Genomic DNA, 72,089 nt, shown 5'->3' with positions numbered 1-72,089 from the left:
CCCCAGCCATGATGTTCTTTAACCGAAGGTTAAGATCTCGCCTGGATTTGCTCAGACCAAACGTACGAAGAGATGTTGAGAGTAAGCAATTCCAGCACATCCATGAGAAGCCAACAAGGAGCTTCAATGTAGGGCAACCAGTCTTGGCCCGCGACTACCGAACAGAAAAATGACAGCCAGGAATGATATGCACACGGCAGGGCCCACTAATGTACACAGTGGACGTTGGGGAGAGCATCGTGAGACGCCATGCTGACCAGATCCTAGAGTCACAGGAACAAGTCAACCCCATGCCTCGCCCATGTGTACCTGGTGATGAACCCGACGTACAGGTCGCATCTACCCCAGAAACAGTAGCATCGGAAGCTGATGAACCAACCGACGACAGGGGGCCAGAATCGCCTCCGCACCAAGAGCAAGACACTCGGGAAAGGCGCTATCCAGAAAGGATCAGGAAGCCTCCCCAAAGACTGAATATATAAATAGACTATTTTCAGCTAATGTTGCATGTTAAAAGTGTTAATTGTAATTAGTTTGATATTTAATTGTTAAATGAGTGTTATGGTACTGTTAATCTAAAAGGGGAGGAATTGTAATGTATATACCTTTAAGTGGGGAACTATCTTTTACAACTCATGTATACTGCAGTACCGGCAGTGACCACACCTGTATATAACACTGAGTAGTAATCTGTACAGATCAGTTGCAGTGTGAGCCACGTTGAGTAAACACCTATTGTACCGTTCTCCACAGTCTGTGTCTTCTTATACACGGACGCAACACACAGTCTTCAACTTTTCCACTGAAAAGAAGCCGACCACTTTCTCAAATCCGGTAAAAGAAGAAAACGACTACTCAAATTTCCTTCTTCTTGCTGTTTTCAATCACAGGACCCAGCCATCAAGACATTCATTATTCCTTGCCGATATTACTATGTTTTGCCTTTTATCTTCCTTTTATTTTCCTTCTTTCCTCTTTCACTTTTATTCCGTTCTCTTTTCCCATCTTATGGCCGCTCAAGTGCCATACTATAGATGGAAACAGTCTGTCTTTCCTCCACCAAAATGGCAGCGCACAAACCGTCACCCGTCACCGAGAAAAAGCCTCACAGCTGCCACCAAACGGCGCACAGACGGGGCCGCTGGAACTCATTCGGGCCGGAGACCGTTCTTCAACTTTAGAAACCATACAGCATGCTCACCCACAGCATCTCCCGACTCCGCTTCTGTCGACCAACCGCTTCCCCCTAGGTCCCCCGCCTGGGGCCCTCCGTGCTGGGCCTCCCGCCTAGGACACTCACCTCTGGGTCTTCCACCCTATGCACTGGGCCCTCCGCACTGGCATTCCCCGCGAGCAGCCGGGGTGTGGAGCAGCCCGTTCACACATCGAGCAGAGCTGAGCTGCTGAGAATCTCGCAGCCTGTGTGCCTCTCTCCACATTTACTGTGACTGTCTACTGTTTAAAATCTAAATTTCCCCAGCTTTTTTTTTTGAGTCAAACATATTTATTTAAATAATGGTAGTACTTGTTACAACTCATCAATTACATAATAAATCCATTACATTCATTAGCCGCAATAAAACAAAGCCTTAAAAACAGCTTTAGGATTAACAGTACAAATGCAGTGGTAAATTTTACAGACAAATCAACAATATTAACAGTACAGGTACCCATAGTGAAAAACAATTTTACACCAGTCCTATTGGCAATCTAGTGACTCTTCGTTTTTACCTGTTGTCTTTTTTTTTTATTTTAACATTCAAGTACAACAGTACTTATACAACTCATCAATTACATAGTAAATCCATTACATTAATTGACCACAAAAAAAGCCTCAAAAACAGCTTCATGGTCAACAATATAAATAATACATTTTTACAGGTAAATCAATAATGTTTACAGTACAAACTGCCATGATTTAATAAACCAAGAAAAGAAAGAACCCGTATACGCCAGTCCTACTGGCATCGCTCAATCATTCATTCCTCCGTTCGTTCGTTCGCTCAAGCGTAACTTCCATTGTGCATGTCTGCATGCGTGTGTGTCATTTGTCTACCTGCGTGCATTCGTTCATCTGTCCTGGCAGGCCTCACGCTCACCCAATAGGATGCCGGCCTTCATCCTGGGGAGCGAGAGCCCTTCATTCGGTCGAACATAAGTTCCATTGTGTATGCGTGTGTGCGTGCTTATTATTTGTGTCCGCATGCGTGCGTTCACTTGAGCATTCGTTCGTCCGTACATTGAGGAAGGCTTTAACACTAAATAACACCACAATATACAAAGTCCCCCCGTATACGCCAGTCCTACTGGCATTGCTCAATCATTCAGTCATTCATTCCTCCGTTCATTCGTTCGTTCGCTCAAGCGTAAATTCCATTGTGCATGTCTGCGTGCATGCGTGTCATTTGTCTATCTGCGTGCATGCATGCGTTCGTTCATCCGTCCTGGCAGGCCTCACGCTCACCCAATAGGATGCCAGCTTTCATCCTGGGGAGCGAGGGCCCTTCATTCGGTCGAACGTAAGTTCCATTGTGTATGCATGTGTGCGTGCATATTATTTGTGTCCGCATGCGTGCATTCACTTGAGCATTCGTTCGTTCGTCCGTACATTGAGGAAGGCTTTAACACTAAATAACACCACAATATACAAAGTCCCATAACCATATCAGAAATCAATTGAAACTTCAAATAAATTACTTTTAACCAGAAACCTGAAAATTCTTCAACAAAACAAGTAAATACCAGTTCTACGCCAGTCCTATTGGCACTCTAATAACTCCTCATTTTCACTTGATGTTATCTAACCATATAATGTCATGATCCTTGTCCACAGTCTTCAACTTTTCCACTGAAAAGAAGCCGACCACTTTCTCAAATCCGGTAAAAGAAGAAAACGACTACTCAAATTTCCTTCTTCTTGCTGTTATCACTCACAGGACCCAGCCATCAAGACATTCATTATTCCTTGCTGATATTACTATGTTTTGCCTTTTATCTTCCTTTTATTTTCCTTCTTTCCTCTTTCACTTTTATTCCGTTCTCTTTTCCCATCTTATGGCCGCTCAAGTGCCATACTATAGATGGAAACAGTCTGTCTTTCCTCCACCAAAATGGCAGCGCACAAACCGTCACCCGTCACCGAGAAAAAGCCTCACAGCTGCCACCAAACGGCGCACAGACGGGGCCGCTGGAACTCATTCGGGCCGGAGACCGTTCTTCAACTTTAGAAACCGTACAGCATGTTCACCCACAGCATCTCCCGACTCCGCTTCTGTCGACCAGCCGCTCCGCCCTAGGCCCCCCGCCTGGGGTCCTCCGTGCTGGGCCTCCCGCCTAGGACACTCTCCTCTGGGTCTTGCACCCTAGACCTTCTGTACTGGGCCCTCCGCACTGGGCCCTCCGCACTGGCATTCCCCGTGAGCAGCCGGGGTGTGGAGCAGCCCGTTCACACATCGAGCAGAGCTGAGCTGCTGAGAATCTTGCAGCCTGTGTGCCTCTCTCCACATTTACTGTGACTGTCTACTGTTTAAAATCTAAATTTCCCAGCTTTAAGCAGGGTTATAAAGGGATATACAAGGCCTACAATTCAGAGCAGCTGAAGGCAGTTAATTAGAGAAACTAGACTAAACTGGTTCTTCTGTAGCAGAACCCAGCAAGCTCCTTTGTTTCAGGGCCTATAAAAACAGACTTTGCAGTACGATTTTGCACTGGAGTGCGGTTTAAACAGAGTGCTGCCAGTTGGGTGAGGAGTGGAAGGAGGAGTTCCCTTGCTTCGCCTTTGTTTTTCTTAACTTTTCACCTTGTACGAATTAATTCTTACTTTGCACCAAAGAAAGAGTCCGAGAGTGGGAGCAGTCATATAACAACAACTGCGAAACCACTAAAGTGACATCACAACCAGGGAAGGAGCTGATTGGTAAGTAGGACATGGTGAGTATTTCTACACTCTAGTCGTTAAAGTGAAAGTAAGGTCCCTAGTTTAGAGTAAGTAGTGTTTAAAGGGAAGTAAGGTCCCTAGTGTATTTAATATTCTTTAATTTAAAGAAAGTAAAGGGAGTAAATTTAAGGGTAGGACATGGCAGGGCAGCTTGGCACCGTGCAATGCTCCTCCTGTGGTATGTGGGAAGTCAGGGACACTTTCGGTGTCCAGGGCGAACACATGTGCAGGAAGTGTCTCCAGCTGCAGCTACTCGAAATCAGTGTTTCAGAGTTGGAGCTGCAGCTGGAGTCACTGTGGAGCTTCCGCGAAGCTGAGATCTTCGTGGATAGCATGTTTAACGAGGTGGTCACACCGCAGGTAAAGAGTGCACAGGCAGACAGGAAATGAGTGACCGCCAGACAGAGCAAAAGAACTAGAAAGGTAGTGCAGGAGTTCCCTGGGTCCATCTCCCTCTCCGACAGATTTTCCGTTTTTGGATACTGATGGGGGGAGATGGTTTCTCAGGGAATGCAGCAAGAGCCAAGTCCGTGGCACTACAAGTGGCTCAGCTGCACAGGAGGGGAGGAAACAGAGTGGGAGAGCAATAGTGATAGGGGATTCTATTGTAAGGGGAACAGATAGAGGTTTCTGTGGCTGCAGACGTGACTCCAGGATGGTTTGTTGCCTCCCTGGTGCCAGGGTCAAGGATGTCACTGAACGGCTGCATGGCATTCTGAAGGGGGAGGGCAAACAGTAAGAGGTCATGGTTCACATTGGTACCGACGACATGGGTAAAAAGAGGGATGAGATCCTGCAACAAGAATTTAGGGAGCTAGGTAGCAGATTAAAAAGCAGGACCTCAAAAGTTGTAATCTCTGGATTACTCCTGGTGCCACGTGCTAGTGAGTATAGGAATAGTAGGGTAGAGCAGATGAATGCGTGGCTAAAGAGTTGGTGCAGGTGGGAGGGCTTTATTTTCCTGGATCACTAGGTCTGCTTCTGGGGAAGGTGGGACCTATACAAGTCGGACGGGTTGCACCTGAACCGGAATGGGATCAACATCCTTGCGGGGAGGTTTGCTAGTACTGTTGGGGTGGGTTTAAACTAACTTGGCAGGGGGATGGGATACGGAGTGGAGCTATAGTAGGGGGGCAATGCACAGCCAAATATAGAGGAAAAAACAAGTCAGCCTGGAAGGCAGAGCAAATGTGCAATGGCACAAGGGTGTATGGCAAGGCTGGATGGCATTTATTTTAATGCAAGGAGTCTTGCGAGTAAGGCAGATGAATTGAAGGTGTTGATGAACACATGGGAGTATGATATTGTTGCTATCACAGAGCCATGGTTGAGGGAGGGGCAGGACTGGCAGCTCAATATTCCAAGGTATAGAATCTTCAGGCGAGACAGAGGGGGTTGTAAAAGAGGAGGGGGTGTTGCAATATTAATAAAGAAGTCAATTACTGCTGTAAGGAGGGATGATATCTTAGCAGGTTCCTCTAATGAGGCCATATGGGTAGAGCTTAAAAACAAAAAGGGGGCAAGCACTTTGCTGGAAGTGTGCTATAGGCCCCCAAACAGTCAGGGGGAGATAGAAGAACAGATATGTAGGCAAATCTCAGAAGTGTAGAAATAATAGGGTAATAATAGTAGGGGATTTCAACTTCCCCAATATTAACTGGGATAGTCAGAGTGAAAGGCTTAGAGGGTGCGGAATTCTTAAAGTGCATCCAGGAGAGTTTTTTGAGCCAGCATGTAGAATGTCCTACAAGAGAGTGGGCAGTACTGGACCTAATTCTAGGGAATGTAGCCGGGCAAGTGGTAGAAGTGTCAGTAGGAGAGCATTTTGGTGACAGTGACCATAATTTGGTGAGATTCAAGGTATCTGAGAAAAGGACAAAGATGGAACGGAAATAAAGGTTCTAAATTGGGGGAAGGCCAATTTTAATATGATAAGGCGGGACCTGGCCAAAGTGGATTGGGATCAGCTACTTGTAGGAAAATCCACATCAGAGCAGTGGGAGCCTTTCAGAAAGGAAATAGAGAGAATACAATGGCAACATGTTCCCGTAAAGGTCAAGGGTGGGACCAACAAGCCCAGGGAACCCTGGATGTCAAGGGATATACAAAAATGGATTAGGAAAAAAAGGGAGGCTTTTGGCAGATACAAAGGACTAAAAACAGTGGAAGCCCTAGCGGAGTATAAAAAGTGCAGGGGGGTACTTAAAAAAGAAATTAGGAGAGCGAAGATGAGGCATGAAAAAACACTGGTGGGCAAAATAAAGGAAAATCCCAAGGTGTTTTATAAGTATATTAAGGGCAAGAGGATAACCAGGAAAACAGTAGGGCCCATTAGGGACCAAAGTGGCAATCTGTGTGTAGAGCCGGAAGATGTAGGTGAGGTTTTAAATGAATATTTTGCATCTGTGTTCACGATGGAGAAGGATAGTGTAGACATAGAGATCAGGCAGAGGGATTGTGATATACTTGAACAAATTAGTATTGAGAGGGAGGAGGTACTAGCGATTTTAGCGGGCTTAAAAGTGGATAAATCCCCAGGCCCAGATGAGATGTATCCCAGGCTGCAGTGTGAGGCAAGGGAGGAGATTGCAGGGGCTCTGACACAAATTTTCAGAACCTCTCTGGCCACAGGGGAGGTGCCAGAGGGCTGGAGGACAGCTAACATAGTACCATTTTTCAAGAAGGGTAGTAGGGATAAACCAGGGAATTACAGGCCTGTGAGCCTAACATCAGTGGTAGGGAAATTATTGGAAAAAATTATGAGGGACAGAATTAGTCTCCACTTGGAGAGGCAAGGATTAATTAAGGATAGTCAGCATGGCCTTGTCAGGGAGAGATCATGTCTAACCAATTTGATTGAATTTTTCGAGGGGGTGAATAGGTGTGTGGATGAGGGTAGTGCAGTTGATGTAGTCTACATGGACTTCAGTAAGGCTTTTAACAAAGTCCCACATGGGAGACTGGTCAAGAAGGTAAGAACCCATGGGATCCAGGGCAATTTGGCACATTGGGTCCAAAATTGGCTTAGTGGCAGGAGGCAGAGGGTGATGGTCAAAGGTTGTTTATGTGACTGGAAGCCTGTGTCCAGTGGTGTACTGGATCCTTTTCAGTTTGTAGTGTACATTAATGATTTAGATATGAATGTAGGAGGTATGATCAGTAAGTTCGCAGATGACACAAAAATTGGTGGAGTGCTAAATAGTAAGGAGGGAAGCCTCATGCTACAGGACGATATAGCTGGGTTGGTTAGATGGGCAGAACAGTGGCAAATGGAGGTGATGCATTTTGGGAGGACTAACAAGGCAAGGGAATACACAATGAATGGTAGGACCCTAGGAAGGACAGAGGATCAGAGGGACCTTGGTGTGCATGTACATAGATTCTTGAAGGCAGCAGGACAGGTAGATAAGGTGGTTAAAAAGGCATATGGAGTACTTGCCTTCATTAACCGAGGCATAGAATATAAGAGCAGGGAGGTTATGATGGAGCTGTACAAAACGCCAGTTAGGCCACAGCTGGAATACTGTGTGCAGTTCTGGTCGCCACACTATAGGAAGGATGTGATTGCATTGGAGAGGGTGCAGAGGAGATTCACCAGGATGTTACCTGGGCTGGAGTGCTTCAGCTATGAAGAGAGACTGGACAGGCTGGGGTTGTCTTCCTTAGAGAAGAGAAGGCTGAGGGGGGACCTGATTGAGGTGTACAAAATTGAGGGGCATAGATAGGGTAGATAGAGAGGAACTTTTCCCCTTAGTAGAGGGGTCAATAACCAGGGGGCATAGTTTCAAGATAAGGGGCAGGAGGTTTAGAGGGGATTTGAGGAAAAACTTTTTCACCCAGAGGGTGGTTGGAATCTGGAACTCACTGCCTGAAAGGGTGGTAGAGGCAGGAACCCTCACAACATTCAAGAAGCATTTAGATGAGCACTTGAAACGCCATAGCATACAAGGCTACGGACCAAGTGCTGGAAAATGGGATTAGAATAGGCAGGGCTTGATGGCCGGCGTGGACACGATGGGCCGAAGGGCCTCTTTCTGTGCTGTATAACTCTATGGGGGAAAAATTGGGTGAGTAGCGCCACCTGTTAGCGCCTAAAGAGGCAGTCAGTGGCTGTAGCGCCACTGGCTGCGCCGCCCGCGATATTCAGCAGGGGCGCTAATGGTGGCGTTAGCCTTTTGCGCTGCGCCGCCACCGATGACTTCATCGGTGTGCGCAGTGCCCCATTCGCGCCCCGATCGCGATATTTGGTAGTGAACGCCGCTGTAGCGCCGTTCGCTACCCGCGCCCGGTTCACGGGGCCTTGCTGCGCCGGCAGAGGCGCAAGTTAAGGTGGAGGTGCGGGGCGGCTGCTTTTTCGGCTGCCGCCTGCCAGCACCTCCATCCCCGGCCTCCTGATCACCCCCCCGCGGCATTGCCGGCTGTTTCTCGAGAGCCCGGCACTTCTCCTTGGTGCCGGGCTCTTTTGCCGGCACTCGCGATCGGGGCTCGCGCTGTTGCAGGCCCCTCCCCCTTAACAGTGGGAGGAAGGCCTGCAGTACCGCAGCGTGCCGTGCCGCAGCGTGTGGCGCTGCGGCACGTAGCGCTGTGAAATTCACTTTCAACGCCTCGAGCTTTGCCCCGTCTCCCTCTAGGGGCACTTCAACTGAATTTGCGGTGATCGCTAATGCGGCGATCGCGGCGCTAAATCCAGCGTCCAGGTGAACTTTGCGCCGCTTGGGCGCCTCAGGCCAATTTCTAGGCCTTTGACTCTATGCTCTTTCCCCATAGCCCTGCAAATTTTTCCTTTTCAAGTATATATCCAATTCTCTTTTGAAAGTTACTATTAAATCTACTCCAACCATCTTTTCTGCCAGTGTTTTCCAGATTAGAACATCTCGCTGCATAGAAAAAATTCTCCTAATCTCCCCTCTGGTTCTTTTGGCAATTATCTTAAATCTTTGGTTACCGACCATCTTGCCTTTGGAATCAGTTTCTCCCTATTTTCAAAGTGTGTCATAATTTTGAACACCGCTATAAAATCTCCCCATAATCTCTCTGCTGAGGAAAAGGGTGATTATGTCACTGCTTCCATTCCAGTTGATTATTTCTCAACAGTTCTTGTGGCCTCGTCAGTTGTGCAAGGACTGAAACAATTATGTAATTCTTTTGAAACATAAATACTGAGAAAGATTTGCGGAAATAAATCACTCGAAAATGGTTTCTCCCTTCTGCTCCCAAAACTAAAGTGAAAATATAATTACTATTTATTTACTAACATACAAAAAGATGGGCAGGAAAAGAGCTGGTTTGTCAAGCCGGTCCCACATTTATGATGGCCGGAGCGTCACGGCTAGATACTTCCTAACCCCTCCACAGCCATGTAGTCTCCTGGGAGAGGCAAGAAAAAACAGAGAAAAACCTAGGGCCGATAAGGGAAAATAATACTCTGGAAAATTCTTCTCTGACCTACATCAGGCGATCGAAACCAGTCCAGGAAATCACATGGGCCACCCCCCCCACACTCTTTTTTGAATAGTCCCACGTGATCTTTTGTGGCCTCCTGAGGGAGATCAGAAAACCACACTATACCTAGAACTAAATTCTACTCACGGCTGTACACTGGGTGAAAAAAGAGCGGAAAATTGGTGATCAACCATCGCGTCCGATCTGCTTTGACCTGGGTTTTCCAATGGACAGGTGTGAATGGCACAGGAAGCCTGAGCTGCTCCAAAGGTACTGGAGAAGGCCATTCAGCTTCTCGAGCCGGTTACATCATTTAATTATGGATTATCTCTCTGCTGAGGTGTGATAAATGGCAGTTGGCAAGATTACCTGTAAACATCTGACATGATTCTTTGACTATATAAGCTGTGTCTTTATGCATTTCTCCACTTCACCTGAAGAAGGAGCAGTGCTCCGAAAGCTTGTGATTTCAAATAAAGCTGTTGGACTATAACCTGGTGTTGTGTGACTTCTTACATCATTTAATTAGATCATGGCTGATCTGTATCTTAACTCCATTTTTCCGCCTTGGCTCTGTAATCCTTAATACCCTTGCCTAACAAAAATCTATCTATCTCAGTTTTGAATTTTTCAATTGGCTGGGCCTCAACAGCTTTTTGGGGGAGAGAGTTCCAGATTTCCACTACCCTTTGTGTGAAGAAGTGCTTTCTGACATCGCTCCTGAATGGTCTAGCTCTAATTTTAAGGTTATGCCCCCTTGTTCTGGACCCCCACCAGAGGAAATAGTCTCTCCCTATCCACCCTCTCAATTCCTTTAATAATTATATCATAGAATGATACATCAGTGAAGAAAGCCATTTGGCCCATCCTGTCTGTGCCAGCTCTTTGAAAGAGCTCTTCAATTAGTCCCACTCCCCTGCTCTTTCCCCGTAGCCCTGCAAATTTTTCCTTTTCAAATATTTATCCAATTTCCTTTTGAAAGTTACCATTGAACCATCATCCACTACCCTTTCAGGCTGACATTAGAGTGCTGTACTGAAGGAATGCTGCACTGTCAGCGGTGCTGTCTTTCAGATGAGACATTAAACCGAGGCCCCGTCTGCCCTCTCAGGTGGACATAAAAGATCCCACGACATGATTTCAAAGAAGAGCAGGGGAGTTCTCCCTGGTATCCTGGCCAATATTTATCCCTCCGATAACATCAGTAAAACAGATTATCTGGCCATTTTCACATTGTTGTATGTGGGACCTTGCTGTGCACAAATTGACTGCCTTGTTTCCTACATTATAACAGTGACTACACTTCAAAAGTACTTCATTAGTTTTGGAACGTCCTGAGGGCATGTAAGGCACTACATAAATGCAAGTTTTTCTATCTTTTGAATTGGATCTTTTTTTGTACCCTTTATGGTAGCCCTCACCTTTCAATCCACTTTGCTAGCATTGCCTCTTCTCCCTGTCCCCTGGACATGAGCAGTCAGCTACCTCGCGAAGCAGCAGGAAGTGCACAATTTTCCTCCAACAGAAAGTGCAGGTGCCCACTCTAAGAAGCTGTACCAGTAAATTTCTGCTCTTGCCCAGGACATCCACAACTTTAAGAATCCCTGCGCTCCCGGGTCCGCACACCCGCTGGTGACTGAACGCCTCCCCCCCCCCCCCCTCACCCACCCTGTGCGAGGCAATTATTTAAATTATGCAAATTACCTGACCCCCCCGCATAGAATCGAGAGATCTCAGGTGGACATGAGTGCTGGGAGTGCAGGCCATTTTTTGGCCCAACTTCTCCATGATGTCACCCGATGGGAGTCCAAAACTACAGGCCATAAATATGAGACAGTCACCAACAAATCCAATAGGGAATTCAGGAGAAACTTCCTTACCCAAATAGTGGTTAGAATGTGGAACCTGCTACCACAGGGAGAGGTTGAGGTGAATAGTAAAGAAGCATTTAAAGGTAAGCTAGATAAGTACATGAGGGAGAAAGGAATAGAAGGATATACTGATAGGGAGAGATGAATTAAGGTGGGAGGAGGCTCGTGTGGATCATTAACACCGGCATAGACTTGTTGGGCCAAATAGCCTGTTTTTGTGCTGTAAATTCTAGGTCATTCTATATAATGTACAGTAATGTCATGGCTACAATGCAAACTATAAGTGGCAAAGAGACTGGAAGGATAGTGAGAGCCTTCTTGGAGATAAATACCTCAACCTCTGAGACAACAACTTGCATTTATATAGAACCTCTAACATAGTGAAATGTCCCAAGGGACTTTCCAGGAGTGTAATCAAACAAAAATTGACAGCGAGCCAAAGAATGAGACATTAGAACAGGTAACGGTAACAGAGGTGGGTTTTAAGCAGAGTCTTAGAGGAGGAGAGGTGGTGAGGTTTGGGGAGGGAATTTGAGGGTTTAAGGCCTTGGTGCCTGAAGGCACGACCACCAATTTTGGGGTGAAGGAATTGAGGGATGCACAAGAGGCCAGAGTTGGAGGTACGCAGAGTTCTCGAAGGCTTGTAGGACTGGAGATGATTACAGAGATAGGGAGAGTGAGGCCGTGGAGTCAAAAATATCCAACAACAACAACCGTATAGCGCCTTTAACTTAGTAAAATGTCCCAAGGTGCTTCACAGAAGCGTTATCAAACAAAATTTGACACCGAGCCACATAAGGAGATATTAAGGCAGATTAGGTAGGTTTTAAGGAGTGTCTAAAAGGATGAAAGAGAGGTATAAGAGGCAGAGAGGTTTAGAGTGGGAATTCCAGTGCTTCAGGCCTAGGCAGCTGAAGGCACAGCCGCTTCTGGTGCAGCGATTAAAATCAGGGATGCTCAAGAGGCCAGATATCTCGGAGAGTTGTAAAGTTGGGGGAGATTACAGAGATAGGGAGGGGTGAGGCCATGGAGGGATTAGAAAACAAGTGTGAGAATTTTTAAATTGAGGCGTTGCTTAACCGGGACCCAGTGTTGGTCAGTGAGCACAGGGGTGATGGGTGAATGGAACTTAGTGCGAGTTAGGACACGGGCAGCATAATAAAAGTTGGCCGCACAGAATTGCATGCAACTTGATGGCCAGGGAATAAATAGAGTTATAGAACAGGAGTTTAAAAAGATGGTTAAAAATAAAGTGAGAGGAACTGTATTAAAAATGAGTTAATCTGTCTGTACAGCAATGCACACAGTGTCCGTAATCAAACAGGGGAGCTGGAGGCAAGCATGTGTTGCCAGGAACCAGACATAGTAGGGATTACTGGGACATGGCTACAGAAAAATCAGGACTGGGAATTAAACGTTGCAGGGTGTATCATATTTAGAAAAAAGAGAGGGGGGAAGGGGAGGTGGAGTCGCTGTACTTATAAGGGCTAATATAATGGCAGTAGAAAAAAGTGACGCAGCTATCAGCAAGACAGAAATAGAATCCATGTGGATAGAGATAAAAAATAATAAAGGAATAATCACACTAATAGAGGTAGTCTACAGACCACCTAATAGTGGAAGGGAGGTGGAGGAAGAAATATGCAAACAAATTAGGAAATGAGTAAAAAACATAGAATAATAATCATGGGGGATTTCAACTACTCCAATATTAATTGGACAGAAGAGGTAGGTAAAGGGAATAAGGGAATGGATTTCCTACAATGTGTACAGGACTCCTTTCTAACCCAGTATCTAAAAAGCCCAAGGGAGGATTTGCTATTGGATCTAGTAATGGGGAATGAACCAGAGCAGATAAGAGAAGTAAAAGTAGGGGAACATCTAGGCAATAGTGACCATAATATAATACGCTTTAAGGTAATAATTGAGAAGGACATAGTTATGACAAAGACCAGGGTAATAGATTGGAGAAAAGCTGATTTTGAGGGGCTGAGAATAGAACTTGAGATAATATAATGGACAATTATATTGGCAAACAATGATGTAGAACAGCAATGGGAAACATTTAAAACGGTGTTCAATAGAATCTAGAAAAAATATATCTGCTAATAAACAAGAACAAACTAAATGCTAATGAGACACCGTAAGGGGAAAATTGAGGGTAAGGAAAGAGGCATACATTAAGTACATGGACAGCAGGGGAGAGCACGATAAGAGAGAATGTGAAGGGATTAGGAGAGAAGTCAAAAAACAATTAAGAAGGCAAAGAGGAACTATGAAATTAAATTATCAAGGAACATACAACAAAATAGTAAAATATTTTACAGGCACATCAATAAAAAAAGAAAGGTCAGGATGGGAATAGGGTCACTAAGGGATGGATAGGATAATGCCACACAGCAATAGAGAGATGGCAGAGATATTACATAATTACTTTGCTTCAGTGTTTAACAGAGAGGTAGAACAGGTGGAGATGACATTGGATGATGATACTAGTAATGAGTTAACTGCATTTAAAATAAAACGAGGAGATATATTAAATAAACTAATGAAACTCAAAGTGGATAAAACCCCTGGTCCGGATGGATTACATCTGCACATTTTAAAAGAATCTAGGGAAGAAATAGTAGAGGCATTACTACACATATTTAATAATTCGTTAGAAAAAGGTGTAGTGCCAGAGGACTGGTGGATAGCTAACGTGATACGTATATTTAAGAAGGGGGATAGAACATGTCCAGGGAACTATAGACGAGTCAGTTTAACATCCATGGTAGGAAAAATAATGGAATCCCTACTAAAGGAGAAAATAGAAGAACATCTAGAAATGAAAAATATAATAATAAATAGTGAGCATGGATTTTAAAAGGGAAAGTCTGGTTTGACCAACCTAATTGAATTTTTTGATGAGATAACAGAGAGAGTAGACAAGGGTAATGCAGTAGATGTAATTTATCTAGATTTTCAAAAGGTCTTCGATAAGGTACCACATAATAAACTAATGAATAAGGTCAGGGGACAAGTAGCCAAATGGATAGCTAGCTGGCTTCAAGGCAGAAAGAGTAGGGATAAAGGGTAGCTAATCAGAGTGGCAGAAGGTGGGAAGTGGTGTTCCACAAGGATCAGTGCTGGGTCCACTGTTGTTCACAATTTATATTAACAACTTAGACTTTGGAATAAAAAACACAATTTCTAAATTTGTGGATGACACCAAATTGGGGAGCATAGTCAATACTGAGGAGGACGGCAACAAATTGCAGGAAGACATTAATAAACTTGCAGAATGGGCATATAATTGGCAAATGACATTCAACACAGATAAAGATGAGGTATTACATTTTAGTAAGAAAAATAGGGAGGTCACATATTACTTGGAAAATAAGAATCTAAATGGGGTAGAGGAGCAAAGGGATCTGGGAGTACAAGAACACAAATCACTAAAAGTATCGACACAGGTTAGCAAGGCCATAAAAAAGCAAACCAAACACTAGGGTTTATTTCTAGAGAGATAGAATTGAAAAGTAGTGAAGTTATGCTAAACTTGTATCTATCCTTGATTAGATCACACTTGGAGTACTGTGTGCAATTCTGGTCACCATATTATAAAAAGGATATAGAGGCACTGGAGAGGGTGCAGAGAAGATTTACAAGGATGATACCAGAAATGCGAGGGTACAACAACCAGGAAAGGATGAACAGGCTGGGTCTCTTTTCTCTTGAAAAGAGAAGGCAGAGGGGTAACCTAATACAGGTCTTTAAAATTATGAAAGGTTTTGATAGAGTAGATCCAAAGAGAGTGTTTCCACTTGTGGGGAAGAGCAAAACTAGAGGTGATCAATATTGACAAGATAGTCACCAAGAAATCCAATAGGGAATTCAGAAGAAACTTCTTTACCCAGAGAATGGTGAGAATGTGGAACTCGCTACCACAGAGAGTGGTTGAAGCAAATAGTATAGATGCATTTAAGGGGCGGTTAGATAAGCATATGAGGGAGAAGGGAATAAAGGGTTATGCTGCTAGGGTTAGATGAGGAAAGACGGGAGGAGGCTCGAGTGGAGCATAAACACCGGCACAGACTGGTTGGGCCGAATGGTCTGTTTCTGTGCTGTATATCCTATGTAATCCAATGTATTGTCAGTTGCAAATATTCCACAGACAGAGGTTGCTGTGAGTTGTATTTTTAAGTTCTTTATAGTTCCTGTGTGGTTAAGCCTGCCTTACAAAGCAAGGAGTTATTTCCCTCCACACAGAGGACAGTGACCATGAGAAACCACTGAAGAACATGCTACATCCGCTCTGTTTTCTCTTCTGATGTGCCAGCTTCAGCTTTCTAGCACATGCCTCCTGTTTTGTGTGCTCTTTTGAAGCTGTTGGGCCCCAACGTCTTCAGGTTGCCACCCCGGCATTACCACTGCACTCATATTTCACGGTGTATTTCTCTTGAGTCTTCTTGATGTGGACCAGTCCATCACTGGTGTTGATACTAACAAGAACTTTGTGGTGTTGTTGAAAACTTTTGCCCATAGACCAGTTGCTGCACTTCAATAGTAATCCATTGTGCAAAATACTTTGATTCATTTTAATGTCATCAGGCGCTAGTAGTCATATTATTGCAAAACTCTCAAACCACCTTGTCCAATTCCCTTGAATGCAAGACAAATTGTTTGTATATAAGCCTTGTTTTTGTGCTCCAGGCAAGTCCTGTGCAAGGCGAAGCTAGCCTGCAGCATACTTTGCTAACTGCGTGCAATTCTGTAGGGTTAGGACTTTTGAATAATCAGTAGAAGGTCCCAGCAAAGCCTTTGGCCTTGCAAGGCTACCCTAATGGAAGGTGCAAAATCAAGCTAGCAGCTCAAATTTAAAGGGATGTGTCCACTTAAAGGGAAGTGGCTGACCGAGGGTTGCGGGAGGGGGGTATCAAATATTGTTTTAACCTTTTAAAAGAAAAGGTTCCAAATAGTTTTCAAATATTTGTTAGTCTTTGCCAAAATCAATGGTGAGAAGCAGAGGCGGCTCTTCAGGTGAGGCTGCCTCACCTAGTATTATGCATGCAGGCAAGCAGGGAGTCAATGGCACTGTCAGCACAAGGGTGCTAACAGCCAGCAGGCAGAAGAGACTTTCATCCCATGAGTCTGGGCTGGGTTTAAACCCAGGTGCCGGAGGTAAGAGGACAGTACCTAACGCAACTGTGCCAACTACTGTTATGTATTATGTGTTCTATTGTGTGTTCTCCTCCCACTTGTGGTGGCGCTGTCACAGGAGATAAATGGTTGGGTGTTCTCTGTTAAGTTTAGCTCTCTTTGTTTGGAACTTTCCAGAACTTCCTTTCCTTCCAATAAAGCACTTCATGTTTGAATCTCTGAGTTCTGAGTCCTAAATTGTGTCTAGGTAGAAAGGTGCCGACATCACAACAAGTGGCAACGAGGAGCGGATGAATCTGCGTACGTTACGGGTGCAGTGAGTAAACAGAAAATTTAATTTGAAACGTGAGATGACTACTATATTAGGAAACATCGGTGATTTTGATGAAAATGTGGAGCAATGGAGCGCTTATACAGAACGTTTTGACTATTTTGTATTGGCGAATGCGGTGGCAAATGAAAAGGTCGTGCCTACCTTTTTGAGTGTAATCGGGCCGAAGACATTCAATTTACTTCGCAGCCTCGTGCAACCAGATAAGCCAGGAACTAAAACATATAAGCAACTAGTGGAAATTCTTGGAGCACATTTTTCACCAAAACCTCTGGTTATTGCTGAGAGATTTAGATTTCATAAACGGAATCAAGAGGAGGGGGAATCAGTGACGATGTTTATTGCTGCTTTAAAAAGGTTATCGGAACACTGCCAGTTCAAGGAGGTGCTAAATGACACCATTAGAGACAGACTTGTGTGTGGTCTCCAAAATGCAGCCACACAGAAGCGCCTTCTTACTAAGGACAACCTTACTCTTGAAAAGGCCATTGAAGTTAGTGTCTCCATGGAGATGGCGGAAAAGGAGGCTCACCAGTTGAGTTCAACAGGGAGAGTTCACAAGGTGTCATCTGAGCCTAAAGGTGCGCGGAACGGCACATGTTACCGTTGTGGGAAAACGGGCCATCACGCTAATGACTGCTGGTGTACGGAGCTGGAATGCCGAAATTGTGGCAAAAAGGGTCACATTGAACATGCCTGTAGAGGTAAAAAAAAAACAGACAGAGCTGGGAAGCATGGAAGCAAAATGTCTGTATTTGGACAAGAGAGGAAAAAGAGTGTTCATTCAGTGCAGTATGGTGGAACAAGCAAAACAGAGGGGAGCGACACCTCTGAGGAGGAAGAGGTGCACATACTGACGGTTGCAGGTGATTTAAATGGCTACTGGGTGTCACCACTGGTGGAGGGACAATCAGTGCGATGGAGGTGGACACAGGCGAGGCTGTGTCCCTTGTTTCAGACACTGTCTACAACAAAATGCTAAAGCATCTTACCCTTCAGCCAACAAACATTGTGCTAAAGACGTATACCGGCGAACCTGTGGCCATGAGAGGCGTCATTGAGGTGACAGTTAAATTGAACGGACAGACTGCAAAACTGCCACTATATGTGGTAAAGGGAAATTACCCATCGCTACTGGGACGTGCGTGGCTAGAGAAAATCACGCTGGACTGGCCTGCAGTCCGCATGATGTCAAAAGGGGAGTCAGGTCTGACTGCAGTGTTAAACAAACATGCAGAACTCTTCAATGGGGAACTTGGGAGCATGAAAAAGATCAGCGTGAGACTGGACATTAAACCTGACAGCAAGCCGAAGTTTCACAAAGCCCGACCTGTACCCTATGCAATTAGGCCAAAAGTTGAGGCTAACTTGGAGGCCTTAGTCGAGAATGGAGTCCTGGAGCCTGTGAGCGTGAGCAAATGGGCCACACCCATTGTTCCTGTCCTGAAAAAGGATGGATCTGTTCGAATCTGCGGGGATTTTAAAGTGACTATTAACCCGGTGCTGTCTGTGGAACAGTACCCTCTTCCCCTCATTGATGATCTTTTTACGGGCCTGGCCGGAGGGCAAAAGTTCAGCAAAATAGACTTATGCCAGGCTTATCTACAAATGCATGTCAATGACAAATCAAAGGAGCTGCTGACAATTGTGACACACAAGGGGCTATACAGGTACTGCCACCTTCAGTTTGGAATTACGTCGGCCCCTGCTCTATTCCAAAGGGAAATGGATCAGATTTTGAGTGGACTGCCATGAGTCCAGTGCTACCTGGACGACATCCTTGTCACTGGGACAAATGAGGATGATCATCTTCGGAACTTGGATGCGACACTACAACGACTGAAAGAGTACGGACTCAGAGTTCATAAAGACAAATGTGAATTCTCTCAGTCTTCAGTTGAGTACCTGGGGCATGTGATTGACGCTACTGGCCTGCATAAGGCGCCGTCAAAGGTCAAGACGATCGTGGAGGCCCCAGCACCCCAGAATGTGAGCCAGTTACATTCATTTCTGGGGCTACTTAACTACTATGGGAAGTTTATTCCAGACTTAGCAACATTGCTGAAGCCGTTACATCAGTTGTTATGTCAAGGCAAAACATGGAAATGGACTGAACTGTGCAACGAAGCTTTCGCCCAAGCAAAGAAAGCATTGCTGAAATCGGAGGTCCTGACACACTTCGACCCAAAGCTACCCATGCAGATAGCATGTGATGCATCACCATATGGTGTGGGAGCAGTCATATCCCACATCATGCCTTCGGGTGAAGAGAAACCTATCGCCTTCGCATCACGCACCTTGAACAAGGCCGAGAGTAACTATGCGCAGATCGAGCGCGAGGCCTTGGGAATCATTTTTGGAATTCGAAAATTTCATCAGTACCTGTTTGGGAGAAGGTTCACACTCCTGACGGATCACCGTCCATTGACTTCAATCTTCAGACCCCACACCGGAATTCCGTCTCTCGCTGCAAGCAGGATGCAAAGGTGGGCTTTATACTATTGTCAGGACACACATACGACATCAAATATCGCAAATCAGACGCACGGCAATGCAGACGGTCTCTCGAGGCTACCCTTGCCTGTTACTCCCCCAGAGCCTCGTCAGATAGACACCTTCTACTTTAGACAAGTGGAGGGAGCACCTGTCACTGCAGTTCAGGTGCGAAGGTACACCCGCAACGATCCAGTCCTGTCTGAGGTAATGGACGATGTCATTCGAGGGAGAGCTATAGGAGATTCTCCTAGTTTGAAACCTTACGTTTCAAAAAGAAATGAGCTCTCCGTCCAGGCAGGTTGTCTTCTTTGGGGACGCCGTGTCATCATTCCGCCACCTCTGAGGGAACCTATACTGCAACAACTTCATACAGGCCACAGTGGGATGGTTCGGATGGAGGAAATGGCAAGAAGCTACTTCTGGTGGCCAGGTCTCGATGGGCATATTGAGGAGAAAGCCAAAACATGTTCCCCATGTCAAAGGGTCCGGAATGTTCCACAGCTGGCAACCCTACACCCCTGGGATTGGCCTGCAGAAGTGTGGCAGCGAGTACATGTGGACTTCGCCGGTCCTTTCGAAGAGAAGATGTTTATGGTGGTTGTGGACGCTCGTAGCAAGTGGCCGGAGGTCGCTGTGATTAGGTCTACCACGGCAGAGAAAAGAATTGAGAAACTTGTTCAGCCATTATGGCTCACCGGAACAACTCATAAGTGACAACGGTCCACAATTTGTATCACAGGAGTTTGCAACCTTCCTGCATGTGAATGGTGTCCAACACATCAGGTCTGCGCCCTATCATCCCTCTACTAATGGCCAGGCAGAAAGGTTTGTGCAAACTTTGAAGCACGCCTTGAAGGCATCGCAAGGTCAGGGCTCAATCCACCAACGTCTGAACAGCTTCCTGTTGTCCTACAGGGACGAGCCGCATGCCACAACCAAAACTTCCCCCGCTTCGCTCATGATGAAGAGGCAGTTGCGGACAAGTTTTGACTTACTCAAACCTCCAAGGGCAGAGCAGGTTGTCCATTGTCAACAACAAGCTCAAGTTGAAAAGAGAGAGAAAAGAGCCAAGGAGAGACGGTTTCACCCTGGATAGCACGTCCTAGTTCGAAACTACAACACTGGACCGAAATGGGTTCCTGCTACGGTGATCGCTGTGTCTTACATGGTTGAGACTGCTGAGGACGTCGTCTGGAGAAGACACACAGATCAACTGTTGCTAGGAGCAGAGACAGCCACAGAGGCTCCAACGGCTGGTTGGCCTGAACTGTTTCCGAATGATACCGCAAACCAGCATCCTTTGCCACAGTGCTCTTCTCCAACACAGGAAGTCAAAGAGACTGTTCCACCTGTGCAAACTCCTGACTTTCGACTGACACAGGCACCTTCTCCATCCAGGCTTGTGTCAATGCCTACTGCTGTGGAAGCCAGCGATGACCGCCGGTATCCTGTCAGAGAGCGGCGGCCTCCAAGACGCTTGGATCTGTAGGCTTAGTGACTTGCCCACAAGACTGGGGCAGAATAAACCCCAGGGTAAAGTCAGGGTTTGAGGCAGTCTACCTCTACCCTAGGTTCGTTGAGTGCATTGAAAGTAACTTACCTGTTGAGGAATAATGTGGACCTTCCATTTAAGAGGGGAGGAAATGTTATGTATTGTGTGTTCTATTGTGTGTTCTCCTCCCACCTGTGGTGACGCTGTCACAGGAGATAAATGGTTGGGTGTTCTCTGTTAAGTTTAGCTCTCTTTGTTCGGAACTTTCCAGAACTTCCTTTCCTTCCAATAAAGCACTTCATGTTTGAATCTCTGAGTTCTGAGTCCTAAATTGTGTCTCGGTAGAAAGTTACCGACACTACAACAACTACCTCCCCTTGAGGCAAAACAAATGGGCACTGTGCCTACAAACACACAACGTGATAATAGCTCACATTGAAATAGAAATACACGGAAGTTACACACGCAAGCAGACTGTAGTGTATGTACCTTTAAGAGCCCCTGTGTACTGTAATACCGGTAGTGACCACTCGGGTATATAAGCCTGTATAGCGTCTTGTATCTTTTAGTTCACCTCCAGACTTTGTTCAGTAAACACCTGTTAAACCAACTCCTGCATTCCGTGTCTCCATTAACACACGGATAAAACAGTGGCGACGAATTGGAAACGGACTTACCTGCAATTCGGCAGCACCTCAAGGAGATCGATTCCTCAGACGAAGGTCGAAGGTCGAAGAAAAAAACTGTGGTTTTCACCAGCTAGCCAGGCTGGTGGCAGGTACTGCACTAATGCTTCCTGGGTGGCGGGCTGGGGCTCGATCGGGTGGCTCTGCAGCGGGGCCGAGCAGCAAGGCGGAGGCAAACAGAGATGGAGGGTGGAGCACTCGGGAGACGGCCGGCGCTGCAAAGCAGGTCGGCGTTCAGACCAAGCAGAGGGAGGGAAAAGTCCCAGAGAGTCCGGCGGGAACGAGTCTCCAACTATTAAAAATATCTGTGTAAATAAAAACCGTGGAGAACAGCGTTGTCAGCAGCGGCAGCAGCGGGAAAGCACGGGAGACGCCATTTTTTCTCGGCAGGGAAGAAAGGAAAGCGCGGGAGGCGCCATTTTTGATTTTCAGGATGCCTAAGACTGGCAATATTACTGCTTTCGATAGTGATACAGAGGATTGGACCACATATGTGGAAAGAGTGGAGGTATATTGCACAGCGAATGAAGTAGAGGATGATAAAAAGGCATTGGTACTTCTAAATCTGATGGGCACAAGGACATACGGGCTGTTACGAAACTTAATCACTCCAGCCAAACCGATGGGCAAGAATTTTAAGGAGATTGTTGATACCCTACAGGAGGACTTAAACCCAACACCGCTGCTGATAGCGGAACGATTCAAATTCTTCAGGAGGAATCAGCACAAGAATGAAAGTAACGCTGATTACCTCACCGAATTAAGAAAGCTGTCAAAGCACTGCCAATTCGGGGCAGGACTGGCAGATTCTCTACGAGACAAATTCGTCTGCGGTCTCCTAAGTGAAGGAACACAGAAAAGGCTACTTTCTGAGAAAGATTTGACACTGGACAAGGCTTTCAGTGTGGCTGTATCATACGAGGCAGCAGCAAGAGGAGCTGCAGAGATACAACAAAAGCCACAGGACTTCGGCACCCATGATATGACATGGGGTTTCGAGAGATGTTATCGCTGCGGCAGATCCACCCATGACCAGAGGGACTGCTGGTTCAAGGCCAAAGCATGCAGGCAATGCAGAAAGATGGGACACATTGCACGTGTATGTCGATCTGGAAACAAAAAATCCACTGACAGAAAAAAAATCAATAAGGAAAAGTACAGAAAGGTACAAATGATGACGGACAGTAGCTCCGAAGACCAGAAGAGCGATAGCGACTCCGGAAACAAGAGACTGAGCTGACTCAAATTACATAATGTAATTGCCAAAGAAGATTACCAGACCATTTGGGTTACCCTCACGATAGCGGGGTCCCCAGTTAAAATGGAGCTAGATACAGGATCAGTTCTGACCGTCATAAGTCGATGGGATTACGAGCGGCTATTTCCGCATATACCTTTGAAAGACACATCCATTATCTTGAAGACATATACGGGGCAGAAAGTATACCCCAGAGGGAAAATAAGGGTGCCTGTTGTATACAACGGCAAGGAAATACAGAAGTTGTATTTATACGTTCTGCAAGATGGTGGTCCACCGTTGTTGGGACGTGAATGGATCAGGAAGATACATTTAGATTGGCACTCCATTCAGGCACTGACGGTGACCAGTAAGAAAAAAAATGATGATGACGTCATACCTGAACGATTAAAAGACATCTTGGCCAACGCCAAAGAAATGTTTCAACAGGAACTAGGAACCTTGAAAGGCGTCACCGCCTCAATAAAAGTGGAAGGTGCGGCAATTCCCAAGTTTTTTAAAGCAAGGCCGGTGCCATACGCAATTCGTCCAGCCGTCGAGGCAGAGCTGGAGAATTTGGAAAAAGCAGGCGTGTTATCCAAGGTAGATTGGAGCGAGTGGGCAACACCCATCGTCCCGGTCATGAAGAAAACGTTGAATAATGATAAATCTGAAGAACAGAGAAAAATTCGCATCTGTGGGGACTTCAAGGTGACTGTAAACCCAGTCCTTCACACGATACAGTATCCTCATCCAAGGACAGAAGATATTTTCGCCTCACTATCCGGAGGGAAACGTTTCACCAAAATTGACTTGGCACAGGCATATCTACAGATGGAGGTTGAGGAGGCCTCTAAAAAGTATCTCACGATAAACACACACAAAAGCCTGTACCAGTACAATCGACTGGTTTTCGGAGTAGCATCAGCTCCAGCTATCTGGCAAAAAGCTATGGAGCAAGTCCTCCAAGGGATTCCGGGGACTCAATGCTACCTAGACGACATCCTTGTAACAGGAGAAAACGACAACGAGCACCTTCCCAATTTGGAGCAGGTGCTCACTAGGCTGAGACAACGGGGCCTACGAGCAAATCGCCCCAAGTGCGAATTTTTCCAGAAACAAATATCATATTGTGGCCACATAATTAACGAGGAAGGGTTGCATAAGTCACCTGAAAAAATTGAAGCGGTCATAAAAGCCCCAGCACCTGAAAATGTCTCACAATTAAGGTCGTTCCTGGGATTGATAAATTACTATCATAAATTTTTACCGAACTTGTCAACTCTTCTGCACCCTCTTAACGAACTGCTACAAACGGGAGTAATTTGGAAATGGAGCGAAGACTGTAAACGTGCCTTCCATAAATGCAAAGGCTTGATCACGTCCAAGGAAGTTTTGGCTCATTACAACCCATCACTGCCAATCAGACTGGCGTGCGATGCATCCCCTTACGGCGTAGGAGCGATATTATCGCATAGATTCCCTGATGGCTCGGAGCGGCCGATAGCTTTTGCGTCACGCTCATTGAACTCAGCTGAGTGTAACTATGCCCAGATCGACAGGGAAGCACTCAGCCTGGTGTGGGGAGTGAAGAAATTCAACCATTACCTACACGGACAAAAATTTACCTTGTTGACTGACCATCAACCCCTCGTCTCCATATTCAACCCTAAAAAGGGCGTTCCCATTATGACAGCGCAAAGGCTACAGAGGTGGTTCTTTTTCCTAGGGGCACACCAATATGACATAGAATACAAAGGATCAAAACAGCATGGGAATGCTGACGGTTTATCGCGCCTACCGTTGCCAACGGTAGAAGAGGCACCTACAGTGGACCCAGTGGAGATGTTCCACTCAACCATAGTGGAATGTCTACCAGTAACAAATTCTACCATTGAAAAGGAAACGAGAAATGACCCGACTCTCTCACGAGTCTACGATTTAACGGTGAAGGGATGGCCAGCACATGGCGAACCACTGTTGCCAGCATTCTCGCAAAGAAGAGAACAGCTGTCAGTGTGCCGAGGAACCTTGATGTGTGGATCCAGAGTGGTGATTCCACCCAAACTCCAGGATAAAGTGCTAAAGGAGCTTCACGAGGGGCATCTGGGTGGAGTGAAAATGAAGAACCTAGCCAGAGCGTTTGTGTGGTGGCCAGGTATCGATGGAGACATCGAAGAAATGACCAAGAGCTGTCTAGGATGCCAGAAGGTCCAAAACGCCCCACCACAAGCCCCTCTACATCCATGGGAGTGGCCCTCATCTCCATGGCAAAGGGTACATATCGACTTTGCTGGTCCATTTATGGACTCAATGTTCTTAATCGCGGTGGATGCACACTCCAAGTGGCCGGAGGTAATAAAGATGTCCTCCACCACCACGGAAAAAACCATCACAGTATTAAGGACCATATTTGCCAGAAATGGGCTGCCTGAACAGATCTGTTCTGATAATGGACCGCAATTTGTGTCCGAAGAATTCAGGAAGTTCTTAAAAAACAATGGGGTTAAGCACTACACGTCCGCCCCATACCATCCCGCCACAAATGGATTAGCTGAAAGGTTTGTCCAGACCTTCAAGAAGGCCATAAAGGCCATGGGTAATGAAGACATAAATCTACAACATAAGGTAGATAACTTCTTGTTTGCGTACAGGAATGCAACACATGTGGTTACAAACCAAAGTCCCGCCATGATGTTTTTCAATAGAAGACTAAGATGCCGGCTGGATTTGATCAAGCCAAACATCAGAAGGGACGTAGAGAACCGACAATTTCAAGGCATGAATGAAAGGCGAACTAGAACCTTCCAGATAGGTCAACAAGTTTTGGCCCGGGACTACCGTACCGAGAAATGGCAGCCTAGAACTATTTGCACATGACTAGGACCGCTGATGTATACCGTGGACATTGGTGAAAGCATAATAAGGCGCCATGCTGACCAGATCATAGAGTCATCCGAAAAGGGACAACCTACACCACAACTCTATACGCCTAATGATGAAGCAGAGATACCCATAGTGCCTACCTCCGATCCAGTGATACTGGAACCAGGTGAACCCGACACTGGCATTCAAGCCGAATTGACCTTGCCAAAAGAACCTACTACACCACCGAAAACTACTACACCACCGAGGCATTATCCGGACCGAGTCAGGAAGCCTCCAGAGAGACTGACTTATAATTGATTAACTGCAGCAAATGTGTAGATTATTGTTCTTGTAAACATGTTAATTAATGATTACTTAAAATGTTATGTACTAATTATCTAAAAGGGGAGGAATTGTAGTGTATGTACCTTTAAGAGCCCCTGTGTACTGAAATACCGGTAGTGACCACTCGGGTATATAAGCCTGTGTAGCGTCTTGTATCTTTTAGTTCACCTCCAGACTTTGTTCAGTAAACACCTGTTAAACCAACTCCTGCATTCCGTGTCTCCATTAACACACGGATACAACACAGACCATTAGTTCCAACCAGTCCGTGTCGCTGAAATGATTTTATTAAGTCAACCACATTACAATTACGGACCATCAAAGAATAGGCAGTTTCTCAGCAAACTAAAAAGTCAAATATTAAATAATCTGCCTTATAATTCCTTTCATGCTTCTTGCATGTATAGTGGTGCAAAATAATTGGCCAGAAGTTACGGTGGTTTCCACAGCGTACGCACACCACCTTCTGAAAGGCCCTGCAAATTCTGGGTTTCCGCATGCGCTAAAAACCCGGAACTTGCGATCTGTCAAGTTTCGCATTGACAGATTGTTCACATCCGCTGCAAAGACACTTTCGCTGGCGCAGAGTTGGGGCTATTTGCCCAACTACAGCCCAACAAATGCGCACGAGGCCCCTACGCCTGGTAAAAGCAGATGTAAGGTCTTCTTTTACCCATGTAAGTGTTAAAATAAATGTTAAACTAAAATTGTAAAAGTGATCAAAACATATGTTTATGGTAAACTTTGGCCCATTTTAAAATGTTAACATTTATTTTTCAAAAAATTACATTTTTATTTGAAATGCTTAATTAAAGGGTCTTTTAATTAATGTTGAACATGGGAACATGTATTTTTATTTAAGTGGTGTGAATTATTTATTTGAGGATTTCTAATATGCTTATGGGGATTCCGTATGTTATGATGCCTTTCAGAAACAGAACCAGCTAAATAGGCCTTATGTATAATTTTTAAATAAGCAGTTTGTTCCATCAGGCTAAAAGGTGGATATTTACAGTGAGAATTAAAACACTAAAATTTAAGAATATATTAAACTACAAGACATATTTTTATTAGAGCTCCTGCTTACATCTGTTTCAAGGATCGGGTATATGCTGAGCATGAGAGCAGAAGCATGTTTGTTGTTTTAACATTTTGACAACAGTAAAGTGCGTAGCTACTGTAATTACCCTGTTTGTACTGAGTACTGTTATCTTTTTAATGCTAAGTAAATTTATTTGCTCGTTTATCGCCTGAGCTTCGCTGTTATCGAGACCATATTAATCTGTCTTCCAAAGCCAAGGCAATCACGTGGCAATATGTTATGTATTCCACTAGGATTCTTGATTTGATCACTGGGTCTTGTCACATTTACCTACTTACTGGGCTGGGAAAGACACACTCTGGCCTTGCCCCCTCACTATCTCTGTAACCTCCTCCAGCCCTACAACCCTCTGAGAACACTGTGTTCCTCCATTTCTGGCCTCTTGCACAACTTTGATATTCACCGCCCCACCATCGGCGGCCCTAAGCTCTAAAATTCCCTTCCTAAACCTCTGTCTCTCTATCTCTCCTCCTTTAAGATGCTCCTTTAAACCTACCTCTTTGACCAAGCCTTGTCCTAATATCTCTTTATGTGGCTCGTGTCAAATGTTTGTTTGATAACGCTCCTGTGAAGCACCTCGGGGTGTTTTACGAAGTTAAAGGTGCTATGTAAATGCAATTTGTTGTTGTTGTTGTATGGGGGGGGGAGACAAGGTCGCTTATGAAAGTGGTCAGTGATGCTGAACCCCAGGAGAATATTTAGCGTAAAAACCCAAAAGAATATTATGCATTATTCCCTTGAGGAATTTGACTTTGCTTTCGCACCTCTGTTGATATCTGACTTTACATTATAGGTACTGAGGTTCCTGTTATGATGACAGCTGTCTGCAGTCTCCATTATTTAACTAAGTAACGTCTTCTGCGACTGTTTCACGAGCTTATGGTCAAAAGCAATTGATTTAAATTCTGCACAAATTACTTCTAGCCTGTTGCATTCTACTGTTAGAGCGAGTATTGAAAGCATGGACCTATCATCAATTAAGTTATCAATAATGCCACTCTTCCACCAACCACGTTTGTAATGGAACCCACCAATCTGGTTCAAATGAATCGCAATGACTAGTTCAGATCTCCATTCTACCCCTGTAAGTTTCTTCCATCTCAAAAAGCTGGCTAGTGCCTACAAATGTTTAAGGAAATTTCTTTTTTTTTGGCGCCTGTCGTACTCCTTTTAAGAACATAAGAATTAGGAGCAGGAGTAGGCCATACGGCCCCTCGAGCCTGCTCCGCCATTCAATAAGCTCATGGCTGATCTTTGACCTCAACTCCACTTTCCTGTCCGATTCCCATATCCCTTGATTCCCCTAGAGTCCAAAAAGCTATCGATCTCAGCCTTGAATATACTCAATGACTCAGCATCTACAGCCCTTTGGGGTAGAGAATTCTAAAGATTCACAGCCCTCTGAGTGAAGAAATTCCTCCTCATCTCAGGCTCAAGCCACCTAAAAGAATGCATCACCAAGGCAACAACTACTGCACAGTTACTATTGCACTCCTCTTGAGGACTGAACATAACCAGATAACTGGAGTAACCAGATTCCTCGTGTAGATCAAAATCTGAGCTGTTCGAAAGGTTCATTAAGTTTTATAGCAAAACAACTTTGTTCCCATTCCCATTTATTTACTAAGCTGCGTGTAAAAGTTGCTACTTGTCTGCTTTTGGAATGGACAACACTATTTCTAAACTAGAAATACTGGACATGGGAACATAGGAAGGAACATAGGAACAGGAGCCATTCAGGCCCTCGAGCCTGTTCCGTATTTCAATGAGACCATGGCTGATCTGTATTGTAACTCCATCTAACTGCCTTGGTTCCGTAACCATTAATAGACTTGCCTAACAAAAATATATCAATCTCAGTTTTGAAATTTGCAGTTGACCTAGCCTCAACAACTTTTTGGGGGAGAAAGTTCCAGATCAAAAAAGCGGAGGATTGTGTTGTGTATGTACCTTTAAGGGAATAACTGGTCTTAGACTGCAGTACTGGCAGTGACCACCCCTGTATAAAAGGCCCTAGCAGGCTTCTGTAGTTTCAGTTTCAAGCTGCCTCTTGTTCAGTAAAGTACCTGTTCTCCCGAAGTCCGTGTATTATTGAGGCGCGGACTTTACAGATTGGATGCTTAATATTCCTGGGTACAAAGTATTCAGGAAAGATAGGGAAGGAAAATATTACAGTACTAGAAAGGGAACATGTCCTTGAGGGGTCAAAGACAGAATCTATTTGCTTGAAGTTAAGAAATAATAGGAGCTATTACGCTACTTGGTGTATTTTATAAGCCACCAAATAGTGAGAAGCAGATATAGGAGCAGATTTGCAGGGATATTACTGAGAGGTGCAAGAACTATAGAGTAGTGATAATGGCACTTTAACAACCTCAATATTGAATGGGCCAGTGATTGTGGTAGAGGCAGAGGGGGAGGAATTTCTGAAGTGTGTTCAGGAGAACTTTCTTCATCAGTATGTTTCCTACCCAGTAAGGAAGGAGGCATTGCTGGATCTATCCCTGGGGAATGAAGTAGGTCAAGTGGAGAATGTCACAGTGGGGGAGCATCTCGGAATAGTGATCATAGTATCATAAGGTTTAGATTAGTCATGGAGAAGGACAAGGATAAAAAATATTTACCTGGAGGAGGGTTAATATCAGCAAATTGAGTAGGGATCTAATCCGGGTAAATTGGAGTGAAAGACTGGCAGGCAGAAATATAATGGCGTAATGGGCGGCCTTTAAAGAGGAGATGGTTTGGGTACAGTCTAGGTACATCCCCACAAGAGGGAAAAGAGGGCAACCAAAGCCAGAGCTCCCTGGATGCCGAAGGAGTTAAAGAGTAGGATGAAGCAGAAGAAGTATGACAGATGTCAGCTTGATAATACAAGACAGAATCAGGCTGAATGTAAAAAGTACAGAGGAGAAGCGAAAAAGGAAATAAGAGGGACAAAGAGACAGTACGAGAATAGATTGGTAGCTAACATAAAAGGGAATCCAAAAGGTCTTTTATAGGCATATTAACAGTGAAACGGTTGTCAGAGGAGCGGTGGGGGTGATTCGGGACCAAAATGGAGAACTGTTGGTAGAGGCAGAAGGTATGGCTGAGGTACTAAATGAGTACTTTGCATTGGTGTTTGACAAAGCTACAGTAAATGACGAGATTGTCGGGATATTGGATAGATAAAAAATAGATAAAGAGGAAGTAATAAAAAGGATGGCAGTACTTAAAGTGGATAAGTTACCCAGTTCAGATGGAATACATCCTAGGTTGCTGAGTGAAGCAAGAGTAGAAATTGTGGAGGTGCTGGTCACAATCTTCCAATTCTCCTTAGAGACAGGGGTGGTGCTAAACGATTGGAGGATTGCAATTACACCCTTGTTCAATAAAGGGGAGAAGGAGAAACCTGGACAATTACAGGCCAGTCAGTTTAATGTTGGTCCTCTTTTTTTGAACCCATAAATTTAGACAAATAAAAACTGTAAATAAACTATAAAACTGTAAATAAACCAATAAAACTCCAAATAAACCTTAATAATCAAATTAAAATTTGGTTCTCCAGCCCAATTATGCACTCCAGTCCCCGCGGCGCCCACCGGTCACGAAAGTGATCGAGCGTGCCGGCGGACACCGCGTGCTCCAGCTCCAGGGCCACCCGGGCGCGAACATGGCCACGGAAGAGAGGGAGGCAATCCGGCCGGACGACCCCCTAGTTTAATGTTGGTCCTCTTTTTTTTGAACCCATAAATTTAGACAATAAAAACTGTAAATAAACTATAAAACTGTAAATAAACCAATAAAACTCCAAATAAACCTTAATAATCAAATTAAAATTTGGTTCTCCAGCCCAATTATGCACTCCAGTCCCCGCGGCGCCCACCGGTCACGAAAGTGATCGAGCGTGCCGGCGGACACCGCGTGCTCCAGCTCCAGGGCCACCCGGGCGCGAACATGGCCACGGAAGAGAGGGAGGCAATCCGGCCGGACGACCCCCTAGTTTAATGTTGGTGGTGGGGAAGCTTTTAGAAACAATAATCCAGGAGAAAATTAACAGCCACTTGGACAAGTATATGGACAATAAAGGAGAGCCAGCACAGATTGGTCAGGACAAATTGTGTTTGACTAACTTGATTGAGTTTTTTGATGAGGTGGATGAGGCAGTGCAGTTGATGTTGTATATATGGACTTTCAAAAAGTGCTTGATAAAGTACCACATAATGGGCTTGTTAGCAAAATTGAAGCCCATGGGATAAACAGGCAGCAGCAGCAATACAAAATTGGTTAAGGGATAGAAAACAGAGTTGTGGTGAATGGCTGTTTTTTGGACTGGAGTGAGGAATACAGTGATGCTCCCAAGGGTTCAGTACTAGGACCACTGCTGTTTTTGATATACATTAATGATAGTGAGGAAGCTAGTGATAGACTTCAAGAGGACAGACAGGCTGGTGGAATGGGTGGACAAATGGCAGATGAAATTTAGTGCAGAAAAGTATGATGTGATACATTTTGGGAGGAAGAATGAGGAGAGACGATACAAGCTGAATGGTACAATTTTAAATCGGGTGTGAGGACAGAATGACCTGGGGTGTTTGTGCACAAATCGTTGGAGGTGGCACAGGAGGTTAACAAAGCAGTTAATAAACCATATGGGATTGTGGACTTTATAAATTGAGGCATAGAGTACAAAGGTCAGGAAGTTATGCTAAACCTATATAAAACACTAGTTCAGCCCCAGCTGAAATATTATGTCCAATTCTGGTCACCACACTAGGAAGGATGTGAAGGCTTTGGAGAGGGTACAGAAGAGATTTACTAGAATGGTTCCAGGGATGAGGGATTAAAGATACGTGGATAGACTAGAGAAGCTGAGGTTGTTCTCCTTTAGAGTAGAGATGGCTAAGAGGAGATTTAATAGGTGTTCAAAATCCTGAAGGGTTTAGATAGAGTAAATGAAGAGAAACAGTTTCCAATGGCTGAAGTATTGAGAATGAGAGGGCACAGATTTAAGGTGAGTGACAAAAGAACCAGAGACAACAGGAGGGGAACTTTTTTTATGCAACTAGTGGTTAGGATTTGGAATGCACGGCCTGGTGGTGGATACAGATTCAATAGTAGCCTTTAAAAGGGAATTGTATAAATAGTCATACTTGAAGGAGAAAAAGAATTGCAGGGGTATATGGAAAGAGCAGTGGAGTGGGACTAACTGGAATGCTCTTTCAAAGAGCTGGCGCAGACTCAATGGGCCGAATGGCCTCCTTCTGTGCTGTATTATTCTATAAGGAGTGCAGCATAGATTCACCAGAATGTTAACAGGGCTCAAGGGTTAAATTGATATTACAACAACTTTTAGTTATATAGCACATTTTTTTTAATGTAATAAAACATCCCAAGGTGCTTTGCAGGAGTATTAAGACAAAAAATTTGACACCAAGCCACAGGAGGAGAAATTAGGGCAGGTGACCAAAAGCTAGTTTTAAGGAGTGTCTTAAAGGAGGAAAGAGGTTTAGGCAGGGAATTCCAGAGCTTGGGGCCTAGGCAACAGAAAGCATGGTGTAAGATTTGGATCACAGGTCACACACAGAGTACCCAAAGGATCTTGGGAGTTGTAAGGCTTTTTATTAGAGCTACAGTTTATGCATAACTCAGATACTGCTACATGCGATTGAAATAGATACAGTAGACCTACAACCTGTGACAGATGAGGGCGATCTACGACCCTGGAATGGAATGAAACAACTGGACAGACAGTGAGGCAGTACGGTGGTCTTGTATTGGGTGGATTCCTGCAGTCTGTAGCAGTGGTCACTTCTGTTGGGTCATCCCTCGAGCTGTTGGCAGTGTTAGGCCGTCAGCCAGCATTGATCCACCTCAGGCTAAACTTGACCAAGGTGTTTAGCCATGGCCACCTTGGGGAAGCCTTCGCCCCCTAACTGCCTGTTTTTGTCTCTCGGTCGTCTGTTTTTATACCTTATTTTGAAGGGCTGGTGGATACCTGGTGTCAATCATTTTTACCCATCCCATTGTCCAATTACAAGAGAGAGGCTACCTATGACAGCCCCTGGGCGCCGCGGGGTCTGGAGTGCGTACTCGATTTAAGGGGCCAAATTTTAATTTGATTTATCGGGTTTATTTAAAGGGTTTATTTGTTTAAGGGTTCTTTTGGGTTTAAAAAAAAGAGGACCAATGACAGCCCCCTCCCAGCCTCATGAGGTCATTTTTCTCCTTATCTCTGTTCTAAAGGTCTTGTTGCCCCCTCATAGCTAGCTTGTTTATCCTACAGCCCCTTGCTGCATTGCTTATCAGGCCTAGTTATGCCCACTCAAAGGCCTGTTTTTTGTGTTCTGACCTCGTAATTCAGCTCTCTGTACAGCTATTTTTCTGACATGACCGGAATCTTTGTGTCATCAACTTGGGCACACTGCTGATCTAGGGAACCTGTAACAGATTATTTCTTTCAATCCACGATTTCTTACAACGGCCACCAATGGTTTAGCGATTATAATCAGGGATGCTCAAGAGGATAGAATTAGGGGCGCAACTGAATGGCGGTCTCAATCTTAGAGACAAAGTCCATGAGCTCCTCACACTTGTTGTCGAAGGTGTGGGTGGAGGAGACGGGAGAGGGGTTTAAGAAGACGCTTAGCAGTGGAGAATAGAAGCTGGAATAGTGAGCAATTTTGGCAGATGAGAGCAGGACCCAATAATGCTTTGTGGTCTAGCCAGATCTGGCAGTGAATGGCTAAACCAGTTGTCCACCATATCTGTTCAAGCCTGTGTCCCTTGGAATTAAGGGAGCGAAGCTGAGGGCTGTACCAGGGGGACTGGCCAGGGTGAGAGTAATTGTTTTAATAGGGAATAGGGCATCAAAGTTGGTGGTGTGGTTGAGCAGATTGGTAGCTGCAGAAATGTCATGGTGAATGGAGGGCCAAAGGCTGGACAGTTGGGATTTCATAAGTGCAGTTGTAAGAGAGTTGGGAGAGAGGTTTTTTCCAGGGGCGGACACAGAAGGAAGTAGGGTTGGGTGGAGGATGTGGGTGGAGTGATACGAGGAAGTGGTCAGAAATGGCTTTATCTACGATTGACACGATGGGAGTAGCAAGCTCACGAGAGACGGCAAGGTTGAGGGGGTGGCCGTGAATATGAGTTGGGGAGTTTACATAGAGGTAGAGGTTAAAGGCTAGTCAGCTCAGAGGAGAGAGAGCATGATGAATTGAGGTTGAAATCACCAAGGATGCGAAGTCCTTCGGTGCAGAGGCTGAGGGAGGAAAGCAGCGAAGATATCTCAGTAATAAAATTTTTATGGTATTTGGGTGGGTGGTACAGAATGAAAATTTTAAATGAGGGCTGGAATAAGGTGGAGAAAGTTCTGGAGGAGTCGGGGTCCAACTAAGGTTTAATTTGGTGATGAGAGGCACATCGCCACCATGGCGGTCTGAGCGGGGCAAATGGTGGAAGATATAGCCAGGTGGAGAGGCTTCATTTAAGGGTACGGTGTCATCACCCCTCAACCAAGTTTCCGTCAGTGCCATGATATCGATGCAATCAGCCATGATAGCTCATGGCTGGCAAGTGCCTTGTTCGCAAGTGAACGGACATTCTGGAGGGTGATGTGGAGAGAGTCGCTGATGGCTGCCTCGCTGATGGCTGCCCCACTGCCAGTGTCCACAGGGTCTGCGCTGGGGGGGGGGGATGAGTTGGATGTGGAGAAGTTCAGCAGGATTTGGCCCCAGTGGGCGAGAGAGAACAATGGGACAGTTGGGGTTGCTGCTCGTAAGGAGGCAGTGACGAGTGCCTCGATGGGCCCTTCGTAGGATGCCAAGAGAGGCACAGAGGGAAGCTGAAGGCTTATCTAAGAGGGAGTCAAGCTTGGGACAGCGGCAGTAGAGTAGGCTTGTCTTCCCTGGAATATAGAATGTTAAGGGTTGATTTGCTTGAGATTTTTAGGATTTTGAAAGGGTAAATAGAGAGAAATGTTTTCTGCTGGTGGGTGGGCCTAGGTCAAGGGGAGGTAACCTTAAAATCAGAGCCAGGCCGTTCTGGAGAGACGTTAGGCAAAACTACTTCATGCAAAGGGTGGTGGAAGTGTGGAACACTCTCTATAAAAAGCAGTAGGTGCTAGCTCAATTAATTTTAAATCTGGGATCGATAGATTTTTTTTGCTAACTGAGGTATTTAAGAGATATGAAGCCAAGGCGGGTGGATGGAGTTAGAATACAGATCAACCATGATCTCATTGAATGGCAGAACAGGCTGGAGCGGTTGAATGGCCTGCTCCTGTTCTAGTGGCCCAGTGCTGTAATGACTCAGCTCCAATTGTAGGGGGCGTAAAGCGAGGTGAGGGGGCGGGCTGAGAGCACAATAACTGACGTGCTGACAGCCAATCAGGAAGCGGAATCGGCAGCAGCCTGTCCAATATGGGAGCGTTCTTTCCCCCTCATTCCGCCCCCTTTGTCCCAGCACCCAATCCGGATCAGCCGTCGCTGGGGCAAACCAGCGGCCAATCGGCGGAGGGCTAGGTGCGCAGGCGCCGACCGTATTCTTTGGGTCGCGGACAAAAGGGCGAAGCGCAGAGCTGGAGCGCAGCAGAGAAAATTTATCTCCTTTCTCCCGCCTGAGGTGATTTTACATCCCAGCTCCCTGGCTAGGGCAACATTGAGGCTTTTCCATCGGGCAAGGGCCTCCGTATCGAGCGGTGGTTTGACAAAAAGGGGGGCCTCCCCAAAGCGTTGTTTTTTCCCCCCACGGTTACATAACAGTCGCGGCCTCGGTCGACGGACTTGATTTATTTCCCTCCCCCCACACCCACCCTGCCTGCCTGCCTATATTTGGGGTGAGTCTGTGAAGAATGTCTTCGGTGGACTATTACGAGTCGACGGACTATGTGGACGAGTATTACGAGTCCTCTCACCACCCGTCCAAACGGCTCAAGGTCGACGACAGCGACACCGATTTCGACAGCGAGGAGGATGAAGGACGCGGCGGCTCGGATGCCGGGGTGAGCTGGGGTGGGGGAGGGGAGGAGACGGTTGGGAGGGGAGGTTGGAAGAATCGGCGGCCGAACGTTATGTAACGTCCTGTGGAAGCGAGAGACGCGAACAAAGGGGAACGCGCTTGTATTAACGTTCCAGGTTCGGTCCCGCGCCGCGACTCCCGTAGCACTTTGTAGTTCTCCGGTATATTTACACACCCGAGGCAGTCGTACTGAAATTTCACCCAAGGCTAGTTAGATTTCAGAAGTAGTTCGCGCATAGTGATTTTTAAAATCTCTCTTTAATCCCACTTTTCCTATATTTCTTCCTACTCTCCATTACAATCCTTTAATCTGCCTTTCGCACTGCACCAAATGTGCCAGCGTGACAATTTTTTTGTGTACGGGGTGCACTCGTGCCAAAGTGTAGCTGCTGACCTGTATTTAACACGGACGCAATTACCTCTTGCGAGAGGGAGTTTGCTTTAAACTGCTGCTGTTATAAAGCACATAATATGTATTTTTGCCCATTACACCTTTAAAAAAAAAAAAAAAACCGCTAGTTGTACTCCATCGTGGCCAACTTCTTCTTGCAGTCACAAGAAACTGATTCGGAGTGGCAGAGGCTTTGTGCATGTGGGTCCAAGGAGCCAGCATACCCATGGACCTCGCTTTACACTGCGGATAAAGTTGATGCAATACTTACTAGTTACGTATGGTGTGGAGATGCTGGTGTTGGACTGGGGTGGACAAATGTAAGAAGTCACACAACACCAGGTTATAGTCCAACAGTTTTATTTGGAATCACAAGCTTTCGGATGGTGTCTAAAACCAAAGTAAGATGTTAAACGTTTTAAGTCCTATCCTGTTAATGTACAAATGATCTAATTTTTTTTTTAAAGAAATTGCATCCTGAAATAAAGATTATACTACAAATCCTGTGGGTGTATTTTTAAGTGTGGCGTTACAGTTAAGCCGCTCATCCCTAGAGCTCCTCTGTTTGAAAGGCCAATGGAAACTGTTGACGCTGAACGTGTGAAGAAAGCATAGCTGTTTACTGAGTTAATACGCCAGACATATTGGGTCTGCGGTTAATATGGTGGGGTGGACCGGTTTTACGGTTGTTGGGCAGTACGATTTAAATCGCGCTATATGCAGCTTTTAAAAGTGTAACTTAATCGGCATTGTCTGATGCCCTGAAATAGAATAGGTGCTGTACATCCGAGCGACGGAAACGTGCAACCTTTTGTAACGCGGTATGCATAGCCGTTAGTTTGTTTAGGGGCATTTTTGCGCTGTTTATAAATAAGTGACCGGAAGTGAAGGTAATTAACATTGTGGTTGATTACCGATTTTTCTCTAGGATTTCAATCGAATGCTTTTGACATTATTTCCTTTTGAATGTTTTTTAAAAATATGAATTTGAGCCTTTGAAAGCACGAGATATTAAATTAGCATGGAATCGAACCCTTTGTTAATGCAAATTCCTGAAAGAAATGTCTTTCATGCAGTAACTCCTCCCAAGATTCCATTCTTTCAAGTTTTTCTGACTGGAACATCTGCTTGAAATTTAAGTACGATTTATTAAAAGTTAAAACGATAAGCTTTTAAATTGTAGGGACTTTGGTGAAATAGAATCAGTTTTATTTCTGAAGCTCACACTTCCAGGAGCTTAATACAAGCAAGGGATGCTATAATTTTTTTTAAAAGCTCTTGCATTTTCTAATTTCCACTCTGGACTATCTTTCTCTGTTTTAAAAAAAAAAGTTAGTGTCCTGCTGCTGGTGAATATATTTAGGTTTAAGTTCTTTCAAGATTCCTGTTTTTAAATTTGAGGAATCTGCAGTATTTGTACTAAGATACGGGCGCTTTTGACCGAAGAGAAGGGGAAATTTGTGATGGGGCGGTTTCTATAAATTGTAGCTGTAAACTGCAAAAAGAGTGTTTTATATTAGTTGGTGTCTAATTTGATTTTGAACACAGTCCAGGACTATTCTACAGAATATAAAATAAACAAATTTCACATTGATAAATGCTTTTAACCCTCTTTGTATATTCCATTAGAGGTATTTTAACAAAAAAGCTGTTTGTGATGAGAATTCCAACAGGAAATAGAATGTATAAAAAGACTGCTTTTGTATGTGTAGGAATCAGAAAACCTGAGCGTGTGTTGAACATTTTACATTCCCCAATCCCCCAGTGAGAGTTGTGTTTCTCGGAGGATTGGTCAGTTCACATTCCCGAGATTGAATGCAGCAGTCAGTCAGCTACACACGTGCTTGATCCCAGCTGTTCAAAGTTGAATTATTCTTTGTGATGACCTGCCCTGTTCTTGGTAACCATGTCCCATTTCAGAGCTTGGCTACATACTGTAATTTACTTATGGTTGTAAATTACAGTGATATGATCTGATAATTAGGCACAATGTTTAAAAGCTTGCTTCTAAATTGCACACTTTGTGTGGACCAATACCTGATGCTGAATGACTGCTGCAAACTAAATGGAGACTAGTTCTAAGTACGACTAATAATCTTTTGGCCTTTATTACCATTTCTCTTTAACACAGTTTGACCTGCACAGCATGAATTGGAGAACAAGTGGTTATTTTAAATTCAGAAATGTTTGAATTAATACCTCATTAGCGGATGTCTCACGGCATTGCTCATGAATGGTCCAGGCCCTAGACTAGAGTTTCTGTTGCCAGTGGTTCTTCTATCGCTGCAGTACCACAAATTTACTGAAGGCCTTGCTGATATTGAAAAATTCAAGTTCTCAGATTTACTTACCTGTTGCTTTACAATACTTCAGGGCAGTGCCCTAGGCCCACCCATTTTCAGCTGCTTCATCAATGACCTTCCCTCCATCATAAGGTCAGAAGTGGGGATGTTTGCTGATGATTGCACAGTGTTCAGTGCCATTTGCAACTCCTCAGATAATGAAGCCGTCCATGCCCGCATGCATCAAGACCTAGACGACATTCAGACTTGGGCTGATAAGTGGCAAGTAACATTTGTGCCACACAAGTGCCAGGCAATGATTATCTCCAACAAGCGAGATTCTAACCACCGTCCCATGACATTCAACGGCATTACCAGCACCGAATCCCCCACCATCAATATTCTGGGGCATCACCATTGACCAGAAACTTAACTGGACCAGCCGCATAAATACTGTGGCAACAAGAACAGGTCAGAGGCTGGGTATTCTGTGGCAAGTGTCTCTCCTCCTGACTCCCAAGCTTTTCCACCATCTATAAGGCACAAGTCAGGAGTGTGATGGAATAATCTCCATTTGCCTGGATGAGTGCAGCTCCAACAACAGAAGAGGCTCGACAGCATCCAAGACAAAGCAACCCGCTTGTTTGGCACCCCATCCGCCACCTTAAACATTCACTCCCTCCACTACCGACCGGTGCATCGTGGCTGCAATGTGTGCCATCTACAAGATGCACTACAGCAACTCGCCAAGGCTTCTTTGGCAGCACCTCCCAAACCCGCAACCTCTTCCACCTAGAAAGACAAAGGCGCATGGGAATAGCACCACCTCAAAGTTCCCCTGCAAGTCACACACCATCCTGACTTGGAAGTATATCGCCGATCCTTTGTCGTCACTTGGTCAAAATCCTGGAACTCCCTCCCTAACAACACTGGGAGTACCTTCCCCACACGCATTGCAGTGGTTCAAGAAGGCAGCTCACCACCACCTTCTCTAGGGCAATTAGGGATGGACAATAAATGCTGGCCTTGCCAGCGATGCCCACATCCCATGAACGAATGTATTTAAAAAAAAAAAAAAAAAAACCAAAAAAAAAAAACACCTGTTTATGGTGCAGGTGAACTTGTTTTTTTCCCCTCATCCATCACCTCTTCTAAAGTTATTTACATTGTAAAGTGTGTTTGTTCTTGCAGCATTTATTTAAGATACAAGTACTTGGTCATCCCAATTTTGGCACAATGTCCACACCTGCAAAATTGACCTGCCTGTCCTCTCTGCAGATGCTGCCTGACCAGCTGAGTGTAACCAACAATTTCTGTTTTTGTTCTTGTCATGTTCTTTTTATAATTGCCTGTTTAAAAACACATCTCTTTTTTTTAGAGTAGTTCTTTTTGGCTCTTTGGTATTGTGTGGCAGTTTGCTACCAGGTTGCCTCCAGTGCTTCCCTGGTGTTACGTGGGAGGTGTGGGACGGTGCCACAGGACAACCTTTGTTTTTACGTCCCTTGTAGTAGATCACAAAGACCAGGAGTTCTGCTTCTATCCGCTTCTACGTGTAACTTGGTCTCATAATGTGTTCGGGCTGCGGTGCAGTGTGGCATTAAATTAGCTTTTTTAAAATAAATAAATGTGCTGGTCCAAAGGCCAATAAACAGTACTTAATATATTGACAGTTAACAACTAGATAATTGGACTTTCATGTTGAGAACTGGCTGAACAATAGCAGGTGCTTTCGGATTCAATTGTGTATAAAACTATTAATGCTCATGCCGTGAGAGAATCTATGGGACTAGAACAAAGTTTTTATACTTAACTGTTTCATAGGCACTTTTTTGAAGCTAATGGAAATTGGGAGCACTCAGACTTTCATAGAATTTACAGCACAGAAACCTGCCATTTGGCCCAGCAGGTCTATGCTTGTGTTTATGTTCCACACGAGCCTCTTCCCATCTTTCTTCATCTAACCGTGCCATTTGGCCCAGCTGGTCTATGCTTGTGTTCCACACGAGCCTCTTCCATCTTTCTTCATCTAACTATCAGCATATCCTTCTAGTCCTTTCTCCCTCATGTACTTGTCTAGATGCATTTAAGGGAACCTAGACTATTCACCTTAATTACTCCATGTTGCAAGTTCCACTCTGGGTGGAAAAAGGTTCTCCTGAATTTTTTATTGGCTTTATTAGTGACTTTCTTATGATCTGTCCTATCTAACCCCTTCACAATTTTAAAGATCATTTCTAGAGAAAAGAGCCCCAGCCGGTTCAGTCTTTCCTGATAGTTATTTGATTTTTATATGGGGGTTTCAGGCAGCTGAAATAATCCTGTTGAAGCCATACTTTTTAATTTTGCACAGTTTCTACATTCTGGCCTGTTATACCATCATCCTCTCGGTGCTGTGTTGCAAGACTTGGTTTCTGCAGTCTAGCAAACTGCCAGCAGTTTTTCTAGATCTTCGGTTTAGAACGTGGCAGATGCTCCAGACTGTTGAGGTTTTTTGGCTTGCGAGTAGGAGTGCCAGTGAAAGGTCCGACAATGTGATAAGTTTCAGGATTTTTGGGTGTGAATGAAGTAACACTTCAAAATTGGGTCCTCCTTTTGATATTGCCTACATTGCAACTTCCTTTTTTATAATTGCAAGAAATTGTGCAGCTAGCTCAATATTTGTGTACTGTTTGCCAGTGAACAGTTTGGAGTAAAGCAGCAGTAACAAACCACAAATTAACAATTTTAAGCAGTGATGCAATCAGTGTTAATTTGTACTCATGTTTTTTTGCAGTCCCAGTTGAATGCAATGACTTAAGTTTTATGTCCTTTGTGGCTCAATAGCTGGAAGTGACTTTTTAAAAAAAAATTTCCTCTCCCAACCAGTTGCAGTTTCTACACTTCGAACAAAATTTGTTATTCTTGCATATTAGCTAAATTTCCCACCTCCCTCCCCCATGAACTGAACTGAATTTTTATTTTTCAAGTCATTGTGGATATGAAGTAATGTAACAGGAGTAGGCCATTCAGCCCCTAGAGCCTGCTTTGCCATTGTTAGATCATGGTTGATCTGTACCTCAACTCATTTTCCCATCGTTGCTTCATATCCCTTGATACCCTTGCCTCTAATCTGTTGATCTCAATCTGCCTCGTGCCTTAATTGGCCAAATGTAGCTTTAAGTTGAGTTTAAAAAAAATAAAATAATAATAATAATAATTTGGGGGTGGAATAGCCAAGTCTGTTTTAGATGTGTGGGAATCTTTCATCTTTGCTACATGTTTTTAGAACATTTTTTAGTATACTTTGTAATTAAAATCCTCAATCTATGCATCCCCAAAGGATTGCCATTTTTTAAGGAGTGCGCTTTGGCTCAGTGGTAGCTCTTTCCTTCCTTCCCCCCCCCCCCCCCACATTCATGGCCTCCTAATTTAACTCTACAACAGACAGGATCAAATTACACATTCCAGAATAACTGTTGGGTGTCTCTTGTCCTCCGAGGGGACTAATCAGAAATCTGATCCAACCCACTTGTGATGGAAATGGACGCAGCCAATATTTACCAATCAACCAACGTCACTAAACAGATTACTGTATCTGGTGCTCACATTGCTGTTTGTGGGTCCTTGCTTTGTGCAAATTGGCTGCTACATTGCAACAGTGACCAAGGTATGTCATTGGTTGGAAAGAGCTTTGGGACATAGAGGTTGTGAAAGGCGCTTTATATAAATGCAAGTTCTTCTATTAGGAGTAATACTTTTAAAATGTATAATTTTTTTCCACATATCCTTGTCTGAGTGCTGCCTGTCTCTGCTCCAAGCAGCTTCAGGTTTTGGCCATGTATGGTGATGTGGTTGTATTGTGGGACTCTGCAGAATTTTATTTTGTGCTTGATGTGGGTACAAATTGCATTGGACACAGTCCCCTAGATTACTGGAAGTTAATAGTTATTGTGCATCCTGAAGCTGCTCTGTGCTCATGGTAGTTCATAGACTCGTACAGCACAGAAGGAGGCCATTCAGCGAGCGAACCTGTGCCGGCTGTTTGAAAGAGCTACCAATTGATCTCGCTCCCCTGCTCCTCTTAGCTCTACAATTTTCTTTTTTAGTATTTTTTTTGAAAATTACTGTTGAATCTGCTTCCACCACCCTTTCAGGCAGTGAATTCCCGATCATCACTTGCTGTGTTTGTTTTTTAAAAAAAAACTCCTCTTTTGCTAATTATCTTAAACCTGTAAAATAAGTTACTGCAGTTCATTTGCTCTATGGCTAATGTTCCTACAATTTGATCACATTATGAATGAGCATCAAGACTGGCCAATTCCCTTCCGTGGACTTCTGTGTAACACGACAAAATTCAGACTAACAAATCTATACGTTCCATGAATTTTTGAAGTATCCGAGAATTTCCATTGCGTGTTTTCCAGGCAGTGTTGTTGCCGGGTATTTAGTGCGTTGGGCTTAACGAAGATATTTTTAATATTGTCTCTGCCGTCGTTTATGCGCCCCACAAACCACCTCCCACCCAATGTAACATTCCTTTCTCCCTCAATTTATCTAGATTCCCCTTCAAGGCATCTATACTATTTGCCTCAGGTACTCCTTGTGGTAGTAGGTTCCACACTCTAGGTAAAGAAGTTTTTCCTGAATTCCCTATTGGATTTATTAGTGGTTATCTTGAATTTATGGCCCCTAGTTTTTGTCTTTTCCCCACAAAGGGTAGACTTGGAGAAAATGTTTTCACATCATAATTTTAAAGTCCTCTAGATTGATTTTTTTTAAAAGTAGTTTAAACAAAAATGCTAATCTGTTTGCTTGTAGTCTGCTTGTGACTTGCTAGAAAGTGGACATGGAACCCCACAATCTGGTTAGGTAGTGAAGCTGCCATTAGTTAAATAGCCTGGAGAACAGCTGTTTACCCTGTCAATAAGAGACCATGGAGCTTTTTATTCGCCACTGGGTTGGTGCTGTCTCCACATGACTCGGAAGTTCTTTTGCGTCATGGTCAGAGTGTCTGCATCCTACCGTTCCTTGTCATAGATCACACGGGGTGGGGGCAGAGAAAGCATGCCGTTAAGCACAGACATTTGGTCCTCCCTCCATTGCTGGTAACATGCAGGAGTTCTGGTGGCATCAGAGTTGTTGGACTAAATGCCTTGTTCTGGCTGGTTAGCTTGGATGCATGGAGCCAATCCTGAGTGCCATCATTAAGGGGAAGCTAAATAAGTACATGACGGAAAAAGGAATAGGATATATTGATGGGAGGAGGCTCGTGTGGAGCATAAACACCAGCGCAGACCTGTTGGGCGGAATGGCCTGTTTCTGTGCTACACAATTCTGAGATTCTATGTAAAACACCCAGATTTAGCGAACTCCTCGCTAAGAGGATTTTTTACAGTTTTGAAAATAGCAGAGAGATTGGGACAAGAGTTAATTGTCACTGGATCATGCCCCCTTGGGTTAACGTTAAGCAACTAACTTTCAAATATGGATTTAGAAGGCTGAAATTGAATGATTTATGCCTTGACTGCATGGATTTTTTTTGGGTGGTTTTAATTAATGCTGTACCAGTTAGATGTATTGTAAAGGCCCCAGTATCATTCTACACTGGTAATTAATTGGCCATCCTAAAGGCCTGGCCTTTGTGAGGTTGCCAACTTCATCCATTTGTACTGTGTGCACACTGCCCACTTTGTCATTTTTGGGCCTCCTCCTTCTAAGAGGAGAGTTTGTCTGCCTGGTTAAGATTCAAATCTAGGCACTCAACCACCATTCATTTGCTGCTCTTCTCCCTCATGCCTTATCGTTCATGAAAGATTATTTTTCTCCTGTTATTAATATACGCTCAAAGGAAGTGAAATCTTGCATTCTTTGGATTATGACCTGGCGGCGCATATAAATTTGCAGTGGCCTCCTAGCTAAAAAATGTTAAATATATGTTCAAGTTCTTGTAATTCCCCCCCCCCCCCCCCCATTTCTCTTCCCCTCAATTCACTCGCTCATGCCCTTCAGTTGAAACTGTTGGGCTGCTTTGTTTGGCTTCATCCAGTTGCTTGCTTAAGAACTAGAGAACAAAGGTCATTGAAGGTCTACACTAATTGCTCTGTTGTGGTGTTCTTGCTGAGTCAGTGAACACATTAGAAGGGAATTATTTTTGGTTTGACTTAAAGAAGGAACTTGCATTTATAAAGCACCTTTCACAACCTCAGGATGTCCCAAAACTCTTTACAGCCAATGAAGTACATTCGGAGTGTGCTCACTGTTCTAATGTAGGAAACGGAACAGCCAATTTGCACAGAGCCAGGTCCCACAAACAGCAATGTGATAATGACCAGATAATCTGTTTGTGATCTCTTTTAGTGATGTTAGTTGAGGGATAAATATTGGCCATTACACCAGGGCGAACTTCCCTGCTCTTAATAGTGCCATGGGATCTTTTACATTCACCTGAGGGCAGATGGGGCCTTGGTCTAATGTCTCATCCAAAAGATGGCACCTCCAACAGTGCAGCGTTCCCATAATACTACACTGGAGTGTCGGCTTAGATTTTTTGCGCAAGTCTCTGGAGTGCTTTGTGTTACTGGACATAGAAACATAGATAGGAGCAGGAGTAGGCCATTCGGCCCCTCGAGCCTGCTCCGCCATTTAATGAGATCATGGCTGATCATCCAAATTCAGTACCCGGTCCCTGCTTTCTCCCCATATCCCTTGATCCCTTTAGCCTTAAGAAATATATCTAACTCCTTGAATATATTTAATGAATTAGCCTCGACTGCCTTCTGTGGTAGAGAATTCCACAGGTTCACCACTCTCTGAGTGAAGAAATTCCTCCTCATCTCAGTCCTAAATGGCTTACCCCTTACCCTTAGACTGTGACCCCTGGTTCTGGACTCCCCCGCCATCGGGAACATCCTTCCTGCATCTAGTCTGTCTAGTCCTGTTAGAATTTTATATGTTTCAATGAGATCCCCTCATTCTTCTAAACGCCAGTGAATATAAGCCCATCAACCCAATCTCTCCTCATACGTCATTCCTGCCATCCCAAGTATCAGTCTGGTGAATCTTCACTGCACTCCCTCCATGGCAAGAACATCCTTCCTCAGATAAGGCGACCAAAACTGCACACAATACTCAAGATGTGGTCTCACCAAGGCCCTGTACAACCGCAGCAAGACATCCTTGCTCCTGTACTCGAATCCTCTCGCTATGAAGGCCAACATACCATTTGCCGCCTTAACCGTCTGCTGCACCTGCATGCTTACCTTCAGCGACTGGAGCACAAGGACACCCAGGTCTCGTTGCACTTCCCCTTCTCCCAATCTATTGCTGTTCAGATAATAATCTGGACAAGACATGGCTTTTAGCTGCAGTATAAGTAATATACAGTTTTTAACAATGGCAAACTTAAAAGTAATTGTATTGTGACATTGCATTTGAAAACTCTTGTTTGGGCACAGATCAGACTTGATGCAGGTTGCAAACCCATGGAAAAAGACTCCATTAACAGCCTAATTTCTAGTAGAGATGTTGCAGTTGTCAGTGAACCTTGCAGTAGGATCCCAACTGAACAAGTTCAGACTTAAAGTTTGGGTCTATTATCGAAACCCCTAGGACTGTGGTGATTTCAAGTCTTGTCGAGCTGAATGGTTACACTCTTGCTAAAAGTAATAGTCCAGTATGTAGAGTGACTCATTTGGGATGAGGCAGATTTTTGCCTATACAGGCACTGTATAAATGCAAGTTGTTGTTGAGAAGCTCAGTTGATCTAGAAAAGTGACTACTTCTCGTTCTTCTGTGTAAGTGCTGACTATAACACTGGAATTCCACCGGTGCGAGCAGCGCCTCATCCAAATGGCTATTCTTTGCACGTGAGCCGAGTTAACAGTGCATGTTTAACTCCTAAGAGGACAGTGCAGCCACTAAGCCTAGTCCTGCCCACACTTTATACCATTCTAGCAGTGGTCACTGGATGGTGAACAGGAGTGGAAACTCTTGATCTACTCAACTTCCTTCCCTGCACGGTGGCATAGTGGTTAGCACTGTTGCCTCACAGCGCCAGGGACCCGGGTTCGAATCCGGCCTCGGGCGACTGTCTGTGTGGAGTTTGCACATTCTCCCCGTGTTTGCGTGGGTTTTCTCCGGTTTCCTCCCACAGTCCAAAGATGTGCAGGTTAGGTTGATTGGCTATGATAAATTGACCCTTAGTGTTAGGGGGATTAAATATGTGGGGTTACGGGGATAGGGTGGGATATGTGTTGGTGTAGGGGTTACGGGGATCGGGTGGGATATGTGTCGGTGCAGGCTCGATGGGCCAAAATGGCCTCTATCTGCACTCTGGGGTTTCTGTGATTCTGCCCTCAAGCATGCATGCTTTAACTGAGTGGAGGCAGCATGTGTGTTGTTGGGCTTTATTTAAGAATGTACAAAATAGGAGTAGGCCATATGGCCCCTAGAACCTGCTCTGCCATTCATTAATTATGGCTGATCTCCGACCTCCACTCCATTTTCCCACCCGATCTCCATATCCCTTGATTCCCTTAGAGTCCAAAAATCTATTTATCTCGGCCTTGAATATACTCAACAACTGAGCATCCACAGCCCTCTGGGGTAGAGAATTCCAAAGATTCACAACCCTCTGAGTGAAGAAATTTCTCCTCATCTCGGTCCTAAATGGCCAACCCCTTATCCTGAGGCTTATCGAGGCTCTCCAACTAGGGGAAACGGCCTCTCTGCTTCTAAGCTGGCATTGGTCTTTCCCTTGTGTGATTTAAGCTGTGTGCTTGTGCTTTTGGCAGCACTGGGCGAGTCATTAAGTCTGTTCATAACATTTGGGGGTGGGGGTGGGTGGGTGGTGTAGAAAGAGGAAATAATTCTGATGCATTTTGCTTTGTCATAACATCTAATTAAGTCATTGAAGCCTAAAAGACATGCATTTAAACAGCGCCTTTCATGAACTCCGGATGCCCCAAAGAGCTTTACAACCAGTGAAGTGTAATGTAGGAAACACAGCCGCCAATTGCGCACGGCAAGTCCCACAAACAGCAATGTGGTAAATGGCCAGATAATCTGTGTTTAGTGATAACAACAGAAAATGTTGGAAAAACTCAGCAGGCCAAGCAACATCTGTGGAGAGAAAATAGTCAACGTTTCGGGTAAACCCTTTGTCAAGACTGTGTTTAGCGATGTTGGTTGAGGGATAAATATTGACCATGATACTGGGGAGAACTCCACTGTTCTTTGAAATAGTGCCATGGGATCTTTTGCATTCACCTTCTTTTGAAATAGTGCCATGGGATCTTTTGCATTCACCTTCTTTTGAAATAGTGCCATGGGATCTTTTGCATTCACCTGAGAGCCAAAGGGACCTTGGTTTAACGCCGCATCTGAAAGGTGACTCCTCCGGCAGTGAAGCACTCCTCAGTACTGCACTAGTATCAGCCTAGATTTGTGCAGAATTCCCGTGTCTGGGATTTGAATCCACGACTTTCTGATTAGAGGCAAGTGTGCTACTCACTGAGCCACGGCTGACACCATGCATGTCAGTTAACATTTGGAGCACCTACTTTTGGTTGCTGCAGACTTGTGTTTTGAAGTTCTTTCTAACAGCCTAGTGTTCAAAAACAGGTACTAGGGAAATAACAGCACTGGTGAGACTTCATAGTTTTTTGACTTGGAGCAATATCCAATACAGGAATTTAGGGTTAAAATGGAAGAATAAGTTGTGAAGATAATATTACAGCTACAACAAAAATAATTCCTAAATTTGAAACTTTAGGATCGTGGTAGAGATCGGGATCGCGATAAAGACCGAGATCAGGATCGACCAAGAAGCCAATACAAGACTGCCCCATCACCTGTGGTTCATGTCCGTGCTCTTTGTGACTCCGTCATCGAAGCTGATCTGGTGAAGGGCGTTGACCGATTTGGACTCGTAAGGTAAATGAATCACTTAGGCTCAGAGTACTTGGTTAGTATTCCCGTTTGGGGTATCCTTTTTCTGCTTCTGAAGTGAGCGACGCTGGTGAAAAGAACCGGGGACATTGGGTTGTGTTTTGAATATAAAGTCTCCTCTCTCGGCTTGGGTTTTATTTGGTGACGTGCTCTGCTTTCCTTCTATTGCCGCAGTCTGCTGAACGCACTCCTGCTTCTCGAAATGGGAAGTCAGCTGTTGGTCTCAAATGTAATAATGGGATTTGGCTTCCTTTCCTGGTCTGGAATGCTGATCCCTGATCTGCAATATCTGGTTAGGTTAAGGATGAATTGAGATTTAGTCCAGGCTATTGAACTATTTAATTGATTGAGAACCAGAAAGGGTACTGACTTTTTGCTTTACCTGTCCCGTCCTGTGTCAGCCCAGCATTATTGATTACACAATTCTTCAATATGGCAATTGCTGCTCAAGTTGGCAAACTTATTTTGTGTGTGGTACATGTACACTAATCTTTTTTACTCTCCCAGAAGTATTCTTTTTTAGATGTTCTCGTGTGGTTAGGATAAAACAGTCACCCTCCAGGATGATTTGATGTGACTCTTGTAGTGCCTCTGCAGCCCAGCCCTGACCTGACCTGTCCTATTGGCGAGGGAGGGGGGGTGGGGGGAGCAAAAAGAGAGATCGGGACTGGGCACTCTGACCAATTTCCCACCCCAGTTACTGAGACTGACTTATGTAATGCTGAGATCTGCTAGTTTTAGAAGAGACTGGCGATCAGGTGGGAGACATTCATACAAAATGAGCTCTCAAATCATTGGAGAGCCCTGAGTTTAAAGAAAAATACTTGGGAGAGGAGGGGTATAATAAGCTGTATGATTTCCCCCCCCCCCCCCCCCCCCCACAGCTTTTATAGCCTTTTTAAAACCCTGTTAATGAAATGTGAAATTACTCGGATGACATCACTACACTGTTGTATAGCAGAAGTAATATACACTCCATTATCGTATCATGCCACTACCAGGATGATCGAAGATAAACTAGATGGCCTTAGTCTTTTCCGTCTGGCCATTCCCACGTGTTGCCCCAGGTTAAATCCTAACGCTCCCATCGGACCTAGTCTCATGATCTAGAAGTTTTGGATTGATGAAGGGATATGGGGAGAAAGCAGGGATTGGGTACTGAATTTGGATGATCAGCCATGATCGCATTGAATGGCGGAGCAGGCTCGAGGGGCCGAATGGCCTACTCCTATGTTTGTTTCTATCTCTGTTCTCTGCTATAGTATCAGAGTTTCCCATATTTTCCCCCCCCCCTTAAAAAAAAAAAGTGGAAAATGTACCGTTACACTTTTTATATAGGTGACATAATATAAAGGATGTTGATGTTTTGTTGCACAGCTCTAGTTTGAATTGCCCTCAAGCTTCACTCTCTTTAGCTCCTTATAACTGTCGCAGCCTTTGAATCCTTGCCCTGCATGTAGTGTGCTTTTTCATATGGGAAAGGAATTTGAGATGGAGCTTTTTAACTACTTGTAGAGCAAAGTGTGGTTAGATAAGACTTTAAATGAACAATTGGCCTGCTTTAAATACCGGTCCCTGCAAATTGTATGTGATATTTTAACAGAATTCTAAGACGCTATCATTTAGACCATTCACTCTTAAATCTGACACTAGCTGAAGTTGAGGACCTGAAAATACTATTTGGGCTGTCAAAGTTCGTCCCTGTAATACCCTAGCTCTCCATTGTAACATTCAGATTCATCTCAAAATCCTTAATGCTTTTGCCTCTACCTAACAGATTCCAAGAATTTAACATTCCATGGAAAATTCTTCCTAATGTGTTTAAAACAAGTTCACTAACTTAAATTCAAGTCCTGTGTTTTTTTAACGTTTCTCTCTGCTGTTCCAATCCCTTTTCATCTTGGACTCATTGAGCATTCATCTGAGTAATAAGCTGTACTTTAATTGGCTATTTATCTACCAGGCTATATAGATTATCTCTAATCGCCTAAGCCTGTCTTTGACTACATCCAGTGTCTCGCCTTCCCTTTCTGTTTGTGACTTTTTTTGGTTTTGATGTCCAGGTTATTTTCTGTAGATTAGAATCGGGCCAAACGTTGACTCCTGTCTTGGAGGTTGCTGTACGTCAACCCAAAACCAGACTCCATTTTAAGATAATGATTATAGAATGTAATATTACAAACCTTTACCTGTAGAAAATTACACTTACACGGAACCTAGTGATTACTGTTGCATTTTATTGGGCAAGTTCTGTAATATCCCTTAAACCTCAACCAGTATTTTTGGAATATTTTATGAAATTTCTTGTCTATGCAGTTTGCTTGGGGGTTGGGGTGAGCACTGGATTAGGCTGCCACTGTGGGCCAGGCACAAATGTTGACTTGCGCTAGTTTGCACCCTGCTTCTGGGCAGTGGTTTGGGTGTTCGAACAGGGGTCTTGTGCCTCTTGGGCTACAGTATTTTTAGTCCCAAGAGAAATTTAAGAGTGGTTCTTAACAGCTGATGGACTTTTCGTTATAGCTACGTGATGATGTTGCCCAACAAGCGGCAAGCTCTGGTAGAGTTCCAAGATTTGCAAAGTGCCCAGAAGTGTGTTGCGTACTCTAAACGACGGATCGTCAATATTGCTGGACACCCCGCTTTCTTCAACTTCTCCACCAGTCAGCGGATCACCCGCCCTGGGGGTCCTGAAGATCCGAAGCACATCAACAACGTTCTATTCTTATCCATTCAGAATCCTCTGTATCCAATCACGACGGTAGGTTTTCATTCTCTTGAACATGTTTCAGCTAATTTCACGGAATTGCTTTTAATTCGTTGCAAGATTTCCAGTGCACTGACAGTTGGTAACTCGGCGACCCAGTTTACTGTTGGGAGTGTGTTTGTCTTCATGTTAAGTCTTCATTGCGTACAAGTGGAAAAATAAATGAATTACCGTCTGGATTCAAACTCTGTTAGAAAAGGACAGATCTTTAAACCTGTTACATCTAATCCTAGTTGCTGTCTTTTTGTTCACAATTCTACTATACCAATCTGTAATGTCTTCTCTTTTCAGGATGTTCTGTACACTGTCTGCAATGCGTGTGGTCCAGTCCTCCGTATTGTAATATTCAAGAAGAATGGGATACAGGCTCTGGTTGAATATCCTTTTTAATTTTGGGGGAGTAGGAGAAATGCATTGGCCCAATGTGTAAATTGGACAAGCTTTCAGTTCCAGCTGACCATAGTTATAGGCACTGGTGTAAATATTTATTTTGCCACGGAAATTGGTTATTGATTTTTCAGACTGTCCTGCAATTGTCGCCAACCCCGGCTGACCTTGTGACCACATATGCATTGTTAGTGGGATCTCGTCCAGAGATTTGAGCATGCAATCCAGGCTGACACTCCAATGCCAGTACTGAGGGAACGCTGCACCCTTGGAGTGCCTTCTTTCAGATGAGACGTTAAACCGAGGCCCATCTACACTCTGGACGTAAAAATCCCATGACATTATTCGACAAAGAAGGGAGTCCAAATATTTCAACTAATGTTATTAAAACAGTTTATCTTGTCACTTTTATCTCATTGTTGTTTGTGGGATCTTGCTGCATGCAGAATGGCTGCTGTTTCCTACATTATAATAGTGACTACACTTCAAAAAGTACTTAATTGGCTGTAAAGCATTTTGGGATGTCCTGAGATTGTGAAAGGCACTATGTAAGAACATAAATAGGAGCAGGAGTAGGCCATATGGCCCCTTGAGCCTGTTCTGCCATTCAAGAAGCTCATGACTGATTTTCTACTTCAACTCCACTTTCCCACCCTATCCCCATATCCCTTGATTCCCCTAGTGTCTGAAAATCTGGCAATCTCAGTCTTGAATATACTCTGACTAAGCCTCCACAGCCTTCTGGGGTAGAGAATTCCAAAGATTCACAACCCTCTGAGTGAAGAAGTTTCTCCTCGTCTCAGTCCTAAATGGCTGACTCCTTATCCCGAGTACAAGTCTTTTTAGTCAGGGAGGAAGAAAACATTTGAGCACAGACGCAGACATCCTTACCAACAGGACAGAAATGGGTTTGGTCGTGACTGATTAATTGTTAACAAGACACTAACTTACTAAAATTTCTATTGGCTCCTTAACAATGTGCACATTTGATTCAGTTCAAAGTGCCCAGAAGGCGAAGGCTTCTCTCAATGGAGCAGACATTTATTCTGGTTGCTGCACACTAAAAATTGAATATGCAAAGGTAATCTCTTAAAGCATTGTGCTTTTTCTAAATGACAATTTGATCCCTTTTTTCACTTATTAAAACAAGGAGGTGTTCTTTCAATTCATCAGCCTACTCGACTGAACGTGTTCAAGAATGATAGCGAGTCCTGGGACTACACTAATCCTGACTTGACTGCACGAGGTATGGTATATCCTCATTACTTGTGTAGGTTTTTAAATTTTTATTGTACTTGTAGAACCCTGTGTACTATGTTAGACCTCCAGCAACAACCCTCAGTTTTGCTGTAACGGAGCCCAGGTTTGGAATAGTGACAGATAATTGCTCTAACTTAGCAACAGAAAATGCACTAAAGTCAGTATCTTCTGTGTAGGATGGGCCTTAAAAGCTATAATAGTCTGCACTGTGTGCCATATTCTAATTTTTGTTGGTGTGTGCACACAAAATGGACTGACTGTTATCTATTTTAACCAGCAACAGCTAAGGATTCACATCTACCTTTTTTAACTTGCACAATAAAGTGTTTTTGCTCGTGTGTGATGGAAATGGGGAAAGTTGATCTCTTAAGTGGTGGCAGATGGACCTTGGTGTTCTGAGCTACAGAAGGGAAATTTAGACTGGGTTCCTTCTCCTAGTTGCTGTTCGGTGACTTCCTAGTGGAAACTGCACACAATTAATAGTGTAAAATGTATATCTTAAAGCAGTGACTCGCACAAGGCATTGGTATTTTTCCTATATTACAACAGTGACTACACTTCAAAAAATACTTCATTGGCTGTAAAGAGCTTTGGCAAGTGCTGAGGTCGTGAAAGACACTACAGAATTGCTGGTCTTTTTATATATAGAAAGTGGCCAAAAGACCATTCTCGCGTTGTGAGGCACTTGTGGAACCAAAGCTTTGTGTAACTCGCTGGTATCCGAAGAGAGTAGGAAATGTAGGGAGACCTTCAGGTGCAACCCATGTGTGATCTGAGTGCTGCAGCTTGTTAGAACAGTGCTGGTGGTTCAATCCGAGCCACCCAGCTAATGTATAAAAATCAGGGGCCTCTTAATTTTTGGGGGGATAGAATTCACATTTGTAACTTTGGTAGTGCAGCAAACACTAGGAGATGTTTACCATTCTGTAACTTTTTTTTTTAATTAAAAAATTAAACCCTCATTTCCCAGTTCAGCTTTAGTTTGGTTTTCGTTCTGTTTTTTTTTTCCCAAACTCGCCCAGCCCAGATTGTGAACTAGGCAAGAGATTGAATCTTTTTTTTAGCATGGGTCAAGTTATAAAATCTGTTCACTGAGCAGGCCAGACAAGTTAACTATCTTAGCTTTTATTGAGAAGTGAAATTTGATGTATTTGTTCTATAGGAGCTGAAGATATGATTCAAAGTTGTAGTTCTCTAACTTTATTATGGTTCCTGCTATTGAATCACAGTACTTTCCTAATTATTGTAACCACTTGATACTTTCCTTGATGGTTTGTATGTTTGTACAGTAATTGCTGGTAGTCTAACATCTCTTTGGAAAAAAAAAAAAATTATTCTAAAAAAGGTTTAGCCGCCTGTGCTGTCCTCTACTGGATGTTTTGAAGCTCACTCGCAACACTTGTTATAGCACTGTAGCTGCAGCTTACCTACATGAACTGTACATGCAAACAAGGCAACGGCACAGAAAATCGCAGCTTTCAAAGTCGCACGCAGTACTCAAGAACACTTCACTCAAAGGGGAAAAAAGAGAATCAAGACTTCAGTTACAGAGATATTAAATCTTCAAAGCTACATTTACCTTCTGCAGATTAATATCTTCACTGCCGAAAGGATATTGATCATTTTTCCCCCCCTCCCTACTGGAGCAAGACATTTTCACAGGTACACCAGCGAAAGTGAGCACCACAGAGAGAGAGAAGAAGGGCAAGCCAGGCAAACTAACCACTTCATGCACCCTCGCCAATGAATGCCAGCATTTCGCAGTTACAAATGACCGCAACGCAGCCTTCAGAAACAGAACAGACTCTTAATAAATCTCAGCTCACCCAGACTGCATGCAAACACATCCTCAGGAAACTTGATCAGAAAGGACACTTTTTTTCCCCCCCATTCATCGGTGCACAGAGGATATGTTTGCAAGGCGCCATCGTAAGACTGAGATGAAATTCTATTTGAATGCGTTAAATGCTGTGAAATAAAAATAATTAAAGACAAAGCAACTCTTGTAAATTTCAAATGAAGAGAAGTCCACTTGTGACTGCTGTAAAAAAAAAAAAAAAAATACATGTGGCGACTTCTGAAATTGAATTTGAGACTGGAGTAACTCGAGCTTTTTGACAAATCCAGGAACCGTTGTATGCCTGCTGGATGAAGGGTTGTAAGGACTATGGGGGGGGGAATTGAATTTCTTTTTAAATAAACTATAAAACCATATAACCACTACAGTGTATTTAATTGGATAATGATCTAAAGTAATGTAAATACTTTTTAAATGGCCATGTTCTCTGAGCACTTAATACTATACATGCTTTTAAGACCTAAAATATCAGTAATGCAAGATGTTTCCGGAAGGTATCTTGTTTTCTGTTGCTTTGGTTGAAACATAGAAGATAGGAGCAGGAGTAGGCCATTCAGCCCCTCGAGCCTGCTCCGCCATTCAATGAGATCATGGCTGATCATCCAAATTCAGTACCCTGTTCCTGCCTTCTCTCCCTTGATCCCTTTAGCCTTAAGAAATATATCCAACTCCTTCTTGAATATATTTAATGAATTGGCCTCTACGGCCTTCTGTGGTAGAGAATTCCACAGGTTCACCACTCTCTGGGTGAAGAAATTCCTCCTCACCTCTGTCCTAAATGGCTTACCCCTTATCCTTAGACTGTGACCCCTGGTTCTGGACTCCCCGACCATCAGGAACATCCTGCATCTAGTCTGTCTAGACCTGTTGGAATTTTATAAGTTTCAGTGAGATCCCCTCTCATTCTTCTAAACTCCAGCGAGTATAAGCCCAATCTCTCCTCATGCGTCATTCCTGGCATCCCAGGTATCAGCCTGGTGAACCTTCGCTGCACTCCCTCCATGGCAAGAACATCCTTCCTCCAGATAAGGCGACCAAAACTTCACACAATACTCAGGTGTGGTCTCACCAAGGCTCTGCACAACTGCAGCAAGACATCATTGTTCCTGTACTCAAACCCTCTCGCTACGAAGGCCAACATACCATTTACCTTCTTAACCGCCTGCTGCAGCTGAACGCTTACCTTCAGCGACTGGTGCACAAGGACACCTAGGTCTAGTTCAATCTATTGCCATTCAGATAATCTGCCTACCTGTTTTTGTCACCAAAGTGGATAACCTCATATTTATCCACGTTATATTGCATCTGCCATGCTTCTGCCCAATCACCCAACCTGTCCAAATCATCCTGGAGTTTCTCGGCATCCTCCTCACAGCACACCCACCCACCCAGCTTTGTGTCATCTGCAAATTTGGAGATATTACATCTAGTTCCCTTGTCTAGATCATTAATATATATTGTGAATAGCTGGGGTCCAAGGACCGATCCCTGCGGTACTCCACTAGTCACTGCCTGCCACTCGGAAAAAGACCCGTTTATTCCAACTCTTTGCTTTCTGTCTGCCAACCAGTTCTCTATCCAAGTCAATACCTTGCCCCCAATCCCATGTGCCTTAACTTTACACGCTAATCTCTTATGCGGGACCTTAGCGAATGCCATCTGAAAGTCCAAATACACCACATCCACTGGTTCTCCCTTATCTGTTTTACCAGTTACATCCTCAAAAAATTCCAGTAGATTAGTCAAGCATGATTTACCCTTTGTAAATTGAATTTATGATGCTTTTGTCTGTTCTATTTGTGGTTTGGATGAATCAGAAGGTCGTGTGTTGAAGTCCCACTCCAGAGACTTGAGCTCATAATCCAGGCTGAGGGAGTGCTGCACTGTGAGGTGCTGTCTTTCAGATGAGACGTTAAACAGAGGGTTCTATGTGCCCTGTCCAGTGGATGTAAAAATCCCATGGCATTATTTGAAGAAGTGCAGGGGAGTTCTCCCCATGACCTGATCAACACCTATCCCTCAACCAACACCTAAAAAGACAGATTATCTGGTCATATCACATTTCTGTTTGTGGGAATCTTGCTGTGTGCAAATTGGCTGTTGTGTTTCTTACATTGCAACAGTGACTACACTTCAAAAAAGTACTTCATTGGCTATAAAGTACTTTGGGATGTCCTGAAGTCATTAAAGGTGTGATATAAATGCACATCTCTTTTATTGAGGCAGCCTTAAAAATGTTTATGTATTGGAAATGCCTTGCTTTAAAAATTGTTAATTGACTTAATAGAATGGAAACTCAAATCCATCTGAACATTGGCAAATACTAAACACATTTGAGGGCGTTTTAAGGGAATAGCGAGAGTTTTGCTAGGAATAGTGTCGTTGGTGGGAGCAACTTGGACCAAGGCATGAACTGATCTCCAGTGGGCTAAGCATCAGAATCGGGTTCAGTAACCTCGGGATAGGGCTGTAAGGGGAGGAGAGGAAACTGCAGGTTCCTGTGCCAATTGTCTGTAGCAGTTGTACAGATTGCAGTGCTGAAAGAGTAAAGTGATGTGTGCCCACAAATCCTGATGTGGGAAACAGTTAACTGACATAAATAGGACAGAGTAGAAAAGGCATCATTCTGCTTCTGACCTGTACTGTACCTGAGTGCTTGGAGCTGACATTTGAGTTGCCCAACACTGATGTGTGCTCGCTCGCACGCTCTCGCTCTTTTTCTTTCCCCCCCCCCCCTTCCCTTCCTGGCGTTTGGGGCTGCCCCACAGTCCACTTGCAACCAGTAGAGTAAGAGAACATGATCTGCTTTAGAGCTAAGTGTTCCACCCCCCCCCCCCCCCTTGCCAACTGCCATTGTTGAATTAAGATGCAGTTCTGATAATTTGAAAACTACTGTTGATCTTGTAACTGTCAATCTGGGGTGAGGGCCTTGGATCTGCAGCACCAGCTGTCTAACTCCACTGGCCTCCATATTTGAATGTCTGGGCAAAAATGTGCTACACTCCCTGAAATGGAAAGGGAAAGTATCAGTTCTCAGTCGTGACCACCTTGCTACAGAATGCCCTTCTGTACAGGAAGAAAGATGTCTTTCCCCCAAGTCACATGCAGATGCTTTTTTGCAGTTGAGTGTGGCATATTGCACTTGCCTGTCTTGGTGTGACTCATGGCTGGGCCAAGAATCATGTGTCAATAATTGACTTGGGGAACTGAGCACTGTAATCCTATTTGACTCTGATCCTTTAATGGCCTATTATCAACCGAACTTTTTGTTCTGGCAGTAAAATGTAGTGGGAATGGCAATCTGTTAATGGTTTGAAAAATAATACTTTGGAGGGAAGAATTGCTTCCTGTTAATTTTGAAAGGCAGGATTCTTTGGGTCTTAAAAGTTGTAGAAATGTTAAGCCTATTTTGGCCGACTATTTCACTCAATCTTTTGCATTACACTAAACCGTTTCTGGATTTGAGATAAAGCTTCAGTATTGGTTGACCAAGTCCATGCCTAAAAGATGGCTTTAGTTTTAAAGCCAGAGAATTTGTTCAATGTTCTGCTACAGTTCTGGATATTTAATGTTTAAATTTGTTTGTCGTATAAGCAAGTCATTCCTAATGTGACCCAATGACCTAAGATGGAAAATTTCTGGTTAGAATAAGGTTCATTGTAATGGTTCAAAGTCTTGGATTTGACCAACCAACTGTGTTCTCCTGATCTGATCATGTGTGACGTTAATAAAAAATAAAAAAATATGTATGTTCACCTTTAAAACACTATTTACTGATTATAAAACTGTAATGCAGGGGCGAAGTATCTCGCTTTTGCTGAATCCTCCTGCAAGTTATTAAGAAGGCCTCTTTGAAACTGCTCTAGCTTGCTGTTTGAAGCTTATGGTACAAAAGAACAGGTACTGTTTTTTCAAAATTGTATTTTATCACTTGTAAAGTTGACCAAATGTGCAAATGTTTTTTTGAATTTCTGTACAACATGTTGATGCAAAATGTGTAGCTTTCTGTTGTATTTTTTTTTTTTTTAAAACAAACAAAATACAGCACAGGAGGAACCTGGGTGCTGAATTTAAACACTTGCATAATTACGCAAGGATTTGCAAACCACTGAATTTATCTTCCTCCTTGATTCCAGATGAACGAAGGCGACAGGGACAGCCAGCCCTTCTGGGAGACCATCCTTCAACCTTTGGGGGTAATCAGTGGTTCCAGTAGAATCTTTTAAGAGGGGATACTCTTTCTCCTCTCCCTCTTTCTCTCTCTTTCCCCCCCACCCCCACTACAGTATTGACCTTTTAACCTAATCCACTTCATAAGTTAAAACTTCTCATAGCAGATGACCTATTACCAGGGAGAGTGTTTGTTTTAATTCTTTTCTTTTAAGCCTTTAATAGAAAATACTATGGATTTTTGAATCCCTATTTGCCATTGAAGGAATCTTTTGCATTAATTTTGTTGCTGAACCAGCCCTGCAATATTAACTGGCGATTCTACAGAAAGGGGAACTGGGTTATAATTGAAGAACCTATAGAATCACCAAATGATGCAGCATAGAATGAGGCCATTCGGTCCATTGTGCCTGTGCCAACTCTTTGAAAGAGCTATCCAATTAGTCCCACTCCCCTGCTCATAGCCCTATAATGTTTTCACCTTTAAATATTTATCCAGTTTCCTTTTTGAAAGTTACTATTGAATCTGCTTTCACCACCCTTTCAGGCAGTGCATTCCAGATCATCATAACATGCTCGGTAAAACAATTTTCCTCAAGTCATCTGATTCTTTTGCCAATCACCTTAAATCTGTGTCCTCTGGTTACTGACAATTTTGCCACTGGAAACAGTTTCTCCTTTACTGTATCAAAACCCTTCATGATTTTTGAACACCCCTATCTAATCTCACCTTAACAACCCCAGTTTCTCTAATCACTCCACATAACTAAAGTCCTTCATTCCTGATGCCATGCGAGTAAATCTCTGCACCCTATCTAAGGCCTTGACATCCTTCCTAAAGTGTGGTACCCAGAATTGGACACACTATACCAGCTGAGGTCTAACCAGTTTTATAAAGCTTTAGCATAACTTCCTTGCTTTTGTACTCTATGCCTCTTTTTATAAAGCCAAGGATCCCGTATGCCTTTTTAACAGCCTTCTCAACTTGTCCTGCACCGTCAAAGATTTGTGTGTGTACACCCCCAGGTGTCTCTGTTCCTTCACAACCCCCCCCCCCCATTAAAATTGTACCTTTTTTTTTTATAGTGCTCCTCCTACCAAAATCAATCTCTTCACACTCATTAAATTTCATCTACCCACTTCACCAGTCTTGTCCTCCTGAAGTCTATTACTATCCTCCTCACTGTTTACTACATTTAAATTTCGTGTCATTTGCAGACTTTGAAATTATGCCTTGTATCCCCAAGTCCAGGTCATTTTATCTCCACCTCTGTCCCTCAAAGTTCCCCCACCACTGACGTTGGGCTGACTGGCCAGTAGTTGCTGGGTTTATCCCTCCTTTTTTGATCAGTAGTGTAACATTTGCAAACCCAGTTCTCTGGCACCTATCTAAGGAGGATTGGAAGATTGTGGCCAATGCTTCTGCAATTTCCACCCTTACTTCCCTCCGCAACCTAGGATGCATCCCAGGTGACTTTTCTACTTTGAGTACTGCCAACCTTTTAAGTACCTCCTTTATCTATTTTTATCCTATCCAATTCCTGTACTACTTCCTCCTTTACTGTGACATTGGCAGTATCCTCTTCTTTAGTGATGATGGATGCAAATTATTCATGTAGTGCCTTTGCCTCCACCAGATCATCTCCTGTACACAGTTCAGGAATTTCCCCCCCCACCCCAACTTTGCCCAGTCTATACAGGAAACTCTCTTTACCGGCACCTAAATATCCAGAAATCTCTCTTAACCGGCAAAATTCAGGAGTAGGTTCAAGTAAGCTTTATTATATATTAGTGGCCGTGTAACTGAGGTTCCTGTGGCCGTGTAACCGGGGTTCCTGCACCTGTGGCCGTGTAACCGGGGCTCCTGCACTTGTGGCTGTGTACGGGACTCTCGTACCTTGGTAAGTATACCTCTGTGTAATCCGGACTTTTTGATCAACCGGCACCACGTCGGTGCCGGATAAAAAATTTTTTCCTGTATATTAGGATAATTGAAGTCTCTCCATTATCGGTACTCTATAGTTCTTGCATTTTTCTGAAATTTGCTGTTCAATCTCCTTCTCACTACTTGGTGGCCTATAATATACACCCAGCAGTGTAATAGTGCCTCTTGTTCATTCATTCTACCCAAATAGATTCTGTCCTTGAACAACATCTCTTTCCAGTGCTGTAACAATAACTTCGATCAATACTGCCACCCTTTCCCTTTTCTCCTACCTTATCGTTCCTGAATACATTGTAGCCAGGAATATTAAGTGTCCATTCCTCCCCTTGCTTGAGCCAGGTCTCTAGTGCCACTATCATAATCTCGTCTGGCGACTTGTGCCTGTGACTCACCAACCGTATTTACTACTCTCCGTACATTTACACACATGCACTCCAAACCTGTCTTAGTCTGCCTCACACTTCCCTCCTATTTTTGAACTGTTCTTTCTGATGCAGTTCGTTTCTCCCAGTCCTCTGCACCTTGTATCTCTTCCAATGTTTCAACATGGTGCTCCTCCCCGTTTCCATTGGCCTTGGTTCTGCGATATAAATGGAGCACAGGAATGGCAAAATATAAACTTCTTTTCCCAATGCCCTATCTGGGTTATTGCCATTAATATTTCTTTCCTTGCATACCTGTAACTGTAATGGTGGTTGCATATAGATAGATTGATTTTGTGACGAAAGCTGTGTTTTCTCCCTCTCCTCCTGAATTGTATATAAAATGTTATAGCAGCACCTCCTGATCTTGCTGAATGGCTTTAGTTATGACCAGTGACTTACCAGAGTGAACCAGTGTGAACTTCTGGGTAATGTGCTTGCTGATTTAATCAACTAACCTTGTGTGACTTCTTGCCTCAATGCCCACTTGTGAGATCTAACATTTCAACACTGGCCATGATTGAAGTGTAGTGGTGAATAAATCAAAAGCTGCTGCACTTTATAGTAAAAAAAATAAAAAAATACCAGCACTGTCCTTTTTTTTTGTTTCCTGCTTTTATTTTTGTATTTGGTACTGTATCTGTGCATAATAATGTTTTATATTTGTACATAAAATGATTTAACGATGTCTTTGAACAGGCTTTCCAGCAAACCCTTTGGCATTGGCACACAGAATGGATGCTCGCTCTTCCAACAGCAGGCCCATGCACCTCTACTCTGCTCCTGACTATGAGTTTGTGTCCCAAGGCAAAGTTATAATGATTTATGGACTTAATCCACACAAAATGAATTGTGACAAAGTCTTCAACCTTCTATGCCTCTATGGCAATATTGAAAAGGTAAGACTTGACCTGTTTCTACTTTGGTTTTGGTTGCTAATGCCCGCAAGAACAGTCTGGCAAGAATCTCTGGTGCCTCATTTAAACTATCTGCTGCCCTTTCCAACGACGAGAATATCGGCTACCATGGCATTTGAAAATTAATTCCCCACCCAGGTCAGGGAGGAGGATGGGAGAAAAGTGTAGTGAGAAGAAATGTAATTAGTTGACCTATTAAAAATGACTTCATTTAGTATGATACTTGGCTTCAGGATACTGTTCCATTTTAATTTAAAAAAAGAGAAATTCTAGTATCGCTTTATAAATGACTTGTTATTAGGTCAAGTTCATGAAGAGCATGCCAGATGCTGCCATGGTCGAAATGAGTGATGAATTTTCTGTGGATCGAGCTATCACCCATCTAAACAGCGTAGAGATGTTTGGAAAGAGACTTAACTTGTGGTAGGTACTTTTTCAAAGATTTTTGCACGACTATAGAGAAGAGTTTGAGGTTTCAATTCTTGTGACGTGGACAGTTGCAATATTCTAAACTCCTGTGCTACTTCAGTGTCTCTAAGCAGGCATCGATCGTTCCGAGTCAATCGTATGAGTTGGTGGATGGTACTGATAGTTACAAGGAGTTCACCAACTCTAGGAATAACCGCTTCACTAATCCTGGGCAGGCAGCCAAAAACAGGATTCAGCCCCCTTCCAATGTACTTCATTTCTTCAATGCTCCGCCTTGTATAACAGAGGAAACCTTTCAAGAGGTAAGATATCTGATGTGAGCGGAATAGTAGGAGACTTCTACTATTCCAGATTTAAAATTTGAGCTTGGGGAGTTGCTGCAGTGTATCCTGTAGATAACGCACTGCAACCAGAGTGTGCCAGTGGTGGGGGAGTGGATATAGAAGAGCACCAGCCAACCAAGCTGCTCTGCCCTGGATGGTGTCGAGCTGTTTCTATTGTTGCAGCTGCACCTATTCAGGCAAATGACGAGTATTCTATCACAGTCCTGACTTGAGCCTTGTAGAAAGAGGTCTAATGGTGAGCCATTCATTAGCGTATCTGACTTTTATACCCTGCTCTTGTCGCCATTGTGTGAACATGAGAAATAGGAGCAGGAATAGGCCACTTGGCCCCTCGAGCCTGCTTTGCCATTCAATAAGATCATGGCTGATCTTGGGCTCAAAGCCACTTCCCTGCCTGCTCCCCATAACCCTCCACTCCCTTATCTTGCAAAAATCTGTATCTCCACTTTAAATGTATTTAATGGCCCAGCCTCCACAGCTCTCTGGCGCAGAGAATTCCACAGATTTACGACCCTCAGAAGAAATTCCTCATCTCCATTTTAAAAGGGCGACCCTTTATTCTGAAACTGTGCCCCAGAGTTCTAGATTTCCCCACGAGGGGAAACATCCTCTCTGCATCTGCCTTGTCGAGCCTCCTCAGTATCTTATGTTTCAATAAGATTACCTCATTCTTCTAAATTCCAATGAGTATAGGCCCAGCCTGCTCAACCTTTCCTCATAAGTCAACCCCCTCATCTCTGGAATTAATCTAGTGAATCGTCTCTGAACTGCCCCCAATGCAAGTATATCCTTAAATAAGGAGACCAAAATTGTACGCAGTACTCAAGGTGTGGTCTCACCAATACCCTGTACAGTTGTAGCAGGACTTCCCTGCTTTTATACTCCAACCCCCCCTTGAAATAAAGGCCAACATTCCATTTGCCTTTTTGATTACTTGCTGTACCTGCATGCTAACTTTGTGTTTCATACACAAGGACCCCCAGGTCCCTTTTTAAACTGTAGCATTTTGTAATCTCCATTTAAATAACAGTTTGCTTTTTTATTTTTGTGCCAAAGTGGGTAACCTTGCACTTTCCCACATTATATTCCATCTGCCAAATGTTTGCCCACTCAAATAGCCTGTCTGTATCCCTTTGCAGATTCTGAGTCCTCTGCACAACTTGCTTTCCCACCCATCTTTGTATCATCTGCAAACTTGGCTACATTACACTCATCACACTACATTACACTTCATCCAAGTCATTAATGTAGATTGTAAATAATTGAGGCCCCAGCACCGATCCCTGTGGCACCGATCCCTGTGGCACCCCACTAGTTACTGTTTGCCAACCGGAAAATGACCCATTTATCCCGACTCTGCTTTCTGTTTGTTAGTGTTGATGTGGCTGGTCCAGTTATGTTTCTGGTCAGTGGTGACTCCTACCCCCTCCCGCCCCAAATATCCAGAATGTTGATGGTGGGCGACTTGGCTAAGAGCCATCAGCAAGAGACTTGTCTACCACTGCAATCTGTAACCTCCATTTTATTAGAGATCCTTGATGCTTGGTACAGCTCTTAGCACAATCTTCTACATTCCTTGCTGAACCAGGCTTGATGGTGATGGATGTGCTTGCCTATGAGGTTACAGATTGCCATGGGTATACAAGTATTTTACTGGTGGCTCTTGGTGCCATATGGATGCCCAGTTTTGGGCTGCTGATCTGTCCTTGCTCTGTCATGCTTTACAAGGACTGTTTAGTGGTCGCTCATTCTATCGTGGACAGCTGTATCTGGCAGGTAAGTCAGTGAGGACAAGTTCAAGTAGATTACTTCCTTGTGTTTGTTCCCTCACCACCCACTCGTCTATACCACTATGCCCCTACCCCTCTGATGGTGATGGAGTCTTGTTGGTTGGATATGATTGAGGATGACTGTCGGGCTGTTGCTTTACCAGTCTTTGGAGCTATCCTCCTAACTTGGGCGCCAGTCCCCAGATGTTGAGATTCTGCAGGGTCAACTGGACTGGGATTACCAGAGTATTGTCCTGTCCCACAAATTATCAGATTTGTTGAATTAAATTCTACAATTTGCTAATGGTGGGATTTGAACATTCAACGTCTGCGTTGCTAGTCCAGTACAGTGCCCCAATTCTGTGGTGTATTAATAACAGACTCCTCCTTGTTTACTGGGTCGGATGCAAGCAACAGAGTTCTGGATATGTTGGGGTTTGACTAGGATGGAGCTTGGAAGGAGAGCATGAAGCCTAGCCTGGAGGGCAGTTTTGGCACAAATTGGGGCCCAAACCAGACTCGTTCCCACTCTTAATTTTAGGAACCTCCATTGTGGGATGGTTTTTTTCCTCCTTTTGAGGGAGGGGACTGGAAAGATGCCCATTCTAAAAACATAATTGTGAAAAGGTCATAATTCTGCATCCATTAGGAATTGCTGCACTGGTGGCTGTAATGCACTGAGATGATGGCTTCACTGTTTTAACATCTTTAACTCTCTGCAACAGTATGTTTTAATTAAAATTATCCTGTCTCTTGCCCTAGGTTTGTGAGGATTGTGAGCTGAAGACTTTCAGAACTTTAAAGACATTTAGTGGAAAATGTAAGTTGTGAAAGTGAAGAATTGAAAACTGTCTTCAATTATAAATTATTAGAGTACAATGCTGTATTTTTATCCTCTGCTAGTCTACAAAAACTTAATTCACCTGTGCCAAATAGTATCTTCTAATGCTTTGAGAATTAACCATGATTTGAGATCAGCTTTGAGCATTTTGTCATTCTTGATTGAGAAATGTTATTTATGCAGTTTCCATTTGGGGCAATTGGAATCTAGTGTCAGCTGCACACCAGCACCTTCAATCTGAACCATTTACATGTATCGCCCCCTTCAATGTAACAAGTTGTTTTACAAAAAGATGGAGACTGAGGAAAAACTTTAGGAGGTGATGGTCGCGCTGAAGAGAAATGGTTTTTTGAGGAGGATGTGCAAGCTGGTCGGCTTTGGTAAGGGAGCCCCAGCGTGCTCGGAGTATTAATCGAAGGCGATGGAAGAGGAATGCGCAAGGTCAGAACTGGAAGAGCGCAGGGGTGTATGGCTGGAGGAAGTTTCAGAGGTGGAGCAAGGCTTCACAGACTAGGTTTTTAAAATTGGTTTACTTTGCACTGAGGACCAGGGTAGTGGGTAAGTGGAACTTAGAGCTGGGTATGCTGCAGGCATTTGAGTTCTGTCTGGGATGAGGCTCGGTTGGCCAATAAGGAGAGCATGAAGCTAGGTAGGAATGGAGACTGGCAGAATTGTGGAGGTGGGTTTGGTTTTTCTTTAAGTTGGGGTTGGAGAGAACACTGGTCGTGCACCTTTTTTTAGTTCAATGTTAGAATCGTAGTAGAGGGGGCAGAGAGGTCAGGTTTGGGGGCTCTGAAGTCTGGGGTTTCTGGCTTTTCTGAAATGTTTTCAGCCTTGCGTTGAGCTGGAGAAGTTAGCTTGAAGACAAAAGACCTGAAGGATAGGCTTACACCATTTTCACACTGCATGGCAAAACTTGACTCTGCATATGAACAGGTCACTACTGACCAGATAGAGTTGACACCTGACTAAACTTTTCTTCCAGTACTGCTATTGGATATCTAGTAAGCTATGCTAGTCTACTTGCAAGATGGCTTTCAACGATCTATCTACTTTCTAGCCGACAGGAGTTTATCCGGCCTGTTGGAGTGGGAGACGAAAAACGATGCTGTGGAAGCACTGACTGTATTGAATCACTACCAGATGAAAAACACAAGTAAGTATTTCCATGATAAATGGGATGGCAAAAGCGTAAAAGATTTTAGCTTGTATGATAACTTGTATTTATATAGCGCCTTTAACGTAGTAAAATGTCCCAAGGCGCTTCACAGGAGTATTAAAACTACACAAATTTGACAGCCACATAAGGAGAAATTGGAGTAGGTGACCAAAAGCTTGGTCAGAGGTCGGTTTTAAGGAGCGTCTTAAAGGAGGAAAGAGGTAGAGAAGCAGAGCAGTTTAGGGTGGCGGGGGGGGGGGGGTGCGGTTGTGGGGCTGAAGGGGACTAGAGATAGGGAGGGGCAAGGTCATGGAGGGATTTGAAAACAAGGATGAGAATTTTGAAATTGAGGCATTGCTTAACCAGGAGCCAATGTATGTCAGCGAGCACAGGGGAGATGGGTGAATGGGACTTGGTGCGAGTTCGGACATGGACAGCCAAGTTTTGGATGACCTCAAGTTTACGTAGGGTAGAATGTGGGAGGCCAGCCAGGAGTGTTAGAATAAGTCAAGTCTAGAGGTAACAAAGGCATGGATGAGGGCTTCAGCAGCGGGTGACTGGTAAGTATCGTCCTTTTGCCTCTGGAGCCTGGGCTTGAAGTGGATACAGGGTCCATCTGATATGTGGTGAGTTTAAACTGTCTTAATCTACTTGCATGAGGTACTGTCACAATCAATTGGCACTAAATTGGAACACCAATTTGGGCCATAGGGTGGCTGGTGTGGGAAATTGGGGGAGAATGTTGCACTGCTGCAGTAGGGAGTGCTTTCCTCAAGTTGATGCGGAGACCAGAGTTGGCGGTTGGGGGGGGGGGGGAAGCTTTATTCTGCATCGAATAACAATCTGCTAAACTTGGGAGCAGGGCGAGTGGAACTAATTGGCTAGTTCTTTCAAGGAACCGGCACAGGCACGATGGGCCCAATGGCGGCCTCCTGTGCTGTATGATTCTATGAAGATCTTTCTTCATTGCAACATAAAATGGGCTTGACAAGGTAGATGATGTTTCATTGGGCTGAAGAGTCTAGAACTAGGAGTCACAGTCTCAAGATAAGGGGTCGGCCAAATTAGGACTGAGCTGAGGAGAAATGTCTTCACTCAGAAGGTTGTGAATCTTTGGAATTCTCTACTGCAAGAAGCTGTGGATGCTCAGTCGATGAGTATATTAAAGACTGAGATCGATAGACCTTTTGGGCACTAAGGGAAGCAAGGGATATGAGGATAGGGTGGGAAAGTGGATTTGAGGTAGAAGTTCAGCCATGATCTTATTGAATGGTGGAGTAGGCTCGATGGGCCTTATGGCCTACTCTTATTTCTTATGTTCTTACCAATACCATACAAGCTAAAAGTGTTGGGTAAGGTGGAGTTAGTGCTGGTAATGTAGGCTTGCTTTGAAAATTTAGCTGCCAGCCAGCAACCATGTCTTGAGTCCTAGGTTTGGTCTGGAGGCCATTAAGGTATGAGGCGCGAGTTGGCTAGGATGGATTGGGGAACGTTACTTGGGGTTGACGGTGGATAGGCAATGGCAAACATTTAAAGATCGCATGGATGAACTACAGAATTTGTTCATCCCTGTTTGGCATAAAAGTAAAACAAAAAAGTGACTCAACCGTGGCTAACGAGGGTAATTAGGGATAGCAAGATCCAAGGACAGGACATATAAATTGGCCAGAAAAAGCAACAAACCTGAGGATTGGGAGCAGTTTAGGATTCAGCAAAGGAGGACAAAGGGATTAATTAAGAGGGGGAATATAGAGTATGAGAGTAAGCTTGTAAGGAACAAAAAAACTGACTGTAAAAGCTTCTATAGATATGTGAAGAGAAAAAGATTGGTGAAGTCAAGCGTAGGTCCCTTGCAGTCAATCAGGGGAATTTATAATGGGGAACAAAGAAATGGCGGACCAATTAAATACATACTTTGGTTCTGTCTTCACAAAGGAGGACACAAATAACCTCCCAGAGATGTCGGGAAACGTGGGGCCTAATGAGGGAGTAATTGAATAAAATCAGTATATGTAGGGAAATGGTGTTAGGGAAATTGACGGGATTGAAGGCCGATAAATCCCCAGGGCCTGATAATCTACATCCTAGGGTACTTAAGGAAGTGGCCCTAGAAATAGTCGATGCATTGCTGGTCATCTTCCAAAATTCTATAGACTCTGGAACAGTTCCCATGGATTGGAGGGTAACTAATGTAACCCCACTATTCAAAAAAGGTGGTAGAGAGAAAACGGGGAATTGTAGACTGGTAAGCCTGACATTGGTAGTGGGGAAAATGCTAGAGTCCATTATAAAAGATGTAATAGCAGAGCACTTGGAAAACAGTGACAGGATCAGACAAAGTCAACATGGATTTACAAAAGCTAAATCGTGCTTGACTAATCTGGAATTTTGAGGATGTAACTGGTAGAATAGATAAGGGAGAACCAGTGGATGTGTATTTGGACTTTCAGAAGGCTTTCGATAAGGTCCCGCAAAAGAGATTAGCGTGTACAGTTAAACCACATGGGATTTGGGGGTAAGGTACTGACTTGGATAGAGAACTGGTTGGCAGACAGGAAGCAAAGAGTTGGAATAAACGGGTCTTTTTCCAAGTGGCAGGCAGTGACTAGTGGGGTACCGCAGGGATCGGTGCTAAGACCCCAGCTATTCACACTATATATTAATGATCTAGACGAGGGAACTAGATGTAATATCTCCAGGTTTGCAGACGAGACAAAGCTGGGTGGGCGTGTGTGCTGTGAGGAGGATGCCGAGAAACTCCAGTATGATTTGGACAGGTTGGGTGATTGGGCAGATGCAGTATAATGTGGATAAATGCAAGTTTATCCACTTTGGTGGCAAAAACAGGAAGGCGGATTATTATCTGAACGGCAATAGATTGGGAGAAGGGGAAGTGCAACGAGACCTGGGTGTCCTTGTGCACCAGTCACTGAAGGTAAGCATGCAGGTGCAGCAGGCGGTTAAGAAGGCAAATGGTATGTTGGCCTTCGTAGCGAGAGGGTTTGAGTACAGGAACAAGGATGTCTTGCTGCAGTTGTACAGGGTCTTGGTGAGACCACACCTTGAGTATTGTGTGCAGTTTTGGTCGCCTTATCTGAGGAAGGATGTTCTTGCCATGGAGAGTGTGCAGCGAAGATTCACCAGACCGATACCTGGGATGGCAGGAATGACGTATGAAGAGAGATTGGGTCGATTTGGCTTATATTCACCTGGAGTTTAGAAGAATGAGGGGGATCTCATTGAAACATAACATTCTAACCAGACTAGATGCAGGAAGGATGTTCCCGATGGCAGGGAGTCCAGAACCAGGGGTCACAGTCTAAAGATAAGGGGTAAGCCATTTAGGACAGATGAGGAGGAATTTCTTCACCCAGAGAGTGGTGAACCTGTGGAATTCTCTACCACAAGGCAGTTGAGGCCAATTCATTAAATATATTCAAGAAGGAGTTAGATATATTTCTTAAGGCTAAAGGGATTTGGGGAGAAAGCAGGGACCAGGTACTGAATTTGGATGATCAGCCATGATCTCATTAAATGGCGGAGCAGGCTCAAGGGGCCGAATGGCCTACTCCTATCTTCTATGTTTCTACGTAAGGCAATTTCACTGAATGATGCTGGTATCTACGCTGTCTATCCTGTGGAATGCTGCAGATGCAGACAGGCTGTTCGGTGTAAGCTGACTGAAACTGTGCAGAGCCTGTGGTCTACAGGACATGGGCTGTCTGATGGACCGCTACATCACCTGCAAATGTGAACCACTCCCAAGTTCAGCTGTGTCCTCCTCCAACCTTGATTGGAGCATTTGTTACCTCTTGGAACCCTACCACATGATTTCCCCTCCCCTACCCCCATGGCCTTTGTTTGTCTAAGCAACAGCCAGGTTCAGTTAGTCAGAAATCTCTCATCCAGTTACTTCGACCAATAACCGGTTTGTGCAGTGTGGTTTACACACCTCCTCCAGGATATGCAAAAGAGTTGTTTTCCTAATCCTCAGGGGAGGGGGAAGAAGCACTTAAACCATGCTCATTGTGTACTGATGGCACAACTGGGATCTGAATGTCTTTCCAGCTGTGGTTTAGGTCATTGGATCATTAATGCACAGCTGCTCATTGCAACTCGAGATATTTCTTTTGAATTCTGAGATGACCTGCAAAAATGGTTGGCTGAAAAGTTAGTCCACATTCAGATATTTGCCATGAATTGGTGGTGAGGGCTTCTACAGACTATGACTATTTTTACTTTGTAATATTGTAAAATTTGTATATTTTAATTGTTTTAATGTTTAATGCATTTGATAAAGATTATATGCTTTAGGAAGCCAAGATTTGAATGAAACTCTAAACAATGTTGTTTTAGATGGCCCATACCCTTACACCTTGAAGCTCTGCTTTTCCACCATGTCCCATGCATGAAGACGCAACTAAAGTTTGAAGAGGATTTGGAATTAACACTTGTAGGTCAACTTATACGGGACATTTCCAAATTGCAAGAGAAAAATGTAGATCTCTGGTGTCTGTCTTGCACCTACTAAATGGAAGATATTTTCTTTGTTCAGTTTAAATTGTAACTTTTTTTCAGAATTGTATCAGTGTAATAAGTAGGCATTTAACTAAGTGTTCCTTTTGTTAGGTAATTTTTTTTGCAGTCAGTGTGTCAGTACTTAAGAGCTTAACGTTGATGTAAGTGACCTTGTAAATTAGAACTCTGCAAGTGGTGAAAAGCATCTACTTGTGGCATATTTTTACAAATTTAAAGGCACTTTTATCCAGTGAGATGAAATGAGGATTATCATTCTTTGGGAATTGTAGTTTGCAAAAGTTTGCTTTACTATAAACTACACACTTGTGATCTGGAGAGTTCTGTGTACTGCTAAACTGAAGTGCCAAAGTAGTGATTTTGAACACTATACCCAAACTTGGTATATGTATGGCTTGTTGCCATGTGTTAATTCTTGCTGTGGTTCAGTAATTCATTAAACAAATTATTACAAGTATCTGTGAATTATTTCTCTATTAAAGGTTGTAAAACTAAACTAAAATTGGTGGTGGTCAACTTTTCAAAACTAGGAAAGAGTAGCAGACCTTAACTGGTCCTCTTCCTCCAGCCACAATCAACTATGTATCTGATGCGTGTGGGAAATGTGTCGCTGTGTTTGATCTTAATTATACAGCCTGCTTTTTAGAAGTTAATTTTTTTTTAAATTCTAAACTATCACAAATACAGGCCGGAGGTGTGGTTGACGATTGAGGCATCTGCACGGATATTTTCAATCCTAGCA

At 44.0% G+C, this 72,089-nt stretch overlaps 1 protein-coding gene across 3 annotated transcripts; it reads left to right on the top strand.

Moving 5' to 3' along the window:
• The first annotated feature begins 35,454 nt into the window (after window positions 1-35,454).
• Window positions 35,455-71,804, top strand: LOC147121555 (heterogeneous nuclear ribonucleoprotein L-like). 3 transcript variants are annotated; one of them, XM_085981906.1, is made up of 13 exons: window positions 35,456-35,929; window positions 48,371-48,531; window positions 51,067-51,304; window positions 51,602-51,689; window positions 52,684-52,778; window positions 52,871-52,943; window positions 58,952-59,011; window positions 62,052-62,251; window positions 62,571-62,692; window positions 62,799-63,000; window positions 65,574-65,631; window positions 66,713-66,808; window positions 71,168-71,804. In XM_085981906.1, exons 1-13 carry the CDS (start codon window positions 35,780-35,782, stop codon window positions 71,221-71,223), a joined length of 1,599 nt encoding a protein of 532 aa, XP_085838032.1. In that variant the 5' UTR covers window positions 35,456-35,779; the 3' UTR covers window positions 71,224-71,804. The 3 variants fall into 3 exon arrangements, with proteins under 3 accessions (XP_085838034.1, XP_085838032.1, XP_085838033.1); XM_085981907.1 differs by lacking the exon at window positions 35,456-35,929 and adding an exon at window positions 36,706-36,738; XM_085981908.1 differs by lacking the exon at window positions 71,168-71,804 and having other exon boundaries at window positions 35,455-35,929; window positions 66,638-66,759.
• Window positions 71,805-72,089: the final 285 nt, after the last annotated feature.

This window comes from Somniosus microcephalus, chromosome 3, assembly GCF_052327205.1.
Source record: "Somniosus microcephalus isolate GS21.2 chromosome 3, FLI_Smic_1.0, whole genome shotgun sequence".
NCBI lineage: Eukaryota > Metazoa > Chordata > Chondrichthyes > Squaliformes > Somniosidae > Somniosus > Somniosus microcephalus.
The sequence above is the reverse complement of the archived record's forward strand: the minus strand, read 5'-3'. Positions and strand labels throughout refer to the sequence as shown.

What these genes read in the sequence shown, in the direction of transcription:
- LOC147121555 (XM_085981906.1), top strand. Translation starts at nt 35,780, where the DNA reads ATGTCTTCGGTGGACTATTACGAGTCGACGGACTATGTGGACGAGTAT. An exon ending in GACCGATTTGGACTCGTAAG is followed by an intron (nt 48,532 to 51,066) that starts GTAAATGAATCA and finishes TTTTCGTTATAG; the next exon opens with CTACGTGATGATGTTGCCCA. An exon ending in CCATCCTTCAACCTTTGGGG is followed by an intron (nt 59,012 to 62,051) that starts GTAATCAGTGGT and finishes GTCTTTGAACAG; the next exon opens with GCTTTCCAGCAAACCCTTTG.